The sequence below is a fragment of the Tachyglossus aculeatus genome, chromosome Y2, assembly GCF_015852505.1.
Source record: "Tachyglossus aculeatus isolate mTacAcu1 chromosome Y2, mTacAcu1.pri, whole genome shotgun sequence".
In the NCBI taxonomy this organism is placed as follows: domain Eukaryota; kingdom Metazoa; phylum Chordata; class Mammalia; order Monotremata; family Tachyglossidae; genus Tachyglossus; species Tachyglossus aculeatus.
Genome location: NC_052094.1, coordinates 5,052,489 through 5,124,577, shown reverse-complemented (window position 1 = coordinate 5,124,577; position 72,089 = coordinate 5,052,489).

Sequence of the window (72,089 nt, the reverse complement as noted above, 5' to 3'; positions counted from 1 at the left end):
TTTAGACTGTGAGCCCACTGTTGGGTAGGGACTGTCTCTATATGTTGCCAACTTGTACTTCCCAAGCACTTAGTACAGTGCTGTGCACACAGTAAGCACTCAATAAATATGATTGAATGAATGAATGAATTTATTACAATAATACAGTCCTCCCACTCTGCAAAATCAAACATATTTGAGCACTTACCATGTGTAAAACACTGTACTAAGTGCTTAGGAAAGTACAATATAACAGTATAACAGATATCCCCTACTCACAACAAGCTTACAGTCCAGAGGGGGAGACAGACATTAATATAAATAAATCATGGATATGTACATAAGTGCTGTGGGGCTGGGAGGGAGGAGGAACGAAAAGAACAATCAAGGTGACACAGAAGGAAATGGAAGGAAAGGAAAAGAGGGATTAGTCAGGGAAGGCCAATTCGGAGAGATGTGCCTTCATTAAGGCTTTGAAGGTGGGGAGAGGAATTGTCTGTCAGATATGATTCCATTGATTGAGTCCACAAATACTAAAATTATGCTAGCATTTCTTTCCCAATATTTCCCTTAGCTGCTTTTTGCATACAGATGACATCCATCTGGGTTTAAACCCACATTTCATGATCAAATCTACATCCTTCCCCTGCTCTCTCTCCCTCCCTTCAGGCTTGTGTCTCCTTCTGCCTTCAAGACATCTCCATTTGGATGTCTGCCCGCCATCTGAAACTCAGTATGTCCAAGACTGAACTCCTTATCTTCCCTCCCAAACCCTACCCTCTCCCTGACTTTCCCATCGCTATTGACAGCACTACTATCCTTCCCGTCTCACAAGCCTTGGTAGCATCTTGGTAGCATCCTCGACTCCTCAAAAATCTCCAGTGGCTACCAATCAATCAGCGCGTCAGGCAGAAACTCCTCACCCTGGGCTTCAAGGCTCTCCATCACCTCGCCCCCTCCTACCTCACCTCCCTTCTCTCCTTCTACAGCCCAGCCCGCACCCTCCACTCCTCCGCCGCTGATCTCCTCACCGTACCGCGTTCTCGCCTGTCCCGCCATAGACCCCCGGCCCACGTCATCCCCTGGGCCTGGAATGCCCTCCCTCTGCCCATCCGCCAAGCTAGCTCTCTTCCTCCCTTCAAGGCCCTGCTGAGAGCTCACCTCCTCCAAGAGGCCTTCTCAGACTGAGCCCCTTCCTTCTTCTCCCCCTCGTCCCCCTCTCCATCCCCCCATCTTACCTCCTTCCCTTCCGCACAGCACCTGTATATATGTATATATGTTTGTACATATTTATTACTCTATTTATTTATTTATTTATTTTACTTGTGCATATCTATCCTATTTATTTTATTTTGTTAGTATGTTTGGTTTTGTTCTCTGTCTCCCCCTTTTAGACTATGAGCCCACTGTTGGGTAGGGACTGTCTCTATATGTTGCCAATTCGTACTTCCCAAGCACTTAGTACAGTGCTCTGCACATAGTAAGCGCTCAATAAATACGATTGATTGATTGATTGATTGACTCCGTTCTCTCGTTCACCCCTCACATCCAATCCATCACCAAAACCTGCCAGTCTCAGCTCCGCAACACTGCCAAGATCTGCACTTTCCCCTCCATCCAAACTGCTACCCTGCTGGTTCAATCTCTCATCCTATCCCAACTGGATTACTGCATCAGCCTCCTCTCTGATCTCCTGTCCTCCTGTCTCTCCCCACTTCAATCTATACTTCATGCTGCTTTCTGAGAAGCAGCGTGGCTCAGTGGAAAGAGCCCGGGCTTTGGAGTCAGAGGTCAGGGGTTTGAACCCCGGCTCTGCCACATGTCTGCTGTGTGACCTTGGGCAAGTCACTTAACTTCTCTGAGCCCCAGTTACCTCATCTGTAAAATGGGAATTGACTGTGAGCCCCACATGGGACAACCTGATCATCTTGTATCCCCCCCCAGCGCTTAGAACAGTGATTTGCACATAGTAAGCGCTTAACAAATGCCATTATTATTATTATTATTATTATTATTATTCCTGGATCATCTTTGTGCGGAAACGCTCTGGGCATGTTACTCCCTTCCTCCAAAATCTCCAGTGGCTACCAGTCAACCTGTGCATCAAGCAAAAACTCCTCATTCTCAGCGTCAAGGCTCTCCATCACCTCACCCCCTCGTACCTCACCTCCCTTCTTTCCTTCTGCAGCCCAGCCCGCACCCTCCGCTTCTCTGCCACTAACCTCCTTACTGCCTCATTCTTGCCTGTCCTGCTGTCGACCCCCAGCCCACGTCCTCCCCCGACCTGGAATGCCCTCTCTCTGCACATCCTCCAAACTAGCTCAGTTCCTCCCTTCAAAGCCCTACTGAGAGCTCACCTCCTCCAGGAGGCCTTCCCAGACGGAGCCCCCTCCTTGCTCTCCCCCTGGTCCCCATCCCCATCCCCCTGACCTTACCTCCTTCCCTTCCCCACAGCACCTGTATAGATGTTTGTACAGATTTATTACTCTATTTATTTTACTTGTACATATTTACTATTCTATTTATTTTATTTTGTTAATATGTTTTGTTTTGTTGTCTGTCTCCCCCTTCTAGACTGTGAGCCCACTATTGGGTAGGGACCATGTCTATATGTTGCCAACTTGTACTTCCCAAGCACTTAGTACAGTGCTCTGCACACAGTAAGTGCTCACTAAATATGATCGTATTTCAATCAATCAAGCTCAATATCTAACACCACCAAAGTTCAGGTCTGTCCTGTCATTTTCCCTTTGCTATTGCTGTTTCCTTTGCCTGGGTTGTCTTACTACTTAAAGTATGCCAGAACACACATCCTCCAGAAAACTTTCCCTGACTAATCACCACTATCCCAAGTCGCGTCCGCCCAAGTCATTCTTAGACCATACTTATCTACACTAGTTCCTAAGTGCTGTTGTCCAGCATTGATGCATATAGATCAATGTTAATATTGGTGGTATACATTCATATATGTGCCCTACTTTAGCCATCTATTTCTCAATCCCAGGGTTTTGCTGTTTCCACTTGTATCATTTTTTCTTCATTGTGCTTCACAAGTAACCACCTTGCAAGTAATTTGTGCCTGCTTGACTCCTCTAGCATGCAGTAAACTCCTTGAGAAAAGGGAACCTGTCTTTTGCTACTGTTGTACCATTCCACCTTGTCACTTTCCCACCCTGTTTAGCATTTGACAGTGCTATAAAGGTATCCCAATGTTGACAGAGTCTGGAGAACACAGTGTGGCCTAGTGGAAAGAGCTCGTGCCTGGGAGTTAGTTAGGGTGCCTGGGTTCTAATCCTGGGCAGGTCACTTAGCCTCTCTGCAACTCAATTCCCTCATCTGCAAAATGGGGATTCAATCATGTTCTCCCACCTACATAGATAGTGAGCCCCATATGGGATCTGATTATCTTGTATCTATCTCTGTGCTTAGTACAGTGCTAGATACAGAGTAAGCATTAAACAAATACCACAATTATTATTATCTGTTGATTTGTCAGAAAGTCCTTTACATGAATTAGGAGTTTCTAGTTAATATCTCTCATGCCAATTTTCCTGAACAGGTCTGACTCGGATGATTCATTAGTAGCCATGTGTAGAAAAAAGGGAATAGTAGCTAGAATAAGGGATAGCATAATATTGTTCAATTAACTTTGGTTAATCCAACTTACTTGAGTAATTGAATGATCAGAAAAGACTCTCATCTAGATTGGTGGGGTCACATTAAAAGATATTTTAGATGAGAAATTTGGTATTCAAATGGCTAAAATGGCTCAGAATTCTGCTGTATTGGTGTTGGATGACTTAATAGACAGAACGTGCTTTACACTTCGTGGCTGCCATTTGAATTTAACTGGCAGTCCTAAATGAAATGAGTTTAGAGGTCTGAACAGAGTACCTAGTGAACAATAATCCATGTTATCAAAACACCATATGCATATACAAAACTGTCGGCTTCTGCTCAAGAGACACTCGGGTCTGGGCAATTATGGAGGCAGAATTACTTCATACACCCCAGAGAGTGATTTTTCCAGGTGAAGATTGAGGTCATTCACAAGGCAACAGGGAAAAGCACACATTGTGCTAGCCTATTCTTGGCCTATGACAGCAGTTTCTAGATTACCACTGAAGGCTCGTTATTCAAGCTGGACAGACAGTATATAGTTCAAACATTTTAAGATTTACACTTTTTAATTGAACTAAAATTAATATAGTGTATGTTTTCAATACAGAACACTTATTAGGTGGGCCTGAAGTGGAAACCCTTTCAATTTAGAAAATGAAAAGCAATTAGGAAAATAATCTACTTTTACTTAAAATCCTTTGTGGGAAAAAGAGTAGAATATAGCTTCTTATCTTTGTTCTTCTTTGAGGGAGGAAGGGGATTGCCCCCAGCATAGCACATAAAATTCAATTATAGTAAAAAGCATAAAGTATTTTCTTCACTGTTAGTCATGAATTAAATTTATCAATTAAAGATATTGTTTCATTTTTCTGTAATTGAATTTGCCCTTGCAGATTGATAACCAGAACTCATAGGTAATATACGGTTGATTCAATATATTGTTATGAATATAAGAGAAGCAAGAGAAGCAGCGTAGCTTGAGAGTTGGAGGTCGTAAGTTCTAATTCCGGGTCCTTCAGCTATGTGACTTTGGGCAAGTCACTTAACTTCTCTGAGTCTCAGTTACCTCATCTGGAAAATGGGTATTAAGACTGTGAGCCCCAGGTGGGACAACCAGATTATCTTGTATCAACCCAGTGCTTAGAACAGCATATAGTAAGCGCTTAACAAATACCAAAATTATTATTATTATTATTATTATTATTATTATTATTATTCACTCCATAACCTAGTGCAGTTACCCCAAACCTTCTGGCCTTGGTTTGCTTTACCATTTGGACCATTCAAACTAATTCAAGGTTAGTACTTGAAGCAGTATCAGTCACACATTGGTTAATTTGACCCTGACACCAACCTTGTGTTGCAAAGTGTAACTGTGAAATTGATTTCCCCTGTTTTTCCTTTTGAAATAAAGGTGTTTCATGTTCTAAGATGCTCTGCCTTTCTGAAAATCTTCTAAGTTTCTTAATGGTTCTCATGGTGAAAATGATTTCAGTTTAGCTTAATGTTCTGCTCTTTAGCTTGGCTAACCAACTAGTGGTATAAAATATTTATTCCAGTTGGATGGTAAAGAGGAAGAAAGTATTTTCAAAGCCATTGTAAGGGTGTCCTTGGAGAGTGGACTCCCTGTTTTCCTGAGTACCTAATAACTGAGCTCACTCAGTGCCTTTTAAACATGAGCCCCTTCCTTCCTCTCCCCCTCGTCCCCCTCTCCATCCCCCCCATCTTACCTCCTTCCCTTCCCCACAGCACCTGTATATATGTATATATGTGTGTACATATTTATTACCCTATTTATTTATTTTACTTGTACATATCTATTCTATTTATTTTATTTTGTTAGTATGTTTGGGGTTTTTTTGTTTTTTTTGTGTGTGTGTGTTTTCTCTGTCTCCCACTTTTAGACTGTGAGCCCAATGTTGGGTAGGGACTGTCTCTATATGTTGCCAATTTGTACTTCCCAAGCGCTTAGTACAGTGCTCTGCACATAGTAAGCGCTCAATAAATATGATTGGTTGATTGATTGATTGATTGTTTTCTGATTTTCAATGAATCTCTGAAAGATTCTTTGGTACCTTCAGCTGCAGTTGTGGATAAAGTGCTCAGACTCTCACTCTTCAGGATCAGTCTATTTATATTTCTATTTTATGGTTGTGGTTCCTTCAGGAAATTGCAGAGCATGGATTCTCTAAAATATAGTATTATACTGAACAATGTTTTGATTGTGAAAAGAATAGACATTATAGAAAAATCATAGTGTACAGTTGGCCTTTAAAAATGATGACAATGGTCAGACTGCATCCATACATGTGAGCGTTTCCGATAGTGAATCTCTTTGACATATTCACATTTTGTCCATAAAAATGCAGTAGGGTACTTTTTCTGACCCTATACAATTCAGGTGAAAATTGCTCAGACACTGATGATAAAGAGGGGAAAGATTGTCCTTTCCCTAACAGAATATACTCTTGAATTGAATGAGAGAAGCAGTATGATCTAGTGTCGAACTTGGGTCTGGGAATCAGAGGAACCTGGGTTCTAATCCTGACTCTGCCACTTGTCTGCTGTGTGACCTTGGGCGAGTCACTTCACTGCTCAGAAACTGTTACTTTATCTGTATAATGGGGATTAATACTCTGAGCCATATGTGGGACAAAGACTGCTTGGATTTACCCCAGTGCTTAGTACAATACCTAGCAAGTAGTAAGTACTTAACATACCATACAAAATTGTTTTTGCAATAGTGGTTTGCAGTGAACCATTCATACGCTCATACCTGTTCCTCTGTGCCCAGTTCAGAGATTCAGAGACAGGTGGTAGGGAGGACAGGTGTAGCCTGAAGACATAGAACCAAATATCATTGAGAACACAGCAGCAGCCATCAAACAATGGTATTTATTGAGCACTTACTGTATGTAGAGCACTGTACTAAGAGCTTTGGAGTGTACAATATATCAGAGTGGGTAGACCTGTTCCCTACCCATGAGGAGCTTACAGTCTAAAAGAAACCACTGTGTCACTACTTTGACCACTGCTGTGTAGACACCACTATGGCCTCACCCATTTTGTGAAACATAATTAAGCAGGATGCTCAGAGTTGCTTATTTAGTGAAGGTGGGGTGTCTTTGCCACATTTTTGAAGTTCATGGGAAGAGTAAAAATCATTAAAGATAAACCACACAGTAGTACAACACAATTGCAGTACTTTTAATGGTACAAGTATAGTATCGAAGCACTACCTCGAATTCCTCAACACCAACTCTCTCCTCGACCCCCTCCAGTCTGGCTTCCATCCCCTACATTCCATGGAAACTGTCCTCTCAAAGGTCACCAATGACCTCCTGCTTACCAAATCCAACGGCTCATACTCTGTCCTCATCCTCCTCGACCTCTCAGCTGCCTTCAACACTGTGGACTACCCCCTTCACCTCAACACGCTATCCAACCTTGGCTTCACAGATTCTGTCCTCTCCTGGTTCTCCTCCTATCTCTCCGGTCGTTCATTCTCAGTCTCTTTTGCAGGCTCCTCCTCCACCTCCCATCCCCTTACTGTGGGGGTTCCCCAAGGTTCAGTTCTTGGTCCCCTTCTGTTCTTGATCTATACTCACTCCCTTGGTGACCTCATTCGCTTTCATGGCTTCAACTGTCATCTCTACACTGATGACAACCAGATCTACATCTCTGCCCCTGCTCTCTCCCCCTCCTCCAGGCTGGCATCTCCTCCTGCCTTCAGGACATCTCCATCTGGATGTCTGCCCGCCACCTAAAACTCAGCATGTCCAAGACTGAATTCCTTGTCTTCCCTCCCAAATCCCGCCCTCTCCCTGACTTTCCCATCACTGTTGACGGCACTACCATCCTTCCCATCTCACAAGCCCGCAACCTTGGTGTCATCCTCGACTCTGCTTTTTCATTCACCCCACACATCCAAGCCATCACCAAAACCTGCCGGTCTTAGCTCCGCAACATTGTCAAGATCCACCCTTTCCTCTCCATCCAAACCCTGCTTATTCAAGCTCTCATCCTATCCCGTGTGGACTACTGCATCAGCCTCCTCTCTGCTCTCCCATCCTCGTGTCTCTCCTGACTTGAATCCATACTTCACGCTGCTGCCCGGATTGTCTTTGTCCAGAAACGCTCTGGGCATGATACTCCCCTCCTCAAAAATCTCCAGTGGCTACCAATCAATCTGTGCATCAGGCAGAAACTCCTCACCCTTGGCATCAAGGCTCTCCATCACCTTGCTGCCTCCTACCTCACCTCCCTTCTCTCCTTCTACAGCCCAGCCTGTACCCTCTGCTCCTCTGCTGCTAATCTCCTCACCGTGCCTCGTTCTCGCGTGTTCCGCCAGCCCACGTCATCCCCTGGCCTGGTATGCCCTCCCTCCCCACATCCTCCAAGCTAGCTCTCTTCCTCCCTTCAAGGCCCTACTGAGAGCTCACCTCCTCCAGACTGAGACCCCTCCTTCCTCTCCCCCTCGTCCCCCTCTCCATCCCCACCGTCTTACCTCCTTCCCTTCCCCACAGCACCAATATATATGTATATATGTTTGTACATATTTATTACTCTATTTATTTATTTATTTTACTTGTACATATCTATTCTATTTATTTTATTTTGTTAATATGTTTGGTTTTGTCCTCTGTCTCCCCCTTATAGACTGTGAGCTCACTGTTGGGTAGGGACTGTCTCTATATGTTGCCAACTTGTACTTCCCAAGCACTTAGTACAGTGCTCTGCACACAGTAAGCACTCAGTAATTGATTGATCTGAATAAGATTTCCAGTTAGAGAATTTTTTTCTCCAAAATCACCATCAGACAAGCTTACTATAAGATGATCAATCAGTCATAATTATTGAGTGCTTACAGTGTCCAGAGCACTGTACTAAGCACTTGGAAGAGTAATATATAACAATATAACAAACAAATTATGATGACATGATTTATTACGCATCTACTTACATCCTCAGAAGTGGTGTTTATTGAGCAACAACTGTGTGCAGAGCACTGTACTAGATGCTTGGGCTAGTACTATACCAACAGAGTTGGTAGACAGATTCCCTGACCACAAGGAGCTTATAATCTGCCAAGTATTGTACTTAAGAGCTGGAGTAGAGAAGTGGTGTGGTCTAGTGGATAGAACGTGGTATTGGGAGTCAGAAGGACTTATGTTCCAATCCCAGCTCTGCCACTTGTCTGCTCTGTGATGTTATGATAGACTGGTTTTTCCAATTTCCAAGTCATTTCACTTCTCTTTGCTTCAGTTACATCACCTGTAAAATGGGGAATAAGACTATGAGCCCCATATGGGACATGGACTGTGTCCAACCTGATTAGTTTGTATCTACCCCAGCACGTAGTACAGTGCCTGGCAAGTGGTAAGGGCCTAACAAATACTATTAAAAAAATAATCAAATCAGTCACAGGCCCTGTCCCACAGGAGGCTCCCAGTGTAAAGGTATATTATACTTTTGTAGTTAAGATCCATGAGAGTCACTTCGAAGACAGACAACACTGGCGGTGATCTATTTGAGCACCTTCTGTTTGTAGAGTATTATACTAGGTGCTTGGGAAACCTGCAAAAGAAATCATAAAAGGAACTACTGCCCTTGAGGAATTTAAAATCCAGTGGACGATTCAAGAAACAAATACCGAATAGACAAGAATTAAATTAAGCAATAAAATGCAAATGAATTCACAAGTAAATAAGGAACTACATGTAAGTAGATAAATATATGTGTTGAAATGAATAATGGTGTGGCAGGACTAGAAGGATAGAAGATTAATTAGGGGATTGTTTTTGGAGACCTGGAAGACAGCATTGTACTTAATGGGTAGAAAGGATTTCTGGTTTTTCCAGTTCCCATCCCTGCTCCTCTTCCCATTTGCTGCCCTGTGGGGTGTCCAGTAGCCCCCAGATTCAGGCAGGCTAGTGATAGGATGAGGGGCAGCAGAATAGAGTTTGCAGGACACTCGGGCAGACTGCTAGACTAAATGGGAGGCCTCTACAAAAATGCAGTTTCATTGAAAAAAAAATATGCCTTGCCTGCTCCAACACTGTCTAGTACTTTGGAATCTTGTTGAGCTGAATTGGGGCAAAATGTATCAAGATCATATACTTATTTTAGCTGGGTCACAGATGGGGTATCTTTAAACCTAAGAAATTTAGATCAACCTGATGTTGTGTATTTTTCTCATAGAAATGCCATTTTAACTTAAAAGTGGATATCTCCCCTCTAGACTGAAAACTCCTAGTGCACAGGGAACATGTCTACCAAATCTGTTATATTGTACTTTCCCAAGTACTTAGTACAATGCTCTGCACACAGTAAGTGCTTAGTAAATGTGATTGATTGTTTGTTACCTTTTATAAATCAGAAAATATGACACATTTTTTCCCCTTTCCTCCCATATGCTCTTCGCAGCCTTTATATTGGTTTCTTTATTAGGGGTTGAAAATGTCAATATAGGAGCGTTTTTTCACAATTTAAACAATATTTTACTTAAACACCGAGCTTTTGGTAATATGTTTTCTTTTGAAAAATAAGCAACAGTTGCCTCTTTAATGTCAGTTGACTGCCTTCGGCCCCCAACCACTGCAATTCTCTGTGTGCGCTGGCTAAAGTGAATCCAAGTAGATGCTAAAAAAGATCATTAAAGGCCCCAGAAGTCTCCCTCTGAAAGCCAAAGACTAATGATTCATTTTCCCCTAGAGTGTGGAAGGCAGATTTCTGCCTTAGAAGAAACAGAGAACTTCTTAAAACATATAAAATAGCATGGAAGCGATAATCATTAAAATTTCTTAAAGTCATCATTTTCTTGTGTTGCAACTCTCTGATTTATTTCCACATCACCTGATTGTTTGCCCTTGTTTTGACAGCATTATGTGTCAAAGAACATCTCTCCTTGCTTATCACTAACGGCATTCTGGCAGCCTTTACTGTGGAAGCTTAACTGCCATCTTTATTCCCTTCTGCCTTGACCCAGAAACTGACATTTACACCCTGCCCAGAAATGCTAGTTAGAAATTACGATTGATTTTTAGACTGGCAATACAGAGTTAATTTTATTTACAAGTCTCTTTCCTCTGGAACAATTACTGGTTGTAAAACCCATTACCTGGATGGTAGCAGTTACTTTTTTAAAATTTATCCCACCATATTTGTCAGAATTAAGTAAAAGATCAACAAAAATTGATACAGGTTTTCTTAGTTCTAAAATTACCTTAAATGTCATTGTTCATTTTTACACTAAATCTCTTTTTATCAATGAGTCCATGGTATTTATTTATCACTGTATGCAAAGGACTATATTACGCACTTTGAAGCAAAGGACTATATTAAGCATGTTGCAGCATACAGTACAACAGGATAGGTAGATATATTAACTTCAAAATGTCCAAGGCTAGGAAGGTGTTCCATTAATTTCTTGAGTTAATTCCCAATTCATTCAATCATTCAATCAGATTTACTGAGCACTCACTGTGTGCAGAGCACTGTACTAAGCACTTGGAAAGTACAATTCATTAACAAAGAGATACAATCCCTTCCCTCAATGGATGAATGAAAATCAGTGAAATATCTTGGTACTTTGAACTTCTTCCTTTGTTATGATGGAGAGTGAGGTATTTAGGGATGTCTTTACTAGTTTCTCTCCTCACCCCAAAGTATTTTGACAATATTTTGTGTAGTGCTTTCACTTTTATGGAATTAGGAGGACTTTGTCAGTGGTATTTGCATGCTTATTCTAGAAAGATCACTGTACTAAATGCTTCATCTCTGTTGGGATAACAGAATGTAAAATTTTCCAGTTACGTAGGGAATTCATTTTCACTGCTTGGCTCCACCAGATACTGGATATTGGAATAATCAGGAAGTAAATTCATATGAGCTCCTGGGCAGGGACTGTCTACCAACTCTGTCATACTGTACTCTCCCAAGCACTTGGTACAGTGCTGTGCATAAAGTAAGCACTCAAATACGATTGACTAATTGATTTTTAACCCTACTTGTTCAACTAGCAGATGAAAGGAGGCAGAGGAAAATGAACAATTTAGGGAATTGGGGAGAGAAGTCCAAAGCTCCTGAAGCTGAATCAGTAGTGCCAACTTGAATTGGTCTTTCACCCATCTACTAGTGTATCTTGTGGAAGTGTTTCATTTCACCCAATTCCATCTGCTGCTGCATTGTAAAAGAGCCCTCACTGAACCTCTCCGTCTTTAAAGCCCTCAATTTCTCAATTGAGGAAATTTCTCAATTTCCTCCTCCTAGAACAAAACCAAACATGTTAACAAAATAAAATAAATAGAATAGATATGTACAAGTAAAGTAAATAAATAAATAGAGTAATAAATATGTACAAACATATATACATATATACAGGTGATGTGGGGAAGGGAATGAGGTAAGATGGGGGAATGGAGAGGGGGTCAAGAGGGAAAGGAAGGAAGGGGCTCAGTCTGGGAAGGCCTCCTGGAGGAGGTGAGCTCTCAGTAGGGCCTTGAAGGGAGGAAGAGAGCTAGCTTGGCGGATGGGCAGAGGGAGGGCATTCCAGGCCCGGGGGATGACCTGGGCCGGGGGTCGACGGCGGGACAGGTGAGAACGAGGCACGGTGAGGAGATTAGCGGCAGAGGAGCGGAGGGTGTGGGGTGGGCTGTAGAAGGAGAGAAGGGAGGTGAGGTAGGAGGGGGCGAGATGATGGAGAGCCTTGAAGCCGAGAGTGAGGAGTTTCTACCTGATGCGCAGATTGATTGGTAGTCACTGGAGATTTTTGAGAAGGGGGGTAACATGCCCAGAGCATTTCTGGACAAAGACAATCCGGGCAGCAGCATGAAGTATGGATTGAAGTGGAGAGAGACACGAGGATGGGAGATCAGAGAGAAGGCTGATGCAGTAGTCCAGATGGGATAGGATGAGAGCTTGAACGAGCAGGGTAGCGGTATGGATGGAGAGGAAAGAGCAGATCTTGGCAATGTTGTGGAGCTGAGACCGGCAGGTTTTGGTGACGGCTTGGAAGTGAGGGGTGAATGAGAGAGCGGAGTCGAGGATGACACCAAGGTTGCGGGCTTGTGAGACGGGAAGGATGGTAGTGCTGTCAACAGAGATGAGAAAGTCAGGGAGAGGGCGGGGTTTGATAGGGAAGACAAGGAGTTCAGTCTTGGACATGTTTAGTTTTAGGTGGCGGGCAGACATCCAGATGGAGATGTCCTGAAGGCAGGAGGAGATGCAAGCCTGGAGGGAGGGGGAGAGAGCAGGGGCAGAGATGTAGATCTGGGTGTCATCAGCGTAGAGATGATAGTTGAAGCCATGGGAGCAAATGAGGTCACCAAGGGAGTGCGTGTAGATGGAGAACAGAAGGGGACCAAGCACTGAACCTTGGGGAACCCCCACAGTAGGGGATGGGAGGGGGAGGAGGAGCCTGCAAAAGAGACTGAGAATGAACAACCAGGGCGATAAGAGGAGAACCAGGAGAGGACGGAGTCTGTGAAGCCAAGGTCAGATAGCGTGTTGAGGAGAAGGAGGTGGTCCACAGTGCCGAAGGCAGCTGAGAGGTCGAGGAGGATTAGGATGGAGTATGAGCCATTGGATTTGGCAAGGAGGAGGTCATTGGTGACCTTTGAGAGGGCAGTTTCTGTGGAATGTAGGGGACGGAAGCCAGACTGGAGGGGGTCAATCAATCAATCAATCAATCGTATTTATTGAGCGCTTACTATGTGCAGAGTACTGTACTAAGCGCTTGGGAAGCACAAATTGGCAACATATAGAGACAGTCCCTACCCAACAGTGGGCTCACAGTCTAAAAGGGGGAGACAGAGAACAAAACCAAACGTACTAACAAAATAAAATAAATAGAATAGATATGTACAAGCAAAATAAATAAATAAATAAATAGAGTAATAAATATGTACAAACATATATACATATATACAGGTGCTGTGGGGAAGGGAAGGAGGTAAGAAGGGGGGATGGAGAGGGGGATGAGGGGGAGAGGAAGGAAGGGGCTCAGTATGGGAAGGCCTCTTGGAGGAGGTGAGCTCTCAGCAGGGCCTTGAAGGGAGGAAGAGAGCTAGCTTGGCGGATGGGCAGAGGGAGGGCATTCCAGGCCCGGGGGATGACGTGGGCCAGGGGTCTATGGCGGGACAGGTGAGAACGAGGTACAGTGAGGAGATTAGCGGCGGAGGAGCGGAGGGTGCGGGCTGGGCTGTAGAAGGAGAGAAGGGAGGTGAGGTAGGAGGGGGCGAGGTGATGGAGAGCCTTGAAGCCCAGGGTGAGGAGTTTCTGCCCGATGCGCAGATTGATTGGTAGCCACTGGAGATTTTTGAGGAGGGGAGTAATATGCCCAGAGCGTTTCTGGACAAAGATAATCCAGGCAGCAGCATGAAGTATGGATTGAAGTGGAGAGAGACACGAGGATGGGAGATCAGAGAGAAGGCTGATGCAGTAGTCCAGACGGGATAGGATGAGGGCTTGAATGAGCAGGGTAGCGGTTGGGATGGAGAGGAAAGGGCGGATCTTGGCAATGTTGTGGAGTTGAGACTGGCAGGTTTTGGTGACGGCTTGGATGTGAGGGGTGAATGAGAGAGCGGAGTCGAGGATGACACCAAGGTTGCGGGCTTGTGAGACGGGAAGGATGGTAGTGCCGTCAACAGAGATGGGGAAGTCAGGGAGGGGGCGAGATTTGGCAGGGAAGACAAGGAGTTCAGTCTTCGACATGTTGAGCTTTAGGTGGCGGGCAGACATCCAGATGGAGATGTCCTGAAGACAGGAGGAGATGCGAGCCTGGAGAGAGGGGGAGAGAGCAGGGGCAGAGATTTGGATCTGGGTGTCATCAGCGTAGAGATGATAGTTGAAGCCGTGGGAGCGAATGAGGTCACCAAGGGAGTGCGTGTAGATTGAGAACAGAAGGGGACCAAGCACTGAACCTTGGGGAACCCCCACAGTAAGAGGATGGGAGGGGGAGGAGGAGCCTGCAAAAGAGACTGAGAAAGAATGACCAGAGAGATAAGAGGAGAACCAGGAGAGGATGGAGTCTGTGAAGCCAATGTCAGATAGCGTGTTGAGGAGAAGGGGGTGGTCTACAGTGTCAAAGGCAGCTGAGAGGTTGAGGAGGACTAGGACAGAGTATGAGCCGTTGGATTTGGCAAGCAGGAGGTCATTGGTGACCTTTGAGAGGGGAGTTTCCGTGGAATGAAGGGGACGGAAGCCAGACTGGAGGGGGTCGAGGAGAGAATTGTTGTTGAGGAATTCTAGGCAGCACGTGTACACAACTCGTTCAAGGACTTTGGAAAGGAATGGTAGGAGGGATATGGGACGATAACTAGAAGGTGAGGTGGGGTCAAGAGAGGGTTTTTTTAGGATGGGAGAGACATGGGCATGTTTGAAGGCAGAGGGGAAGGAACCAGTGGAGAGTGAGCAGTTGAAGATGGAAGTTAAGGAGGGGAGAAGGGGTAGAGCGAGAGATATTATGAGATGAGAGGGAATGGGGTCAGAAGGACAGGTGGCCGGAGTAGCACTTGAGAGGAGGGAAGAGAGCTCCTCTGAGGATACTGCTGGGAAGGATGGGAGAGTAGTAGAGAGTGTTGAGAGCCGGGGGGTTGGAGAAAGGGGGAAGTGACTTTGGGGAGGTCGGACCTGTTGGATTTAATTTTGTTAATGAAGTAGGAGGCCAGATCGTTGGGGGTGAGGGAAGGAGGAGGGGGAGGAACCGGGGGTCTGAGAAGGGAGTTGAATGTACGGAAGAGCTGGCGGGGGTGGTGGGCATGGGTGTCAATGAGGGAGGAGAAATAGTTTTGTCTGGCAGTAGAGAGGGCTGAGTTAAGGCAGGAAAGGATAAACTTGAAGTGAACGAGGTTGGCATGATGTTTAGACTTTCGCCAGCAGCGTATTTTTTGCCATCACAAAGTAATTGTCATCTGCTCTCTGTGATATCATCATCTGCTTATTTTATTATTGCCATAGCCTGTTAATTGTTAACTACCCTCTGTGATGTCATCACCCACTTATATCACTGCTACTGCGTTATTGCTGCTTCATTTCAGTTGTTAACTTCCCTCTATGCTGTCATTTTCCTTGCTGACCTCACCATGAACTATTAATTCCCCTGCTCCCAACTGCCATTCCCATTGCTCACCTTCCCCTTCCCCTCAGCCACCCAGCTCTTTCCTTCCCTTCCCCTCGCCCGCCCCTCACCCCCTACCCAGGATCCCTCTGTACCAGTGCCAACCCTCAACCTTAAACCCCTCCCTCCCAGCCCCCTCCCTCCCCTCCTTCCTCCCCCCACCCCTACCACTGCATTATCTCCACCCTCACCAATTCTGAAATTCCTCTCCCTGATCATAACCTCACCTTCCTCCTCACTCACACTCATCTCCCTGTAAATCTATATCACTACCTCACAGAGACTTCCACTCTCTCGACCCCATCCATCTTTCTGAGCATCTCAAACCCTACCTTGCCTCCCTTTCCTCTGTACCCAATCATGATGATCAGATTACTGCCCTCAACTCTACCCTCTCTACACAGCTCGACTCACTCACTCCACTTTCCCTTCACTGCTCTCGTACCACTAACCCATTGCCCTGGATCACTGCCACTGTCCACCTCCTTCGCTCTTATGCTCAAGCTGCTGAACGCTTCTGGCGAAAACCTAAACACCAAGCCAACCTCGTTCACTTCAAGTTTATCCTGTCCTGCCTTAACTCTGCCATCTCCTCTGCCAGACAAAACTATCTCTCCTCCCTTATTAACACCCATGCCCATCATTCCTGTTAGCTCTTCCATACATTTAACTCCCTTCTCAGGCCCCCTGTTCCTCCCCATCCTCCTTCCCTCACCCGCAATGATGTGGCCTCCTACTTCATTAGTAAAATTAACTCCGTCAGGTCTGACCTCCCCAAAGTCACTCCTCCCCCTTCTCCAACCCCCCGCTCTCAACCCTCTCCATTACTCTCCCATCCTACCCAGCAGTATCTTCAGATGAGATCTCCTCCCTCCTTTCAAGTGCTACTCCGGCCACCTGTGCTTCTGACCCTATTCCCTCTCACCTTATGAAATCTCTCGCCCCTTCCCTCCTCCCCTCCTTAACTCCCATCCTCAACCACTCACTCTCCACTGGTTCCTTCCCCTCTGCCTTCAAACATGCCCACGTCTCACCCCCATCCTAAAAAAAACCCTCTCTTGACCCCACCTCCCCCAGGAGGAGGACGTGGCCAGTCTCAGCTCCGCAACACTGCCAAGATCCGCCATTTCCCTTCCATCCAAACCGCTACCTTGCTGGTTCAATCTCTCATTCTATCCCAACTGGATTACTGCATCAGCCTCCTCTCTGATCTCCCATCCTCCTGTCTCTCCCCACTTCAGCCTATACTTCATGCTGCTGCCAAGATCATCTTTGTGCAGAAACGCTCTGGGCATGTTACTCCCCTCCTCAAAAATCTCCAGTGGCTACCAGTCAACCTACATATCAGGCAGAAACTCCTCACTCTCAGCTTCAAGGTTCTCCATCACCTCACCCCCTCCTACCTCACCTCCCTTCTTTCCTTCTACAGCCCAGCCAGCACCCGCCCTCCACTCTTCTGCTGCTAACCTCCTCACTGTGCCTTCTTCCCGCCTGTACCACCGTCGACCCCTAGCCCACGTCCTCCCCCTGGCCTGGAATGCCCTCCCTCCGCACAACCAACAAGCTAGCTCTCTTCCTCCCTTCAAAGCCCTATTGAGAGCTCACCTCCTACAGGAGGCCTTCCCAAACTGAGTCCCCTCTTTCCTCTCCTCCTCCCCTTCTCCCGGCCCTATTTTCTTCCCCTCCCCACAGCACCTGTATATATGTTTGTACAGATTTATTACTCCATTTATTTTACTTGTGCATATTTACTATTCTAGTTATTTTGTTAATGATGTGCATCTAGCTGTATTTCTATTTGTTCTGATGACTTGACACCTGTCCACGTGTTTTGTTTTGTTGTCTGTCTCCCCTCTCTAGGCAGTGAGCCTGTTGTTGGGTAGAGACCATCTCTATATGTTGCCAACGTGTACTTCCCAAGCGCTTAGTACAGTGCTCTGCACACAGTAAGCATTCAAGAAATACAATTGAATGAATGAATGAATTTATGTGTGGTCCCCAAAAGCACGTTTTCCGGCTTTTACCCCATAATTGAAGTCCATATATACACACCCTAGTGTAGGAGACATTGCCAGAAGGTGAGCATTTAGTTAGTAAAAAAGAAAATAAAACTGGGTACAGGAAGGACACCGCAAGCATTGTGAGTTCTTTCACACCTCCCTGTCCTTTCAAAAGGAGACCATTTACCACTGCAAGGAAACGTCCTGCCCTGGGAAGCTTCAGCTCCTGTTGGCAACAATAAAACAGTAATCTTGAGTGGAAAAGGGCAGCTGTCCCACCCCTCCTCCTGATCCCACCAGGAAATCACTAGCCGGGATCATTGAGGAATAGGGCAAAAACGTGACAAATGGGAAACAGTACCAGCCAAGGGATGAACTTCAGGTAGAAGAGAAGGAAGGAAACTGGAACTTGATGTTATTTCTAGGGCTTTTTAAAATTGTAGATCTCTTAAACTAAGGAGTATATTATAGTGAGTATTCTGTAGCTGTAGATCTACTAATAAAATATATTTAAAACCATAAATAGTATATGGAAATGTTACCTTAAATTAGCAGATTTGTACCCAGTAAGCACTCAATTAATACCATTGATTGATTTGTTTTCCTAGAAGGTTGTCTATTGTTGATAAATAGAATTTCAGGTGACTTACCATTCGACATCTTTCTGAAGACTTGCATAAATGTAATTTTAACAGTTGGTTTTTATGTATTAACTGTACTTGTCTTTCCTCTTCAAGTATCTTCACAGAGACTGAGAGTTTCAAGTAGCTAGACAGAGTGACTATCAATAGTCAGTTAACCAAGTGAAGGTATTTGAGTGCAGAGCACTGTGCTAAGCATTAAAGTTAATTTATGGTATGTGTAAGTGCATACTAAGTGCTGAGTTAAACTGTACAAGGCTCATGGCCTTAATCCCTATTTTACAGGTGAGGGAATTGGGGCACAGAGAAATGAAGTAACTTGCCCTGCATCACACAGCAAACAAGCTGCAAGCAAATATTAGAACCCAGGTCCTCCGACTCCCAGACCCATGATCTTTCCATTAAGCCGTGCTGCTTCTCAATAATTACTGATGTGTTTCTCATTAGTAACTCCACCCACATTTTGAGGTATTTGGTATTTGGTAATTATGATGTATATAACCTTTGGGGAAAAATTAAAGATTGAAAACAGTTATTGAAGTACAGTGCTACTAGATGAAATTTGTTAAATATTCAGAACCCTTTTCTTGCCACGTGGTTCTTTCGTTTCCTGGTACTATTTGAAACACACCACCTGTGTTTCTGGAACCAAAATGATTGGTACTTACGTAAATTGTGTGCTATGAAAAAGCGGAGTTTTAAATTATCCAAATGGCAACTAAATATTCTGTAGATTTAAGAATTCCTTACTGGATATCGTGCACGCGCGCGCGCGTGCGCGTGTGTGTGTGTGTGTGTGTGCGTGTGTACACAAGTAAATGATGGAATTAAAAAATCACTTCCTTTGTTTAGAAAGGTTAGAATGTATATTAATGCTGTTTCAGAAGAAATTAGTGAATTTATTACAAATAAAACTGAAGTCCTGAAATGCATATGAAGGAAGGCTAAGCCTATCATTCAGGAAGTATCTTAGAATCTATAACTCTTAAACAAGAATATTCCAACAAAACTGCACATTTGGAATAGCTTAACAATTTCTTCTTAGCTCTCATTAGTTGCAGTAAACATGGCACCTAGCTGTGCTTTTCACTTGAGTGGTTTCAATAGAATCATGTTGATACAGTACCTTTATCTTCTTAGAGAAGCAAAATCATTTTGGTTCTGTCATAGTGCCAGCTCCATTATCTTTATAGTTGTCCAGCTGTGAGTGGGAAGCCCTGGTTTCCATCTCACAGCCTTTTGTGATGGACTCCTCATTGCTCATTGCTTGTCTCTAACAAGACATAATATAAGTGTCCATTGGGTCGTTAAGAGTGAGGGCTTCTGGGTCGAACTAAGGGGCTACCTTTGCTTTGTTTGGACCATTAACTCTATGAAATCTGCCAGCCTCTACCAAACCTCATTCGACTTGCTCGCTATCATAAGATTCTCCACCTAATTTTCCCTAGCACTCAATGGAAAGATGTCTCAATATTTCCCTTAGAACTATCTAAAATAAATTTTTTTATTTCAATTTTTCCTTTTGTTTCTGCATCTTGCCCTGTTGCAAATAACTAAAGAAGCCACCTCACAAGAATACGTTGCTAAAATGCTAAAACTGGCTCTACCAGTGGAAAGAGGAGAGGCTTTGGAGTCAGAAGTCATGGGTTCAAATTCTGTATCAAATTCTGGCTCTGCCACTTGTCAGCTGTGTGACTTTAGGCAAGTCACTTAACTTCTCTGGGCCTCATTTACCTCATCTGTAAAGTGGGGATTAAGAGTATGAGCCTCCTGTGGGACAATCTGATAATTGTGTAACCTCCCCAGTGCTTAGAACAATGCTTTGCACATAATAAGTCCTTAATAAATGCAATTATTATTATTATTATTATTATTCCTTAGCACTGGGACCAAAGAGAGAGTGTTTTTCGAAACCAAACTTTATATTGGTTTAGTATTGTAACGTGGAGAAAATCAATTTATATTTTGTCTTCCATAATTGAAAAGCTATATTGGCCTGTATTTACCCCAGCGCTTAGAACAGTACCTGACATATCCCTGTAATTCCTGTTTCATATGCCTTTCTTTTCAATGACAGAAAAATATACCATTCCATAATCACAAAAAATGTGAGTTTCATGTTGGGACAGGCAATAGCAGAGTCACTTTCATTTTCTAATCTTTCAGTCTCCTATTTGTAAAATTCCAAGGATTTCCCCAAGAGTTGTGAATAAAGGACAAGTGCATAACTGGAAATTAATTGAAGAAGTCTTACTGGTCCAACCAGAATTCCCACTGGAAAGATTTTCAGCCTTTCAAGTAACCACTTTCCCATGAACTGAGTGGCTTAAATACTTCTACCCAGCACAAACAGAATGCATCACAAGTTTACTATTTTTCACCAACTTGTTTCTTTGCAAATGTTTAATTTGTCCCCCATTAAAGCAGCAACATTTCTTGACTAATGGGATTAAAATATTTAAACCCAGAAATAAAATTTAGGGATGTGTTTTTGAAGCACAGTGTTTGATACGGTTATTTTGGAATAATGTCTGCATACCAGCTGAATTTAATTAGCAAGTTTATTTCCAGAGGTGCTCCTTGAAGACTGAAGATTAACCACAAAAAATCTTTTTTACTTTATTTTTTTTCATAAAAGTTGGGCAAAAAAAATATACCCATGTGATGTTGTCTTGTGATAGAGCCAGACAAGCATATTTCAGAGGAGCCTTTTTTAACGTTGCACTGCTGGTAACAGTTGAGAGTGAGGAAAACATTGTTTCTGAAATGCTTATACTGGCGGAGTTTCCTTACAGAATTTTGTGTCTTTATTTTCCAGAGGCACACGATATTGCTTTGGTATACCAAAGAATTGGGCCTTGGCAAATAGAAAGATGAATATACACTTAGCAAGGAGGAGGTCGTGACTGAAGCAAGTGGGAAGCAAAGAAACATTTTAAGCCCTCGACTAAAGAGACTTTCCTAAACAAGCTATGCATTCATTCCTGAGTCTCCATCCTGGCCCTTTTGCTTGTTTTCACCAGGATTACTTGCTTATCAAAGCACTTTATCAGTGGGGAAGGGATGTGGATTAACCACTTCACTCAGTTTTAACTTCCCAGCTAGCAGTCTGTCAGCAAACACCTGTTTTTCAATACGTTCACTACAAACTGCTGAGCAAATCCTGAGGTCTCCACCAAAACAGCTTTGTTTTAGGAAGGTTGTTCGAGCTTGGAGTTTTTTTAACCTTCAGTGGAAAAAAAAAGCTAATCAGAGCTTGAAGCTTTTATTTATAAGGGGTCTTTACCCCAGATAAGCCTTTTTCTTTTGTTTTTGAGGTTCAAGTTTTAATTTAAAGGTCTGGCTTTCAAGGGCAGATATTCTATAATCCTTCTGTGGCCATGAATGACAGAAAGTTAATCATTTTAAGCACTGGTCTATTGTTCATATTCAGCAGCTTCTCATATGGCTGCCTTATTGCATACTGCTTCCTAGTGTCTAGAAAACATTCTTCATTTTCATTCATTTCTCTTGGGATCTTTGCAAGGTTTACAAAAATTTGAATGGGAAACGGTAAATTTGGGGGAGAGGGGAAATTTTTCATTGAAATGCTGGGATTATTTTGGGGTTGTAAATAGGGTATGTATGGTGTAGACAAAAATAGTAGTTCTGGGCTCAGGGTATTAGTAGTAATGGTATTTATTAAATGCGTGGTGTGTGCAGAACACTGTAGTACATGCTGGTACACAATGCAAGTGGGAATTAGATCTGGACCCTGTCCCTGGAGGGGCTTAAGATCTCTGAAGAAGAACAAGAGAAAGATAAAAGGAGGTCACACCCAGGACTGCTTTGGGGAGAGATGGTGCCAAGACTCTCCTTTCAGACCTTGAACCTCACTCCTGGTCAGAGTGGGACCCAAGCTGCTCCCCCTTCCTCTCCGTTGTCTAAAATATTTAGTCGACTAAAATAGATGAACCCTAAACACCTGAGGTTCCAGAAGATTTTCCTTAACTGATCAGTATGTAATTGGCATGAAAATAGAAATAAGAAATACTTTCTGTTGTACCAGGGAATCATCAGTAAAGATTGGTTTAAACCCCCAAACAAGGGTCTGTATTTATGAAATGACTGATTCTGCTAGATCAGAGAGGCAGCGTGGCCTAGTGGCCAGAGTTTGAGCTTGGGAGTCAGAGGATGTGTGTGCTAAACCGGCTCTGCTGCTTTTTTGCTGTGTGACCTTTGTCTTAACTTCTCTGTGCTTGTTACCTCATCTGTGAAATGGGGGTTAAGATTGTGAGCCCCATGTGGGGCAGGGACTGTGTCCAACCTGATTACCTTGTACCTACTACTTCAGTGCTTGGCATATAGTTAGAACTTAATAAATACTATTATTCACAACTAATAATAAATTAACAAACAAGAAATAATTTAAAAAATAGCTTCACAGATCCCTGATCTGCCACTTGTTGGCTGTGTAACCTTGGACAAATCACTTAACTTTTCTGTGCCTCAGTTGCCTCATCTGTGAAATGAAGATTAAAACTGTGAGCCCATGCATTGGACTGCTTCCAACCTGAATGATTTGTATCTACCCCAATGTTTAGTACAGTGCCTGGCAAATATAATCAACTTATCAAATACCATAAAAAAAATAAATCAGTTGTATTAAGTGCTTACTTCATCATCAGTGGTATTTATTGAGTACTTATTATCTACACTGTAAATACAATACAAGTAGATAGACATGTTCCCTTCCCACAATGAGCTACAGCCTACTGTCTAGAAGGGGAGACACATTAAATTATGGATATGTACATAAGGGCTATGGGGCTGAGGGTGGGGTGAATAAAGTGTACAAATCCAAGGTCAAGAAGGGAGAGGGAGCTGGGAAATGAAGGTTTGGTCAAGCCTTCAAAAATTTCTATAACTGAAACTTTTGTTAAGAAATGTGCTACTTCTTCTGGACAGTATAAGGGGGGAGAGAGAGAGAGAGAGACAGAGAGAGACAGAGAGAGACAGAGAGAGAGAGAGAGAGAGAGAGAGAGAGAGAGAGAGAGAGAGAGAGAGAGAGAGAAAGCATGGCTCAGTGGAAGGAGCATGGGTTTTGGAGTCAGAGGTCATGGATTCAAATCCCGGATCTGCCACTTGTCAGCTCTGTGACTTTGGGCAAGTCATTTAACTTCCCAGTTCCTCAGTTCCTTCATCTGTAAAATGAGGGTTAAGACTGTGAGCCCCACGTGGGACAACCTGATTACCTTGTAACCTCCCCAGCGCTTAGAACAGTGCTTTGCATATAGTAAGTGCTTAATAAATGCCATCATTATTAATATTATTATATATTAGTGGTGGCATAAGTTAAACGCATACTGTGTACCAAGCACTGTTCTAAGCACTGGGGTAGATACAAGGTAATCAGGTTGTCTCACGTGGGGCTCACAAGTTTCATCCCCATTTTACAGATGAGGGAACTGAGGCAGAGAGAAGTTAAATGATATGCCTTGAGTCATCCAGCTGACAAGTGACAGAGGCGGAATTGGAGCCCATGGCCTCTGACTCCAAAGCTTGTTCGCTTTCCACAAGCCACGTTACTTCTCCAATGTGTGTGTGTGTTTATATATATCTATAGATATGTAATAATAATAATGGTGCTAGTTAAGAGCTTATTATGTGCCAGACAGTGTTCTAAGCACACTGGTGTCTTGTCTTATGCTGTCAAGTTGTCTCTGGTCCATACCTGTGGAGAATGCTCTACAAATAGATTTACATTGTATCCACTCACTTCTCTTCCAGAAAGCCCCATTCTCCATCTACAATCTATTTGGTCATATATCCATAGAGTTTTCTCAGTAAAAATATGGAAGTGGTTACCATTGCCCTCTGCCATGCAGTAAACTTGAGTCTCTGCCCTTGACTCTCTCCCATGCTGCTGCTGCCCAGCGCAGATGTTTTTTTTTGATACAAGTTAATCAGGTTGGACACAGTCCCTGTCCCATATGGGGCTCACAGTTTTTTACATGTATTTTAGTTAGAAAGCGATATCAATATTAAGGAACATTTTTCTGACACTGTGAACCTGTCCAGAAACAGGGTAAGAAAAAATGAATTATCCACCTATGCGCATGTGTGTTAGGCAGAGCACTGGACATGATGAGTACTACATGCAAGTTTTTGTAATGCAAGCATATGCAAAAATATAGTCCCTGCAGTCTGAGAGAACTAGAATTAGATTGTTCAAGGAAGTCTTGAAGCTCTTAAATGCAGTGGCAGTTCATCTAGCACCTACAGCAGTCCTTATTAAAATCCACTACCAATCTAGTTGGTGTAATTATTCTCATTGATGGCATGAAATGTGCAATGTCCTTCTTGATCCTAGTATATCTTGATCCTAGGAACCATCACAAACATAATTAGGCACTGTATACAATGAATGTAGTCATCAGTATTTACTAGTCTCTGCTATGAAAACATAGTTCAGCTCAAGGAAATTAGTGAGTGGATACAATGTAAAATCTATTTGTAGAGCATTCTCCACAGGTACTGGACAAGAAAGCTTTATCTCACAGAGCTACCAGACCCCACTGTGCTTTTTGTAGACTTTGCTTATCATTAATAGAAAGCAGTATGTGTTCATCCTGCAAAATCATTTCCTTATTTAAAGTGATCATCTTTCCTTTACTGAGTAATGCTTCCTCTTTTATTACAAGAATTGATGACTCAGCCTTTGTAAAGTCTTAAAGGCACATCCCTTCCAAATGACCTTTTGTCCTGTGCTACTAAGATGCATTGTTTAGTCGACTGAGCTAAAGGTACGGGTACAAGGGGATGTCCTAGGAATTTTTTGTTATTGTTAATTAAATTCAGAACCATATCACTTTCTATTTAAACCTTAAATGAAAGTTTGGTAAAATTGACATAGATTTTCGGCTAAAGTAGAGAAATGAAATAAAATGATATAATGCAGCGTGGCTCAGTGGAAAGAGGACGGGCTTTGGAGTCAGAGGTCATGGGTTCAAATCCCATCTCCGGCAATTGTCAGCTGTGTGACTGTGGGCAAGTCACTTAACTTCTCTTTGCCTCAGTTACCTCATCTATAAAGTGGGGATTAAGACTGTGAGCCCCCCGAGGGACAACCTTATCACCTTGTAACCTCCCCAGCACTTAGAACAGTAAGCTTTGCACATAGTAAGCGCTTAATAAATGCCATCATATTATTATTATTAATGCATTTTAACTCAACCTACCTTCACAAACTCAGGAAAACTTAAAAAGATGAATTCAAATTTGTCTCTTCCTTTACTAAAATATTGCTTGTTCCTTTCATCCTCTTAGAAAGTTTCATACTCATGTCTAACTAAATAATCTGCACCACATTTCTGTCTAAGCTGAAATGAATTTGTACATTGCCATTTGCAGATTAATGTATGAGGCAACTGAAAAGACTGTAATCTAAATAATGTGAGAAATTATTATTTAGCCATTCATGCTTCATTCAGTTGCCTAATCCAAAGTAGTGATAGACTGGTTTGCGTGTGTGTGTGTGTGCGTGTGCGCGTGCATTTGTGTGCGTGTGTGCATACATTTGTGCATGTGTGTGTGCGTGCATGTGTAGAAGTTAATATTTTCCCTCAAATTCCCAAGTTGAGGGGACTAGACCTATCCAAACTAGGATGGAGATACAAGTTATCTGGAAATCCATTTTTAGTAAAAGAAAAAAAAAAGATCCTGAATATCATCATTTCTGCATTGTTTTGGGGATATTTTTAGGAAATCCATAGTAATTTATGGAAGGAACAAGCTGCCAGGACTATCCAAGTTCACTAGTTATTTAGCCAGTCTGCTGATATTGGCTTCTATCCGTATTAACCATTTCTGGAAAAGCACAAGAAAGTTAATCAATTAAAAACTCACTACTCAAGTGAACCATTCACACTTATGTTGGGTATGCAACAATTCTTCTTGCAATCATTGTTTGCAAGAGTAAAGAACGTATTTTGTAAGTATAGAAAAGCAAATGTGGAACAGTTAAAATTGACCTCAGTTTTCCACCTGCTATAAACTCCGTAGATTCCAGCTGTGGCTTTTCAGCCAGGGATTTTTAAGACCACTTTTCCTCTCTGCCAACAAAAAAAAACTGCAGTGGAGTAAGTTATAAACTGTCATCCATTTTAATGTTCAGTGTGACTTTCATTTCGTTAAACCCAAGATGGATACTGCACATACTTGGTTAGGACTGGGGAAGTAACGCTGAATGGCTTCCGAAAGAGCAAAATGCAGCCCAATAAATGGAGACGGTTGGGGTTTGACACCCTTGAATATGTAGTGTCAGAATGAGTAACTGAGACTTGGCAAACCTAATAAAATAAAAGAATACTTAACTTTTCTATACCTCAGTCTCAACTGCAGAATGGGGATTCAATACTTGTTCTCCCACGTACTTAGACTGTGAACACTTAGTGGGTCAAGGACTGATCCAGCCAGATAAATTTGCATCAACCCTAGTGCCTAGAACACTGCTCGTTACATAGTAGGTGCTTAACAAATACCATAAAAAAAAAGAAATGGGAAATCGTATGACCAAGCACATCAGTAGAATCTTAAAGCAAGCCAGAAGGTATACCTTTGACTTACCTTTAGCTTCTGAATGTTCCATTTGTATGGGTAGCAGAAATTTGCTGTGAACTGTTGAGAATGATCCCACATGACAAGTTCTAAGGAGTTTTAAAATAAATTTAATATGCATTGAGCAAGTGAGCTATAGCAAGGACCCAATCTTCAGGAAATTCAATGGATTATGGTGATTAAGCACAGCAAGAAAATGTTGATTACCCGAATGAGGAAAAAAAAACTACGAAGAATTAGTGATTTTCCACTATGAGATCTGTGGGATCTGCTGAGCATCCCATTCATGTAAATTAATGATAATTATGGTATTGGCTAAGCACTTACTTTGTGTCAAGCAGTGTGTTAAGAACTGGGACAAATGCAAATTAATCAGGTTGAATGCAGCCCCAAAACCAGAGAGGTTGAACAGTCTAAGTAGGAGGGAGAACAGGTATTGAACCCCCATTTTACAGTTGAGGAATTGAGACAAAAAGAAGTGAAGTGATTTGGCCAAATTCACACAGCAGACAAGTGGTGGAATTGGGATTAGAACCCATGTCCTCTAATTTCCAGGCTTGTGCTTTTTCCACTAGGCCATGCTGCTTCTCCTGTTAACATTCAGCCCAGTGAGTTCATCTCCCATACTTGGATCTCTTAGGTCTCAATATGAACTCCATCTTCTGGGTTGCCATTTCCAAACTGCTGACACCACCTTGAAAGATGTATTAAAATTTGCCAGTTAGCATCTTGTTCTGGCCAACTTTACAGCTTTGCATACTCAAGCGAAAGTGGTCTTTGCAAGGCCAAATGACTCGATTTAGATTAGCATATTTTGGACACATAATCAGGAGGACTATTATGGAGAGGACACTAATACTAGGAAAAGGCAAGGGAACACTAATACCAGGAAAAGTCAAGGGAAAACAAGGAGAGTCAGTTCAGCAGCTAGATGGATAATGAGCGGAACAACAATAACAGAAGAACCATTAGGTTACGGATCATGGCAGAAGACAGGACGTTCTGGAGAAAATATATCCATAGAGTTGCTATTAATCAGAAGTGACTCATTGGCACTTAATAATAATAATACTGGCCATCAGTTGTAGGCATTGCCTCTTGATCACTGCTAACAGTGTTTTTCCTGGAGAGAAGGTTGAGACAAGTGAAGGATAGGTCCAAGACAGTTACTATTCAAAGAAAAGTGTTGTGTTATCTTCCCTGATGTAAATAAATTCATGTGTTATATAGGGTCAATGGGAAAACTCCAAATGAGCTTGGTAAAAGTCTCAGTTTCTTAGTTCATTGTGCAGTATTCTAACAACTTTGATTGTTTTTGAGGAAGTTTTTTTGGATTGTTATGAAAATTGCAAATGATATTGCACAAAACAGATCAGGAAAATTCAATTGTGAACTGTGTATGTATGGGCTTACAAATATATATTTTTACCCTAACTTCAGTGTAGTCATTTACCTATCATTTACCATTTACCAGATCTTTGCAAGTTTTAGAAAGCCCTTTCAATTTACCAAATCATCCTTGTTTAGATACTATTTCTATCTCTCTGACATTGAGATATATTTGAAAAGGCAAGCTATTGTATGTGCCATCCTGGCTCTGTTGAATTAGAAGTGTTTCAGTATCATTATGCAATATCTAATTTTCAATCTTTACTGGCTTTAATGTTGATCAAATCTTTGCCATTTGGATTCCAATAGTTGTGATTATGTTAGTCCTATAATTCAGACTTAGTCTTTTTTAAGAGATTAATTAAAGGAAACACAGGGGCATATGTCCTTTTATTTGTATAATTAGAGCTAGCATTCTAAGTCAAGTTTTGTATTGCCTTTTGGTCTTTAGAACAACGCAGCAGCAGCAGCAGCAGCAGCAGCAGCAGCAGCAGCAGGAGCAGCAGCAGGAGCAGCAGCAGCAGCAGCAGGAGCAGCAGCAGCAGCAGCAGGAGCAGCAGCAGCAGCAGCTATTTAGTTCCCTCTAGGTACAGTGACTGTATGATGCACTTAGGGTGTACAAAACAAAGAATCATATATTCCCTGCCAACAGGGACCGTATATTTTGAAGTAGATGGAAAATAAATTGTCAAAAAAAGGGTTGCAGACTAGTTCAGAAGAAATGGAGAAAATACAGAGGAAAGGCAGGAAAGCAGAAGAGATAAAGATAATCAACATCACACCTTTTGCCACCTTTATTTTGAACACAATACCATTGTTGTTGAATATAAACTCCATTCATTGCCACTGTTGACTCAGTATTGTGGGGTTGAGAGCATTGAAAACTATACTGTATGTCTCCAAACTTTAGGGACCGTAAACCTTGTGATCATACAGAAATATATATTTACTATTGAAAATAAACTCTTCAGTCCAGGAAGAATCTATGTAGGATAATATCCTATTATGAAATATAGGCAATATGTAACGTTTATTAAAAAACAAAATATGAATGTTCAAATGTTAGGTCCTTGTGAAAATACTTTAGGCTTTGGTGGGTGGGGGAAGGGGTGCAAGGGAGCTGTTTAAGGAAAAAAATTTCCAGGGTTCTTTGAAAGAAAAATAATAATTTTGACACTGGAAAATTTGAAGTTAGATAAAACCTGTCATGTTTGCAAAACCTGCACTTTTTTTCCTTTTGGTTTGATTTAGAATTGCTTTGGGATATGGGACACTTTTATGTGTCCCCTTGTTTTCACCTAATTTGGATTTGGTTTATTTTTTATTAAAGATAATAGGGAATAAGAGGATAATAGGAAAAAAGAAGATTTCCCTTTGATGGAATGTGCTTGAAACACAATTTCGATAAACAGAACATAACCCAAATGTAAATTTCCCTAGTGTAAAGAATTCCTCTTGTCCTGTCACCCATGTAGAACTGTGGCTATATTGCACAACTGTTCTATTTCATAATGTCAGATGTGCTTTTAGGCTTTCTCTGTTCTTTTCCAATCTGCATTGGTATTTCACTTAAAAGTACATTTGACTAGTAATCAGTCCAACTTAGGTTTGTCATCTTTTCACAAGGATGTAGCCATTATGCTAGGATAACATAGTCTTTTCCATGAAGAAGCATTCTAAGCATTTAAACAGGTTTCAGAATGTCCCCAAATTATCTGTTGTAAGCAATGCCTGCAGGATAGTCCCTGTAAAATGAACTGCATCAGCCTACTCTCCTTGTGTGTTGTGCTTCTTTGCTTTGTGGGAAGCACTCTGCCTGTTTTCAGGCCAGCACTTTGAGGCCTGCTATTTTCTAGCTTTGAGGTGCCATGTCCACAAATATCTTTCTGCACACATTTTGTAATATTTTGGCTTCCTGCCAACTTTACTGGGGAGCACTTTGCTAAATTTTGCTAGTGTTTTAACCTTAAAAGTGGTTCATAGTGAAAATCCCCATCCAAATACTGTTCTCAGCTTTGGGAACCTCTCAAGGCACAGAATAAACCTTAAATTGCCTCCCTGACAGGTTTACATCTGCCCTTCATTTCTCTCCATAGCTATTTTCTAATCATCGTCTCAAAATTTTTCTTCGAGGACAGTGTTGGCCCTGTTCAGTATCTTACATTGGTGAATCGACACAGCACAATGGCAGTAGGTAAAGTGGGCTAATTAATTCAGAGCTCTAAGTCAAGGTTTTTCACCTTTTTTTTGAAGCAGGCCCCCTGTTAACACAAGGTTTCACCTGGAATGTCTTTTATGATACATGAAATACCTTTTATTCCTTTTCATATCCAGCAGACAGTTATTCTCCCCATCTGCAAAGCCGTATTGAAGGCACTTCTCTTCCAAGAGTAGTTCCCTTACTAAGCGCTCTTTTCCTTTTCTTCCACTTCCTTCTGCGTCACCCCAACCTCCCAGCCCCACAGCACTTATGTACATATCTGTAATTTATTTAGTTACATTAATGTCTGTTTCCCTCTCTAAACTGTGAGCTCATTGTGGGCAGGGAATGTGTCTGCCAACCCTGTTGTGTGGTACTCTCCCAAATGCCTAGTATAGTGCTCTGCACACAGTAAGTGCTCAATAAATATGATTGATTGATTACAAAAAAAGTAGAAAAATTAATGTAATCCAGATCCAACAACAAACTGCTCACGCAACCAAAAAAAAATCCACACACATACTAATATCAGTGGTGAGGATAATGATGAGCTTTGAAACACAGTATCTCATTAAAGAAGTATTTTTGAACAACAAGTAATATTGGGCAGAGCAATTATTTAGTATCATTACTTTTATATTTTCATTTTAACTACATGTAACTCCAGGAACTCAACACCTTTTACTTTGTAAAATAAAAATATTAGAAGTCAAATCCCATGAATACCCCTAAAGAAAGAGTAATTTAATTCCTAACCTGCACAAATCAAAATAAAATGAAGGTGTATTTAGGAATAGAGGGATTTTCTGTCACTCCCCCAACCAGTATCCAAGGAGCATTTTCAGGGAAAATGTTAAACACATAACTTAGCCTAACTCTACATATCAAGCAAATGGTAATTGCTTAATAAGGTAATCATTTACTTACATGATTAGTAAATAAAGATTTGTTGCTATTAATACCTCAGACACAAAGTGGTGAGATTGATTCATTTATTTCAAATAATCATCAAGTAGATGATGTAGTCTACAAATTAGATTATCGTAATATAGCACAGGTTCTTAAAGCACAGAGTTATTTCTGTGTTCATAGAGCAATAATGCAAGTCTTATTGGAGTCGATTTAAGTGAAAACGTACAGCTAACTAAACTTCTATTCTTCCCTTAATGTTTGTTTCCTGTTTCACACTGTCAGTTAAGGTGTTTGAAAATATCAGAAGTTACTCTAATGTTCTCTGAATTAATGGAACTCAACTCTTGCTATTTTATTTACATAGTTATATACTCGGAGAAATAGCTATATTTAAAAGATAAAGCAGATGTTATTCATTGAGGTCACTCGTACAAATTTCATATCGCAGACTGAGCCCCCTCCTTCCCAGACTAAGCCCTGGCCTTCCCAGACTGAGCCCCCTGCTTTCTCACCCCCTCCTTCCCCTCACCATCCCCGCCCCCCCGGCCTTACCTCCTTCCCCTCCCCACAGCACCTGTATATATGTTTGTACATATTTTTTACTCTATTTATTTTACTTGTACATATTTACTATTCTATTTACTTAATTTTGTTAATATGTTTTGTTTTGTTGTCTGTCTTCCCCTTCTAGACTGTGAGCCCGCTGTAGGGACCGTCTCTTTATGTTGCCAACTTGTACTTTCCAAGCACTTAGTACAGTGCTTTGCAGACAGTAAGCGCTCAATAAATATGATTGAATGAATGAATGAATATCAAGAATAGCTTTGTTCAGTCATATGTACTTTATTGATGTAAAACAAGAAAACAATTTAGATATTATAAAGTTCACTGACCTTTTCATCCAGGATATGAAAAAATAGAAACTGTTAGTAAACATGCTATCTGTTTAGCTTGTAGTCTTTTATAATACATGCAGTTACTAATGAAAATAGTGGATCACATATCTGGAAATTTCACTGAAGCCAGTGTGAACTGATTACACATCAATTAGATGTGAAGAACCAACCTTCTGTTATGTTCCATAAATAAGATTTTAAGAAGTATACAGTAAAACATATTTTTGGCCATAAGATCTTTGTTACATTATGTCTATTTCCAAACACTGGTGAATTAATTACAACTATTAATTCATTCATTATAATGACCTTCCAAGGTACAGAATAATCCCTGTTCATAAATCAACCCAAGCAGTGTCAGTGGTATTTATTGAGTGCTTACTGTGTACAGAAATGTCACTAAGCAGTTGGAAGAGTACAATACAACAGAGTTGGTATACACAATCATTGCCCTTAAGGATCTTACGGTCTTACAGAAAAATCGAGTATTCAAAAAATCACGTGGTATTTTAGCAGGAAACACTCATATCTCCCAGTGGGCTTTTAACTTGAGGTTTCTGAGTTCTTAGGCAGGGACAAGAGCAGTTGGGCAAGTCCCCAGCATATGCCTGGGAATCAAAAGGACTTGTGTTGTGTTGTAATAACAAGTCCTCTGCCACCTGCCTGCTGAGTGACCCTGGGCAAATCACTTACCTTCTCTGAGCCTCAGTTACCTCATCTGTAAAAGGAGCATTAAGACTTTGAGCCCCATGTGGAGCAAGGATTGTGTCCAACCTGATTAACTTGTTTAAAACAGCATTTAGTACAGTGCCTGGAACATAGTAAGCACTTACAAATACCATAAATAGCTGGGTAAATCCAGCTATTTTAGGGCTTGGTTGTAGAATGTTGGCTAATGGTGAGCCGGAAATAAGTCTGCTAACCCTGTTGTACTATACTCTTCCAAGAACTTAATACAGTGTTCTGCACTCAATAAATACCACTGATTGATTGTTTGAACTGCTGGTTGTATAAAGTGTAACTGTCTTTGTCCAGATAGAATATTGAAGAAGATTGTAGATTGAAAAGCAACAGAGTAGAAGAAACTCAAAGGGAAATGTACTCATTACTAATTCTCAATGCAGCTGTCCAAAAAGTAGCTCCTGGACACCTGCTGAGTGGCTGAGTGTTTGGCTGGCTGTGAAAGTGAGCGGGAGGGGAGAAGACAGAGGTTTGATGATGAATAATTCTTACCCTTTGCTCAAGGCCTTTCTCTTTGTCCCTGAGGGCTCACATGGCTTCATTTACTACCTCTATGAAGTTGGTTCCTCAACCCCCCTACTTCTCCCCTTTAATCAATCAATTAATGGTATTTATTGAGCCTTACTATGTGCAGAGCACTTGGGAGCTTATAGCCATCAATCAATCAATGGCATTTATTGAGCACTTACTATGTGCTAAGCACTTGGGACTGTGCAGTCATCTCACGGTGTCTCCTGCCTTTTGAAGACATCCTGCTGACACCTAAAACTCAATGTGGCTAAGATTGAACTGTTTCCATTAGCTATTTCTCTAATTCTGAAGTACTTGGATCTGTACTCCTTAGACACTTGAATACTCCAGCACATAAGTATGGCACATAAGTACAATCCTTATACTCTGCTACTTCCCCCATTTGTAACTTATTTTCATATCTGCCCCTCTAGACTCTTAGCTCCTTGTAGGCAGGGCCTATGCCTACCACTCTATTGCATTGTACCCTACCATACATTCATTGCACAGTAAGTGGTCAATAAATACCACTGATTGAATAAAATTTCCCACTGTGGGCCAGCTTCTGAGAGTTCTTGCCTTCTATGACTACAGAACTGCTTCTTGCTGTGCTCCTGCAGAGGTGAACTTTGATGACCTGCCAGCAGGAATAGCATTGGCTTTCCTTCTTCTCTGGTCTGGTTGCTTTCTTTACTGGGCAATTCCAAATTCTTGCCTGGTTAGGGAGCCCAACAAGAAACAACTCAGCAGATGTAAGAGTTGTGCAGTATTATCTTAATGATCATTTGAAGCCCCTCAATCCTTGATCGAAAAGTCTGGCCTTTAGAAAATGTTTTCATCTTCTTTGGAATAGTTCATTTTTCTAAGAACAAAACAAATCAAGATTTCTACAGTGAAGCTTTCTGACCCAGACCGTCAATTTTACTATATTTCAGGCGTTTCCTCTTAAACAAATGTAAAGATGAATTTATCTGATTAGTAAAACCAAGTAGCCCAAGACAGTGATCAGATAAATTACTCCCTTCAGGGAAAGAATGAATTTCTTTGTTAACTTATTTCCCGGTGGGTGAAAAAGTGATGTTCTAAACTCTAAGACTGAATGGAGTTATTTGACAGAGTCCAGAAATGTGTATTTCATTAAGTGAAGTATTCTCAACACAAATTTGACCTTTAATAACCAACTATGCCAACCTTATATACATAGAAGTGGATGTACTCATAATTGGAAACGATACATCTTTCGTTTGGCTTTCACAAACGTAGACTCATTTGTGTATACATGCATAGATATATCAATCAATCTTCTTTATTGAGCATGCAGTGTGTGCAGGGAACTGTACTAAGTGCTCAACAATACAATAATATAACAGGCATGTTCCCTGTCTACAACAAGCCACTTGCCTGTGGTGCAAACTTGGGCGAGTTATAAACTTTTCTGTGCCCCAATTTCCTCATCTGGAGTGTTTGGAGGAATGGGGTGACACGTCCTGAACATTTTTATAGAAAAATAATCCGGACAGCTGAGTGAAGTGTGGACTGGAATGGGAAGAGACCGAAGGCTGGGAGGCCTTCCCAGACTGAGATCCTCCTTTCTCTCCCCCTCCTCCCCCTCCCCATCCCCTGCACCTTACCTCCTTCCCCTCCCCACAACACCTGTATATATGTATATATGTATGTACATATTTATGACTCTATTTATTTGTTTATTTTATTTGTACATATTTATTCTATTTATTTTATTTTGTTAATATGTTTTGTTTTGTTCTTTGTCTCCCCCTTCTAGACAGTGAGCCCACTATTGGGTAGGGACCGTCTCTATATGTTGCCAACCTGTACTTCCCAAGCACTTAGTACAGTGCTCTGCACACAGTAAGCACTCAATAAATACGATTGAATGAATGAATGTACCTCAATCTTGTCTAATCTCACCACTGACCCCTAGCTCACATCCTCTGTCTGTCCTGGAACTCCCTCCCCCTTCATGTCTAACAATCTATCACTCTCTACACCTTCAAAACCCATATAAAAGCACATTTCCAAGAAGTCTTCTCAGATTAAACCCTTTATATTCCTATCTGCCTTCCCCTCTGCTTCACCTATTCATTTGGCTCTGTACCCCTTAAACATTTTGATACCCACCCTAGTCCCAAAATGCTAATGTAAATATTCTTATACTCAGCTATGTCCCCTACCCCTAATTTATTTGAATATCTAACTCCTCTTGTAGACTGTAAACCCCACATGGGCAGAGATCACACCTACCAACTCTGTGGCATTGTTCTTTCCCAGTCATTTAGTACAATGCTGTGCACGCAATAAACTCTCATTAAATACCATGAATTGAATTATTTATTGAGCGCTTACTGTATGCAAAGTACTAAAGTGCAAGGACAATCTTGCTTAAATTGATCTGTGCAAACAATAACGTGGAAGCTGATGTTAGAAAATGATTTCAGTTCTTTAAAAAACCCTTCCAATTCAGTAGCTTAGAGGGGCATTGAATTGTTCTTGAATGATTCATTCATTCGGTCATTTATTAAGCACTTACTGTGTGCAGAGCACTGTACTAAGTGCTTACCTAGTACATTCATGCAGGAATTACCATATATAAAGACTTTGCTGTAGGTGCACACGGACCACTTTAAATTCAAAACATTATGATTCACCATTCAAAGTCTCATAATGAACTAAGTTTGGGCAAGGTAACCAGATTTTAGGAACAAATTTTCTAGTTCTCAGAACACTCCTAAAATCACATCTTTTCCAGCAGGACCTTCCTCTCTTAATTCCCAACACCTTGAGTTGTATCAATCCGACAACCACCTCTTGTACTTAAGTATTTATTCATCACCATCCTCAGCACATGTGTAGAGTTGTATGATCAATTATACCCTCAATTATTGCTTCTGATGACTATATTTGTAAATACTTTTATACGTCTCCCCTATCAGAGTGTAAATTTATTGTGAGTAGAGAATGTGCTTCTTGCTTTTGTTGTACTTTCCGTAACACTCAGTAGAGTTACTGCACCCACAGTGCACTCCCCTTTCCATTCAGTTTATCCTTGCGTTCCTGAAGAAAATTGCTCAGATGTCCCCAGGGAGGACATCCTATTCAGTAATCAAGCACAGACAGAAGTGTTATCTACCTAATTATGTAGGACTTTTGTTTGGATTTTCCCACCATCAGCCAGAAGTGTGCCTGAGATATTCCAGCAATGATGGATTGCACCAAGTCATCCTCACTCTCTTGCCCATTCCCCCTGTAACCAACAGCTTGTGTTGTAAAACAGCTGGCTGGAGTGGGATCTGAGGCCCTCAATTAAGCTCCTTTATTTGTCCACCCTCAATAACAGACCAGTGTTGTGGGCAGGGAATGTCTCAGTTTATTGGTATATTGTACTTTTCCAAGCTCCTAATACAGTGTTAAACATAAAATAAGCGCTCAATAAATACGATTCAATGAATGAATGAATTTAATCTTCATTCATTCTGCTCCAAAAAATATCTGCTTCATGAATTATTTAGTATTACTTATATAATCCAGGGAGCCATGCAACAGACTTTGGCATTTTTGAGCTAAGGAGCGTCAAGAAATATTTTTCTATGATTTTCCTGTCAACAAAGCTCTTACACCATCCTTTTCCCAAGGCCAAGGCGAAGACTATTTTATCCCATCCTGCTTCTTAGTGCTGAAAGACTAGTTTTCAAGGACAGTTTGACTAATACACCATCATTATCATCATCAATTGACAGTGATTGAGTGACTCCATGAAGCATGCTCCTAAACATACACAAACAAAGTAGTGTTGGAAAGGAGGCAGTGTGTTACTGGAAAATACAGCACTTGCTGAATCTATTTGTTAACTATAAACACAGAATCCTCTCAATTTTATGGCTCAACCTCTGCTCAGGTGAACCAGGAAGCTAAAACTGCAGATAATTGAAAAATGGCTATTAGGGAAAGTTGGCAGTTCTTTTGTTTGGACATCCCCACCGAGTGTTGGGCTGTGCTGGTGACCTGTCTGATCAGTGGGTAGGGTGACATTCATTCATTTATTCATTCATATTTATTAAGTGCTTACTGTGTCAAAGCACTGTAACAGGTGATCAGCAAAAAGTATGAAGCACAACCACTTAGATAACACAAACACTTAGACCTCTATACTGGACTGTAAGCTTGTGGTAGGCAGGGAATATGTCTGTTTGTCATTCATTGTACTCGCCCAAGTGCTTAGCACAGTGTTCTTCGCACAGTAAGTGCTCACTAAATACGATTGAATGAATGAATGAATGAACAGGAGTGTAACGTGCAGAATGATATGCACCATATACATTATGGCATAAAGTGAATGAATCCAGAAATTTCCAAAATGATATTTCAGTAACACTTTTTTGTCATTTTCAGTTTTAGCATTGTCTTAGAAACACTTTGACCATAAGGGATTTGACAAAACATTAAGTGAATGCATTAGAACTATTCATTAGCATATCCTTAACACTCAGGTTATATCACCCTTAATACCAATGTATAGTTTGCTTTGCTTATTCCATTCCAAGCTGAGAAGCAGCATGACCCAATAGAAAGAGCACAGGCCTGGGAGTCAGGGGACCTGAGTTCTAATCCTGACTCTGCCACATGCCTACTGTGTGACCTTGGGCAAATCACTTAACTTTTCTATGCCTTAGTTTCCTCATCTACAAAATGGGGATTCAGTATCTGTTCTCCTTCCTGCTTAGACTGTGAGCCACATGTGGAATCTGATCATCTTCTATCTATCCCATCCTTGCTGGTTACAGGATCTGGAGTTAATAGTACTCATGTGAGGAGCCCTGTCTCCTGATTCTCCTCTCCCCAAGGAGTTTGAACCAATTTCTCTCTGAGACTGACATGTTTTGGAATTGTTAGTGTGAAACCATTGCCAGGTATGTCTTTCCGGCTCTCTGAACAAAGACCTGTCTGCTTTATCCACTCCCTCCCAATCCCTTTATAACCCATTTACACTTTTATTTCTAGTCCTGAATTCTTACAGTCACTCTTGCTTTCTGGCCCTTACTAGTGCTCTGCATAGACACCACCCCCAGGGGACAAAAGGAGCTGATTTTGGAGCAAGGCAGATGGGGTGGTCTTAGAAACCCAGATCTACATCTCTGCCCCTGCTCTCTCCCCCTCCCTCCGGGCTCGCATCTCCTCCTGCCTTCAGGACATCTCCATCTGGATGTCCGCCCGCCACCTAAAGCTCAACATGTCGAAGACTGAGCTCCTTGTCTTCCCTCCCAAACCTTGTCCTCTCCCTGACTTTCCCATCTCTGTTGACGGCACTACCATCCTTCCCGTCTCGCAAGCCCGCAAACTTGGTGTCATCCTCGACTCCGCTCTCTCATTCACCCCTCACATCCAAGCCGTCACCAAAACCTGCCGGTCTCAGCTCCGCAACATTGCCAAGATCCGCCCTTTCCTCTCCATCCATACCGCTACCCTGCTCGTTCAAGCTCTCATCCTATCCCGTCTGGACTACTGCATCAGCCTTCTCTCTGATCTCCCATCCTCGTGTCTCTCTCCACTTCAGTCCATACTTCATGCTGCTGCCCGGATTATCTTTGTCCAGAAACTCTCTGGGCATATTACTCCCCTCCTCAAAAATCTCCAGTGGCTACCAATCAATCTGCGCATCGGGCAGAAACTCCTCACCCTGGGCTTCAAGGCTCTCCATCACCTCGCCCCCTCCTACCTCACCTCCCTTCTCTCCTTCTACTGCCCAGCCCGCAACCTCCGCTCCTCCACCGCTAATCTCCTCACTGTATCTCGTTCTCGCCTGTCCCGCCGTCGACCCCCGGCCCACATCATCCCCCGGGCCTGGAATGCCCTCCCTCTGCCCCTCCGCCAAGCTAGCTCTCTTCCTCCCTTCAAGGCCCTGCTGAGAGCTCACCTCCTCCAGGAGGCCTTCCCAGACTGAGCCCCTTCCTTCCTCTCCCCCTTGTCCCCTTCTGCATCCCCCCATCTTACCTCCTTCCCTTCCCCACAGCACCTGTATATATGTATATATGGTTGTACATATTTATTACTCTATTTATTTATTTATTTATTTATTTATTTTACTTGTACATTTCCATCCTATTTATTTTATTTTGTTGGTATGTTTGGTTCTATTCTCTGTCTCCCCCTTTTAGACTATGAGCCCACTGTTGGGTAGGGACTGTCTCTATGTGTTGCCAATTTGTACTTCCCAAGCGCTTAGTACAGTGCTCTGCACATAGTAAGCGCTCAATAAATACAATTGATTGATTGATTGATTGATTGGTCCTCCCAGACATCTGGGAGATACTTGAGGGATGATGTCAGGACCAAACCTTCGTAACCATGGCACCAATTTAAAGCCTGCAACTCTGGTCTGCCCCACAGCTCATGCCTGCTGCTGTCTCCATGCAAGCACTGGTGGCACCTTCTTCTTTCTTGCTAAAAATAAACTATCTTTTGAATACACAGGCACACTGCTAAAGCCAAACTAGGGTGAACCTATGGAAAATTCATCTAAGTAAAGCCTTAAGAAAGGAGAATATACGTGTTAGGGAGATTGGACAGCAGCTGGATTAGCAGCTGGTTTGCCTCAAAATCTTAATGTTATGTAATCAGCATATTTTTGAATGTAACACTCAATAACATTATCCACTTAACTCACAGGAGCAAAAATTTTGAAATGAGTACAGATGGCCTAAAGTCTCCAATGCCAAGAAATGACAAAATCAGACTCTCCCCCATCCCCCGCCGGGAATGCTACGTAAATCTGGGAATGGGATGAGGAGATGAGTTTTTAAAATTCCATTAATACCTCAAAGTGATCCAAGGAGGGTGGCTTTTATCAAGGGCAAATTTCTCACTTTGTTATAGCATTTCATTCCGTTTCAAAAGTTTCTTGTCTACTAAGTTTAATAGTTTTATAGAAAAAAAAATAGACTGGATTGGGGAGGAAGGCAGTCATGGTTAATCAGAAAAAAATAATCTCCCAGTGAACAAGATGTATTTAGGAACTAGAATAACTCAGTCATATGTGTTCTTTCATTCTGATTTTCATTTTATTTTCCCCATGTCATAGCCGGAAAAGTCAAATCTTGAGGGTGTGGTTATTATGAGATAATTTATCCCTGGGGCATTTTGAGACACTTGAGTGCATTTAACTCCTTGTAGCCAATCCCAAAATGAGATTTTAACACAATTCCTCCACCTCCTTCTGTCTTTTTGCTTGAATCATTCAGTAGTCCATTTTTTAAAAAAAGAAATTTACAAGCGTACAAACAGTCCTTTATCATTCAAACTTTTTGTTCTCTCCTCCCACTTTCTTACTTCACCCTAAGAAGAAATATAATTTCTGGCCAGATTATATGATTCATTCATTCATTCATTCATTCAATTGTATTTACTGAGCGCTTACTCTGTGCAAAGCACTGAACTAAGTGCTTGGGAGAGTATAATATAACAACAAAACAGATATATTCCCTTCTCACAATGAACTCGCAGTGTAGATGGGAAGTCAGGAATTAATATACATAAATAAATACATTACAGATATATGAAGATACATGCATAAGTGCTGTGGGGATGGGAGGGAGGATGAATGAAAGAAGCAAGTCTGAGCAACACAGGAGCAAGTGGGAGAAGAGAGGAGGATTTAGGGAAAGCTTCTTGGAAATTTGCCTTCAAAAAGGCTTTGAATTTTTCTCAGTCTATTGAAGAAGTCAGATGTGCTGTTTGTGGTTGGACAGTGTTCCACAACCACATAAATATTGAGCAGCCCTGTTGACCATCAGCATGCTACATTGTAATTGTTGACCACCACTACACTCTAATGATCTCCTAAAGGATTATACTATTCTTTGTAATTAGATTTTCTAGTCCTTGTCTAGCATTGCAGTGTTAGACAAAAATGCTGCCTAAGGATTCTGTGACAGCAGTTTTCTGTTGTCAGTGAAAATCACTGGCTTATTAGTAATGTACTAATTCACAGCTTCCGCTTTCTTCAGACTTTGTCAGGCCACGGTGCTGGGCTGCATCTTCAGAACAGTTCACAATCACTTATTTGTGTTTTTTCTTGCACAGGTGATTCTAGGAAGCAAACATTTGCATGTAGCAACTGCTTCTAGGACTTGGGGAGATGTTTGTAGCCTGTAAGAAGAGTTTCCCAAATAATTCAAAGAGTATTCTATTGCACTCTTTGAAATGGCTGCATAAAATTAATTGAATAAAACAATTCTTTTAGATACTTATATCTACAGATTTATGTACATTATGCACCTGCCTTTGTGTGCCATAAAGATAGCTATGTAGGGTATCTTATAAGTACATCTACATTATATAATCTGTTTCTTCATCTGTTAGAAAGAGTAAACTTTTTCTATTGCCTTCAGTTTTTGCATAGCCATACATCATTCTTCTGTGTTAATAAATGTGCTTTATCAGCTGGACAAGGGATTTTCAATTAAAAAAATGACACCCAAAAAATGCAATATATGTTAAATTGCACAAGCTTCCTAAACAACTCTTTCAGTATGAGTGACCAGGCAACCCAATTTGCTCATATTCACCCCAGTGTTTAGCCCAGTGCCTGGCATATAATAAGCGTTTAACAAGTACAACAGTTATTATTATATCAATGAACTGAGGAAAGGGGGTCAAGAAACAGCCCTGAGATTCCAGTTCCATTTTTTAGACAGTTTTATTTGCTAAATTTCACAGTTTACAGGAACATGCTATTGCTAATCTAATTTGAGATTGCAGTGAATTGTTTTTCATTTAACAAGAATCTTATGCCACAAAATGCATGCACTGCATTTGTATAGTATTATGTAAAACACATTGACTCTGTCTGAAGATAAACATTATAGAAAAATCGAAAGAAAGTTTCTGCTGAGCATAGGTGAGATTGTTCTTTGTAAGAGTAGGAGCTGAAAGAGTGTGGGGCTTGTAGGGGAGGAGCAAATTGGGGTTGGAAGTTTAGACTTCTTGGGGGATTTTAGGCTTTATCATAATCCTAAAATTAGTAACCACTTAGTAATTAATCAATGATGTTTATTGAGTGCTTACTATGTGCAGAGCACTGAGTCAAGTGCTTAAGACTGAGGCTCCAGCCCAAAATTATTTGGTCATAAAAACCTGGAGTAGAAAGACTGTGGCCTAGAGGAAAGAGCACAAGCCTAAGAATCAGAGGACCCGTGGCTCTAATCCCAGCTCTGCCATATGTCTGCTTTGTGACCTTGAAAAAGTCACCTAACTTCTCTGTGCCTCAGTTGCGTAATTTGTAAAATGAGAATTAAGACTGAGAGCTCCATGTAGGACATGGACTGTGACCAACCTCATTACCTTATATCTACCCCAGCTCTTAGTAGAGTGCCTGGCACGTAGTACATGCTTAATAAATACTTAAAAAACCACTGGAAAAAATCAGCTTCTCTCTCCTCACAGACAATAATTGTTGTACTTGTTAAGCACTTGTTAAGCAGATAGTTGGCACCTATGCTAGTGGGATTTTGAAATAACATCAGAAATATTGCCCCAGGTGACTGGATCAAAGTAAGAGTAGATGTGCAAGTGACAGTGGCATACCACTACTGTATTTTGCTTCTTAGATCTGACTGAGATGCATTGTTTTTATGTCAGTTATCCCCTGCTAAAGCCTTATGCTTTTCCCTCAAATATACTACAGAAAAAAGGATGACTGTCAACAATATGTGTTGATGTCTATTGATGGTTAGCATTGTCTTCAAGCGCTTGTGAGGAGAAAGCAGAGAGTCTTGTGGTTAGGAAAAATGCAGTGAGTGAAAAGCACAGGGTGATTGTCAGTGATATCACAGTTCTTGTTAGTGGAGGTGACAGTTGACATATCACTTGGCATCTTCAAGGATATGGATTCTCAATTGGAATTTAAAATTTGAATGCAAAGAATCAGTCAGTCCGTGGTATTTATGGAGTGCAATGCCGTGTGTCGAGTACTGCAGTAAGTGCTTGGAAGAGTTCAGTATCTTGGGCATTCTTTTGAAATGAGAGGAAGCTGTTACTTACTGGAATGTAGAATGGGGCTAAAAAGAGGATAGAAACCAGAATCTTAGTTCCCTATGCAGTAATAACACTTGAGCTCACTCCCACGTTCTCCTACCTCATAAATGTCAACCTAAAATCCAGTTTTTAAGATGAATACCTTACTGTTATTTTTGTCTTGGACAGAGTGCAGAATCTGGAAAGCTTATATTACTGGCAAAACAAACTACTGTGTTCAGGATTTGGGGGAGACAAATTTGGTGTAAGGCTGAGTCACAAAAAAGTCATGGGTTTGGGTTTACCATTCATTACCACCTTCTTCCTGCCCGCAGAGCTACTTAAGGCACCCTAGATCTTCAAGTCATTTGATCTCTTATTACCTTGGTTCTGTTATTATTATGGTAGTTGTTATTATGGTACTTGTTAAGCACTTGCTATATGCCAAGCTCTGGGTAGTACAAGCTAATCAGATTGGATGCATTCTCTGTCCCACACAGGGTTCACAGTGTAAGAGGGAGTAGGATTGAATCCCCATTTTACAGATGAGGTAACTGAAGCATGGAGAATGTTAGTGATTTGTCTTTGGTTAAACAGCAGACACTTGACAAAGTTACGTACTAAGCACTGGGATAGATGTGAGATAATCAGGATTTGGGACCTTAGAGCCCAGGCTTGGGAGTCAGAGGTCATGGGTTCTAATCCTGGCTCTGCCACTTGTCATCTATGTGACTTTGGGAAGTCACTTCATTTCTCCATGCCTCAGTTACCTCATCTGTAAAATGAGGATTAAGACTGTGAGTTCCACATGGGACAACCTGATCACCTTGTATCCCCACCACTGCTTAGAACAATGTTTGGCACATACTAAGCACTTAACAAGTACCAACATTAATTAACTAATTAATACTGGGTTTTTTGGGTTTTTAAATGATACTTGTTAGGCACTTACATGTGCCAAGCACTGTACTAAGATCTGGGGCAGGTACAAAATAATCAGGTTGGGTACAGCCCCCACCACTGGGCTCTCAATCTAAAGTAGGAGGGAGAACAAGGATTGACTCCCCGTTTTCAGTTGAGGGAACTGTGGCACAGAGAAATTAAGTGACAAACGCAATGTCACATGGCCAACAGGGATTAGAACCAGGTCCTTTGATTCCCAGTCAATCAATCTATCAATGGTATTTATGGAGCGCTTACTACTCACTCATTCAATCATTTATATTGAGTGCTTATTGTGTGCAGAGCACTGTACTAAGCGCTTGGGAAGCAGCGTGGCTCAGTGGGAAGAGCCCGGGCTTTGGAGTCAGAGGTCGTGGGTTCGAATCCCGGCTCCGCCACAAGTCTGCTGTGTGACCTTGGGCAAGTCACTTCCCTTCTCTGAGCCTCAGTTACCTCATCTGTAAAAATGGGGATTAAGAGTGTGAGCCCTACGTGGGACAACTTGATCACATTGTATCACCCCAGCGCTTAGAACAGTGCTTTGCACATAGTAAGCGCTTAACAAATGCCATTATTATTATTATTATTATTATTGGGAGAGTACAATACAGCAATAAACAGTCACATTCCTTGCCCTCAACAAGCTTAGAAGAGGGGGAGTAGACTCCTGATAATTACACAGCATGCCAAGAGGACCTGAGATTTGAGATGTGATGGAAGTGGCTACTGGACCTTTGGAATCCTGGTGCAGGTACTGGGAGGTACAGAGATCAGGGTTGGAGAGAGAGCAGTGGGGAAGTAGGTCACCTGATCAAATCAGCCTAGCTCATCACCACTTGCACATGAGTGGTCTACTGTATGTATCAGTGGTCTGAAAAAAAATTCAGTGGAGCATGAGAGGGATTGAGTGATGTGAAGAATGGGGCAAATTTGGAGTTCACAGGGATAGGCTAGCCTCTAGAAATTATAGAGGGGAAGGGATGAGGAGACAGGGATGGGGATAGGGATTCAGACTGTAATTTTTATATACATGTAGGGTTCGGTCATCATGCCAGGATTTTTCCTGGAATGGAACCCAAGTTCATCTAAGTCTACGGAAAAACATATCTCATGATATAACTGCATTGTTAAATGGTATTTTTTAAGCACTTACTATATGCCGGGTACTATAGTAAATGCTGGGGTAGATAGAAGCAAATCGGGTTGGACGCAGTCCATGTTCCATATGGAGCTCCTGGTCTTAATCTTCATTTTATAGATGAGATAACTAAGATACAGAGAAGTTAAGTGACATGCCCAAAGTCACAGAGCAAACAAGTAGTGGAGTTGAGATTAGGTCCTTATAACTCCCAGGCCAGTGCTCTATCCATGCTACTACACTATATATTCATCAAATATATAGTGGGGTATATTTGTATTCCATTTACCCCAGAAAAAATGACAGGGAGGAACTTGTTACCTGGGATTCTAGAATGCTATGTTCCAATTTTGGCTGGGATGTTAGCACTTGAAAGTAGAGGCATTGGCAGTTATTGAGGGCGAGGAGGTTATAGAGCTGCACTGTTTTGTGTTCATTGTCTAATCATTCTCTGTAAAAGCATTTAGAGAATAGAATGCCACTGTGTACACTTTAGACTGCCTCCCTCTCTTTTCTCCTCCCCCCTCCTCCTCCATAATGCATTCCCCGCTGAAATGGAGATAGAGGCAGGGATAGTAGTTGAGGCACATGCTCTCTTCCTCCCTTCAAAGCCCTACAGAGAGCTCACCTCCTCCAAGAGGCCTTCCCAGACTGAGCCCCCTTTTTCCTCTCCTCCTCTCCATCCTCCCCACCCTACCTCCTTCCCCTCCCCACAGCACCTGTATATATGTTTGTACAGATTTATTACTCTATTTATTTTACATGTACATATTTACTATTCTATTTATTTTGTTAATGATGTGCTTCTAGCTATAATTTCTATTTGTTCTGACGACTTGACACCTGTCTCCATGTTTTGTTTTGTTGTCTGTCTCCCCCTTCTAGACTGTGAGCCCGCTGTGGGGTAGGGACCGTCTTCTATATGTTGCCAGCTTGTACTTCCCAAGCGCTTAGTACAGTGCTCTGCACACAGTAAGCACTCAATAAATACGATTGAATGAATGAATGAATGAATGAATGAATTGAGTGAGGGCAATATCGTGTATTACAGATTTCGGGAGTAAAAAACAAGCAAGTGTTACATTGTCTGACTAAGTTCAAGACCTCAATCACTTTGCAGGAGATCCAGGACTGCCTTAAATAAGTCTTGCTGACTTTTCTGGCCCTTGCAGAATTCATGTTCACTGTTTATTTCATTCTTTTTGGGGTTTTCTCAGTGGTTCTTAAACACTGTTGTGAAGAAGAGAAGCAGCGTGGCTCAGTGGAAAAGAGCACAGGCTTTGGAGTCAGAGGTCATGGGTTCAAATCCCGGCTCTGCCAACTGTCAGCTGTGTGACTCTGGGCAAGTCACTTAACTTCTCTGGGCCTCAGTTCCCTCATCTGCAAAATGGGGATTAAGACTGTGAGCCCCCCGAGGGGCAACCTGATCACCTTGTAACCTCCTCTGCGCTTAGAACAGTGCTCTGCACATAGTAAGCGCTTAATAAATGCCATTAAAAAAAAAAGTGCATTATACAGCACTGCATTAAGCACTTGGAAGAGTACAATACAACAGAATTAGCAATCACATTCTCTCACCATAATGATCTTACAGTCTAAAGGGAGAGAAATAAAAGCACTTTGCAAGTGATTTCTAATGGTTATTTTCTATCACAGGTTGATAATTCAAGTGATTATAGAGAGAGTCTTGTAGAGGGCTGAATTTAAACTCACAGAGGTGCTCATTTTCACATAGAAAGTACTAGTAATGTCCTGTCAGAGAAGCACAGCTGGAAGTAATTTAATGTCATGCTCTAAGGTATTTAAGAAATTGGCTGGACTCAAGACAGAGCCACTGAGCTACTTATCTTTGCAAATTCATGGAGGGAGATGGCAAATTTTAAAGTCCTTTGAAAATCATTAGTCAGCCAGACAAAGCTTCCTCCCTACAGTTCCTGTAGCACTCCTAACTCATTGCCTGCTGGGAGCAGCAGGCAGTGTTGCCAACTCTGTAGGGCTTAGCACAGTTCACAGAATGTTTAGGAAAGTGCCAGATAATAAAAATGATGGCATTTGTTAAGCACTTTTTATGTGCGAAGCACTGTTTTAAGCACTAGGGTGGGGGTGGGAGTACAAGGTGATTAGGTTGTTCCACGTAGGGCTCACAGTCTTAATCCCCATTTTACAGATGAGGTAAATGAGGTACAGAGAAGTGACTTGCCCAAAATCACACAGCAGACAAGTGGCAAAATCAGGATTAGAACCCATGATCTCTGACTCCCAAGCCCATGCTGTTTTCACTGAACCACGCTGCCAGATCAAAACACAATGTACAAGTTGGCCACCATCAGTACAGTGGCACTAACCTGGGTTGAAATACTTGGGAAGTAGTGTGGTTTAGTTGGAAGAACACATGCCTTAGAGTCGGAGGGCCTGGGTTCTAATCCCAGCTTCTCTACTTGTCTGCTATGTGACCTTGGGCACTTCTCTGTGCCTCAGTTTCCTCATCTACAGAATGGAGATTTAATTCCTTATCTTCCTCCTAATTTAGTCTGTGAGCCCTATGTTCACAGGGGGTTTAGTACAGTACTTGACACATAATAAGTGCTTAACAAGTACAGTTATTATCCGATCCTCAGCAAAATTTAATTTGTAAATTTTGTTTAGTTCCTTACTACAGTGTATGACAGCCTTAATTCAAGGTGCTCCTAAGCAGCAAATGAAAGATTCTGCAGGAAATCTCTTGGTTAGAATACTGTCAAAAATGGATTTGAGCTTCAGCGAAAAGCAGCATAGCCTAGTGGAAAGGTCACAGATCTGGGAGTCAGGGGACCTGGGTTTCAATTCTGGCCCTGCCATTTGCCTGCTGAATGGCTTTGGGCAAGTCGCTTAAATTCTATGAGCCTTGGTTTCCTCAGCTGTAAAATAGGCGTTCAGTAGCTGTTCTCCCTCCCCTTTAGTCTGCAAATCTAATGTGGGATAGGAACTATGTCTAGCCTGATTAATACAGTACTTATTACAATGATTGGCACATAGTAAGCGTTTAACAAATATGCAGTGTGGCTTAGAGCATAGAGCACAAACCTGGGAGTCAGAAGAACCTGGGTTCTAATTCTGACTCTACTACTTGTCTCCTTGGTAACATTGAGCAAGTCATTTAGCTTCTGTGGGCCTCAGTAACCTCATCTGTGAAATGGGGATTAAGACTGTGAGTCTTATGTGGGAAAGGGACTACGTCCAACCCAATTTGCTTGTATCCACCCCAGCCCTTAGCACCATGCCTGGCGCATAGTAAGCATTTAACAAAATGCCAAAGTTGTTATTATTATTATTATTACTATTATTATAATGATTGTTATTATTCAGTGGAGTCCAGGATCTTGTGATTAAGACAAATTCTTTCTCCTTCCCCTTTCCAACATGAGACTACATTTTGATGTAGTATGTATATTTTTTAAAGGAAAAGAAAAACAGCATGGGCTAACAAAGCAGAGGCATGAGAGTCAAAAGGACCTGGGTTCTAATCCGAGCTTCACCATTTGTCTACTGTGTGACCTTGGGCAATTCACTTAACTTGTCTGTGCCTCAGAGAAGTAGTGTGGCTCAGTGGAAAGAGCACGGGCTTTGGAGTCAGAGGTCATGGGTTCAAATCCTGGCTCCACCAATTGTCAGCTGTGTGACTTTGGGCAAGCCACTTCACTTCTCTGTGCCTCAGGTACCTCATCTGTAAAATGGGGATTAAGATTGCGAGCCCCACGTGGAACAACCTGATCACCTTGTATCCCCCCCAGCGCTTAGAATAGTGCTTTGCACATAGTAAGTGCTTAACAAATACCATTATTATTATTATTATGTGTAAAATGGGGATTAAGACTATAAACCCCAAGCGGGACATGAATTGTGTCCAACCTGATTATCTTATATCTACCCCCAGCTCTTAGTATGATGTCTGCCACTTAGTAAGTACTTAACAAACACCTTAAAAGAAAAAGTAAAGTATCGCTGACCCAGTGGAAAGGATGCATGGATTCAGTAGAAGCAATTCATTCAATCGTATTTATTAGTTACATGGGTAAAATTAGGAGCATATTTAAATCAAGAATAATATGCCCAAGAATAATATTATGACTAATAACAGGAGATGTTTTCCTCAAAGAGCCCTGAGATCCCTTGCAAGAGCCCTAATGATTTGAAATACTACTTTCCAGTTTCAATCTAAAAGTCCTATTGATTTATTAATTATTAAAAGTTCTATTAATTCCTTTTGATTTAAAAAAAAACACCAGGCTGAGTGTTTAGCACAAGAAACATATAAAAGAAAAATGAGAAAATCGTGTCATATTTATGAGGAAATTAAAGAAGCAAAAGACAAATTCACCCAACAGTAAACATTAAATCATAAACCAAGTGATGGGGAAAATGGAATAAGGGCATGGACTAAAAGTTGGAATTTTAAATTCCTCTTTTGCAAACTTCCTGTGACATCATGACAACAAAGCAGTTGCTATAGTAGGAGATGTCAAAGGTTACCATCTTAGCTTCCTTAAAGCACTTAAGTTTTTTTTAGAAGCTAATAATTAATAGTTACCATGACAAATATAGGAATACATGGTGTGTGGTACAACATGGGTCATCGGAGGTATGTATTATTTCATAGAGCAGTAATTCTTCTGGTCACAATTTTGCTGTTGCTGTGGGAATTCAGGAAAATGGTAGTTAGAGAGAGCTTGATTTTTGGAAAGGAAATCTGTTCAAATTCCAGACATGACTACATAGTCAGTCTTCTTCTGGATTGAAAAAATAATAACTTGCTCTCACACACTCTCTTTGGTTTTTTTTTTTGGCTGTTATAGATATCTGGAGACTTAATTGAAATAAATACTCTAAGTTTAACTTCAGCTAAAAATGGCTCTAACATTTTAAAAATATACTTCACTAACAGTGTACAAAAAAAGAAAAAAAAATACAGTCTGATGTAAAGACAGAAGGAGTGCCCAAAAATCTTCATCTCTAACTTCACCAGAATGTTAGTAGATTTTTAAAGTGGAATCTTATCAACTCCAGAGCTGAGATTTTATTTTATTTGCTTTGATCTAGCACTTGTATGTAATTGTTCAGTGTACCATATACATAAAAAAAATCAGCCTCAGGTCAACCTCTAGGAATTTTGACCAGAACCAATTATGTAAGAGAAGATACTTTGTTCTATTTTTGAAGCGGTACTTTGTAAAAAAACATTTTTTGAGTTAATGGATAATGTTGATGTTTATTATTTACTTTTTCAGTTAAACCTGAAAATATCATTTTCATAATAATAATAATGAAACTGTGATATTAAGATGAGAAGCAGTGTGGCTTAATGGAAAGAGTACGGGTTCTTTCATTCATTCATTCATTCAATTGTATTTATTGAGTGCCTACTATGTGCAGAGCACTGTACTAAGCGCTTGGGAAGTACAAGTCAGCAACATATTTGGGAGTCAGAGGTTGTGGGTTCTAATACCGGCTTCGTCACTTGTTAGATGTGTGACTTTGGGCAAGTCACTTAATGTCTCTGTGCCTGAGTTACCTCATCTGTAAAATGGGGATTATGACTGTGAGCCCCACATGGGACAACCTGATTACCTTGTATCTTCCCCAGTGCTTAGAACAGTGCTTTGCACATAGTAAGTGCTTAACAAGTACCAAGTTACTTTGTACCAGGCACTGGGATGGATTCAAGCAAATCGATCTGGACACAGTACCTGTCCCACATGGGGCTCACAGTCTTAATCCCCATTTTACAGATGAGGTAACTAAGGCACAGAGAAGTGAAGTGACTTTTCCAAGGTCACACAGCAAGCAAGTGGCAGAGCTGGATTTAGAAGCTATCTACCAGGCCCATGCTCTATTGGATTTGGCAATATAGAGGTCATCATGATCCTGGAAATAGAAGTTTTAGTGGAAGGGGAGGGATGGAAGTCAGACTACAGTGGATTGTGGAGAGATTTGGAGAAGAAGAAGAGGAGGCAGCAGGTGTAAACAGTTCATCCAAGGAATTTGGAAAGGTATGGTAAGAGGAAGATGGGATCATAACTGAAGGGTGCAATGAGGTTGAAGGAGTTTTGGGGTTTTTTAGGTTAGGAGATATGAAGTCATGTTTCAAAGCAGATTGGAAGAAGCCATTGGAAAGTGAGCAGTTAAAGATTGCAGTCTGGGAAGTAAAAAGGGTGATAGCAAGTCTTTTAAGGTGCAAAAGAATGTGGTCAGATTCCTTTATGTAAACTTTCTGAATCAATGAATCAATCAATTGTATTTATTGAGAGTTTCCTATACATAGAGCTCTGTAATAAGTGCTTAAGTACAATAGACTGTAAGCTCACTGAAGGCAGGGAATATGTCTGTCATATTGTTATATTATTATACTGTACTCTCCCAAAGGTTTAGTCAAGTGCTCTGCACATAGTAAGTGCACAATACATACGATTGACTGACTGATAACATAGCAGAATTGGTAGACCCACCCATACCCTGCCCATAAGGAGTTTATAATCTAGAAGGGGAGAGAAACATTAATATGAATAAATGAATTACAGAAAAGTACGTGACTGCTGTGGGGCTGAGGGTAGTGTGAGTAAAGAGTGAAAGTCCAAGTGCAAGGGTGATGCAAAAGTGAGTGGGAGAAGAGAAACTGAGGGCTTAGAGAAGACCTCTTGGAAGAGATGTGCTTTTAATAGGACAGAATGGATTGAGGCTTTTTTGTCATTTACAGTGGGTGATTGCCTCATCATTTTAGGTTTGTTTTAGAAGTCCTCCACTAATGAGGAGTTTTTTTTTATTTGCGAATGGATTGCAAATCTCTTTTTGAAGTCATGGGAACATTTTATGAATCCGTTTTAAAGAGGAGACTCTTCATTATATGAGAAGCAGTGAGGACTAGTAGAAAGAGCCTGGGCCTGGAAGTCAGAGGACCTAGACTGTAATCCTTGCTCTGCCTTTTGTCTGCTATGTGACCTTGGGCAAATCGCTTAACTCGGCTGTGCCTCAGTTACCTCATCTGTAAAATGGGGATTAGAACTGTGAGTCCACATGGGACATGGACTGTGTATAACCTGACTATCTTGTATGTTCCCCATAGTCAGTACTTTGCAAATTCCATTTTTGAAAAAATGAGTGGAAAATAGATATATTAACAACAATAATACTGATGGCATTTATTAAGTGCTTACTCTGTGCAAAGCACTGTTTTAAGTGCTGGGGAGTTTACAAGGTGATCAGGTTTTCCCTTGGGGGTCTCACAGTCTTCATCCCCATTTTACAGATGAGGGAACTGAGGCCCAAAGAAGTGAAGTGACTTGCCCAAAGGCACACAGCTGACAAGTGGCAGATCTGGTATTCGAACCCATGACCTCTGACTCCAAAGCCTGTGCTCTTTCCCCTGAGCCACGCTGCTTCTCTAAAATAGCATAAATAGTAAAATAGCAAAACACTGACTGAATCCAGTCTTGGAAGTTAAGATGAGTTGAGCCCAGTACCTACTTAAATTGAAGACTGAAGATATTTTTAGTGCCCTGAGTACTGTCACCCACTCTACGGATTGGGTGTTGGAGTAGGTGACTCATTAACCCTTCCACTTCTGTCAATTATCAATGATTATTGAGAACTTAATATGTGCAGAGTAGTATCTAGGTGCTTGGGTGGGTACAGTATAACAGTGCTAGACATGTGGACACTGTGAATTGGCCGAAGCAATGCAGCAAATAAGACGTAGAGTGAAGACGATGATGTGGCTTCACATTTCCATTCCCCAGCTAATAGGCTAGACTCCAATTTAAGGTTCGTAAATTTATTCATTTTAATGTCTTGTACCATTAACTTATATTTTGGGTTTTTAATGGTATTCGTAATGTACTTACCATGTGCCAGTCACTGTGCTAAGCTCTGTGATAGATACAGGATTGGCAGGTTGAACATAGTCTCTGTCCCAAATAGTGCTCACAGTCTTATTCCCCATTGTACAGGTGAGGTAACTGAGGCACAGAGAAGGTAAATGACTTGTCCAAGGTCATACAGCAGACAAGTAGCAGAGCTGGGACTAGAACTCAAGTCCTTATGACTCCCAGACCTGTGCTCTTTCCACTAAGCCATGATGCTTCTCTAGCTTCATTGCTACATCCGATAAACTGCAGGCTTTGTAATAAGATAAGTGCTCAATAAATATGATTGAATGAATTGAATGACTGAAGATGAAAATTTGTGGCGGAATATGCTTCTCAGAGAAAAAGAGAACAGGGAGCACTACTCTCAATCACTAACACCGTCAGCTTTCTTTGCTCTCTGAGAAGATCTCTATGCCTAAAATGCTGCCAGGTCCTAATAATCACCTTTTCTCCATGGACAGAGAAATATATATTTAGAAACTCTGAGCATTGAGCTTCAATATATGCTTCTTTTTCACGAAACACTCAACTTTTTCTGACTCTCTTGCTTCAAAAATGCAGTTTCAAGGAATGATTCCTTATTTGCATTAATGATAGCATTTATTAAGCACATGCTATGTGCAAAGCATTGTTCTTAGCACTGGGGAGGTTACAAGATGATCAGGTTGTCCCACTGGGGGCTCAAAGTCTTAATCCCTATTTTACAGATGAGAGAATTGAGGCACAGAGAAATTAAGTGACTTGCCAAAAGTCACACAGCTGACAACTGGCGGAGCTGGGATTTGAACCCTTGACCTCTGACTCCAAAGCCCATGCTCTTTCCACTGAGCCATGCTGTAGTCCAACTTAGACGCTTAGAGACAAAGCTTTTTTAGTGTAATTTAAAAATAGATTGCCAGATTCTGAATTGTTTATATTCTCAAAGAAAATTGGAGATAAGAAAGACTAAAAATAATGCATTTTGTATTGAAGAGAAGCTAGACAGAACCCATTTCAGTGTTGCTCCCTACCTCGAGTATTGGAATAATGTTATAAATAAATGAAATGATATGTGGAGAGCACAAATAGTTGTCACCTTTGAGCACTTATTAAATTTGGATCATCTTTGCCTTCCTGCTTTTTCTTTTTTCTTTTCAGCTCTTTCATTCTCTCATTTCTATTTCTTTTGTGGCATTATTCCTGCCTGGGACATTCCAATCTCTGGATTATCCCTCCTGCTGCTCACCTTTTGGCCATTGGACTGCTCGTTATCACTTCCAGCAGACGGTAGTCCCAGAACCATCAAGTGACAAACTCAATTCCTTCCCTTGCATAACTTGTTGGCAGCGACAGTTAAAAATTTAGTGGGGGCGAAGATTGAAACCATTAGCTTAAACAAGCCTTTGGATTGTCTGTGGATTTCAAATGTTGCAATGAAAATTAAGACTTGACCTTGAGTTAGCAGGCCTTCAGTTGATCTCAGACCCATGTTCTCATACTAAGGACACCCTTTATCATCTGACTAAAATTTTAGTGGGAGCAAAGATTGAAACTGTTAGCTTAACCAACCTTTTGGATTGTCTGTGGATTTCAAATGTTGCAATCAAAATTAAGGTTTGACCTTGAGTCAGCAGGCCTTCAGTTGATCTCAGACCCATGTTCCCATACTAAGTATACCCTGTATCATCTGGCTAAATTTTGGATGCCTGGTGTGTTAGCTGATTGATTCTAACCTGTTTCCCTTCCTTCTGTGCTCCTCTGCAGATTTCAACGTGTTTTGAGAAAAGTACTTTGGAAGGGTGCTCAGATGGGGAGCCAAGCCAGGGATCAAAGAGCTGGCTGAAATTGTTGGCAGTCAGTTTTTTTTTATCTCTTTTGCCACCTTCGTGGTACTTAATTAATACATTCATTCATTCAATCGTATTTATTGAGCAGTTACTGTGTTCAGAGTACTGTACTAAGCGCTTGGGAAATACAAGTTGGCAACATACAGAGACAGTCCCTAGCCAACAACGGGCTCACAGTCCAGAATGGGGAGACAGACAACAAAACAAAACATTAACAAAATAAAATAAATAGAAGAGTAAATATGTAAATAGAGTAATAAATCTTTACAAACATATATAGAGGTGCTCTGGGGAGGGGAAGGAGATAGGGCCAGGGTATGGGGAGGGGGAGAGGAAGGAGGGGGCTCAGTCTGGGAAGGCCTCCTGGAGGAGGTGAGCTCTCACTGAAGGAAGAGAGCTAGCTTGGCGGATGTGCAGAGGGAGGGCATTCCAGGCCGGGGAGAACGTGGGCCGGGGGTTGATGGCGAGAACGAGCTGGGCTGTAGAAGGAAAGAAGGGAGGCGAGGTAGGAGAGGGCAAGGTGATGGAGAGCCTTGAAGCCGAGAGTAAGGAGTTTTTGCCTGATGCGTAGGTTCACTGGTAGCCATTGGGGATTTTTGAGGAGGGGAGTAACATGCCCAGGCCATTTCTGCACAAAGCTGATCCGGGCAGCAGCATGAAGTATAGATTGAAGTGGGGAAGACAGGATCATGGGAGATCAGAGAGGAGGCTGATGCAGTAATCCAGTCGGGACAAGATGAGAAATTGAACCATCGGGGTAGTGGTTTGGATGGAGAGGAAAGGGCAGATCTTGGCAATGTTGCGGATGTGAGAACAGCAGTTTTTGGTGATGGATTGGATGTGAGGGGTGAACGAGAGAGCAGGGCAAGCCTTTATTCCCATTACCCCAGTGTACTTAAACTCACCCCACTCACCATCTTCCTGTTCCCAGGTGGATTGATCTGGAAAAGTGGAGAAGTACTGTTTGGTCCCTTTCAGTTTTTATTTTCATGTTTAATTTCTCACTCCCCTTTCCCTCTTTTTTTTTTTTTGCCTTGTTCCAGAGCTGGTTAACTTCATAATATTTCAGATTCCTACTCTTTTTCTTCTTCCCTTGCCAAGAGCAATTCGTTGCTCATGAACTTTCTTCTCAAATGATCTCTGAAAATTTTCATTCTGTCCACCATTGCAGCAACATATTCCGGCCTTAAGAATCCTGTCAAGCAGAACTTAAACCTTTTGGGGTGTGATTAAATCTCCTATTTACCTCCCTTTTATGATGAGAATGGAAGAGTAGTTTAACTTCAGGCTGTGCTTCAAGGAAAATCAAGGGTCCCAATACAACTTTTTAAACCATCAAATTCTGCAACAATTCAGGAACAGCATAAACATCCTAAGTTGCATTGAATTGTTTTAAATTCATTGTTCACCTGCTGTTTTCTATAGAATTATACAGGAGAGTCTTGTAACTCTCACCATAAAACCCTGAAACCCCACCCTTTTCACCTTGTTTTTCAATAAGCTTGTAAGCCCCTTGAGGATCATATCTACCAACTCTATTATATTGTACTCTTCCAAGCACTGTATACAGTGATAAATACTATAAATTGATTAATTGACAGGCTCTAGCATTATATTTCCACCTATGAACTCGTTTATTCTTGTTATAAGTATCATGGAGGTATATTATTAGTTAGATCTAATTATAATTTAATTATTAGTTAGCTAGATCCTACTTAGATTTAGAGACCCATCTGGGAAATGGGCTGTGTCCACCTGGTTATCTTGTAAATGCCGCAGTGGTTAGTTCATTGCCTGGCACATAGTAGGAGCAGCATGACAAAGTGGATAAAGCTTGGGCCTGGGAGTCAGATGGTCATGGGCTCCACCACTTGTCTTCTGTGTGACCTTGGGCAAATCACTTCACTTCTCTGTGCCTTGGTTACCTCTTCTGTAAAATGGGGATTTAAAATGAACCCCACATGGGAAATGGACTGTGTCCAACCTGATTTGCTGTATGCTCCCCAGTGCCTAGTGCAGTGCCCGGCACATAGTAAGTGCTTAACAAATACCAGTATTATTATTATTATTATTACATACTAAGCAATTACCAAATACCATTTAAAAACTCCCCCAAAAACCTGAAATCTAAATCTAGCTTGTTGTTTTCTCCTCTGAATTGAAAAGCTCATTTGGTCTATCATGACAGTATCACAGAATTGGTACAGTTCAATGACCTGGATGTTTAAACAGACCACTTTTAAGGTTGCATTATACTAAATGGTCTATCATACTTAATGTGAACTCAAAATGCCTCTGAGAGGTACAACCCTCCCAAACTAATGTGCACACCCATAGTTCAATGTGACATATCTCCTCAGAGGTCTCAATTTGACAAGTCTGTCTGTGAGGTCCCCATATCTGGCATGAATTCATCTGTAAAAATAAATTTGGACATGAATCATGATGGTAAACTAAAATAAATGTGTTGGTATAGCTTGGATTTTTAAAAAACCTATGGATTCTTTTCTCAATGTCCTGCTAAAATTTTGTTCTGAGTGGCAAGAGAGAAGCTTCAAAAGCAATACCACATACATCAGAATTAAAGAAGGGAATTGTGGATGAAAGGTAAGTTTAAAAAGTAAGGTTGTTTTATGTTTCGATGGGCTTAAAATGAGTACCTTTTAAATCTTCGGAAATAAGCAGAAATGAAATATAATGTTAAAGAAAATTTCCAAAGACTTCTTCCCTCCCACACTTTTATTCTTAGCCCTTTATTCCCTCGATACGTATAAAGCAGAATGAATTGGCCATCATTTTACATCCCCTTTAGTAATATTCTCCAGTGACTTTGCAAACCCCTTTTCACTCCCCCTTTATTTCTGAATTGCATTTAAAGCTCTGGCCCAGCTGGAGTTCACTATGTAAGCAAACATTCAGAGTATTACAATGTCACTAATCATTAGTGAAGTTCAATGATTAGTGAAGTTACAACATTTCAAACCTTTCCTGGTTTTGCTGATGAGTTGATTGAGCTTTTATAGTGTGAAACTCAGAGGTGCACTCAGAGTATCTCCAAAAAATGATCACTTTGCTTTTTTAAAACTTTTTTCTAAGATTTCCCTTCCATCTCTTCTTCATTCCATTGCTTTCTAAAAAATGTTCTGTGGTTTGAAACCACAGGGCCTTTGACTAGGGGCTTGAGAATTATTCTCCCAAGATAAATTCGTTGTTCCAAATAGCCCCGACAGCTCACTAGTTCCATCAATGGATAACAAATGGAGGGAAAGATAAGCCAAGGTAATGGAGAGGTTACATTTTTCTGACAGGTTTATGGTGAACAAGCATCTCTTGTCCTTGTGAGATCTCACTCCTCTCCTTTTTTTCCAGATGTTGGCATTCCTCTAAATAAAACTCTGATTATAATAGAAGAATGGTGATAATAAGATATGAATAATACCTTGTATTTATACAACACTTTGTTTCTAAGAGCCTAAAGCACTTTATAGACTTTACTTCATACCTAATTCATCCTTACAGCATATCCTTGAGATAGCAAGGAAGCAAGAATTAAAAGGGGAACCATAACATAGAGCAGTTAGAAGAGTTCCTCTATTAGGGAAGCCAAGGACACAGTTCTAGATTCTTTTCTCTTCATTTAATCCTAGAGTCACAGAGACCCTGCTGCCTTTCCTTGGCATGGATGACAGATGAAGTGTCATCTCGCAGTATGTCGACGGGGCTGAATCCTTTGCAGATAATGTCTTTCTGACCTATACTTGTACTTTGTGGCTTAGTTAATCATTTACTAAAATGGAATCAGATGGAACCAGTAACATCTCATTCTGTTTTAAATGATTTCTAGGGCAAGCTGTATCTCAAATTCAGCACGTGAAATCAAAGAGCAGCAATTATAGTTTACGTTTGTTCCAACATCGTGTCTTGTTGTAATAAATCTTTAAAGAAGGTGAGGTACTGATGTATGAGTGAAATATCCGATCTTGCAAGTAACTACGGATCCATAATTCTCTAGGTAGCCTGGTTTTCAGTGTCAGAAGTGTCCCAGTAGAGTGTAAGCAGGATTGAGTTTTGGTTTTGATTGTACGACAAATTGAATTTCTGGAGTTCTTCCTTAGAAACTTCACGTATCATCTCATGGATCATCTCGTGAGCATAACAACATTTAGTGAAAAGTTAACCTTCCAATGATAAATAGTTTAATGGCCAAATTTTAATCTCCTAAAATTAATTTTAATCAATTTTCATTGATAAAAAATGCTGTGGGCAAGGTTTCTTACCTTTACCGTGGCTTTATCACCCCACTTCAGTATCCCTTGTTTTCACTCCAGATTCCAGATAACAAAAAAGAAAAAAAAAAGACATACTCCCCGTATTCCAGGATCATCACCACACTTATCTATTCCCACTATGTTTTGGAGCTGGGGTTAAGACGACAAAATATGTCTGCCTCTCATTTCCCAGAAGGTAGGCTCTACAAATGGCAGCAAAGCAGTTAGGAAGTTTTCTTCCTCACAACGTAAAATGAATTATCAGTTACAGTTATGCAGTCAACCACATCCACAAACTTGTTTGAATATAATATCAGCAGGGTCAATTTTTAAATGAAGTGTTGTTCCCCCTGAATCCCTCAGAGTAATCTCAATCGTGTGCTCATACAGACTATACACATTGCTACAGGAAATAATTATGGCAAATTCAAAATTAAAAAAATAAATATGGACTATCACGGTGGACATCCTATGAGGAGGATAAAAGATTGAAGCTGTCTCTGATGATTCTTAACCATCAGCAAGAATATTGTATAAAGATGACTGTTCTCCCAGCACTTGGAAACTTTATGCCTGGTAGCAAGTCAGTTTGGTAGTAAATATTATGAAAATTGAATTTGTGGTGTGGTCTATTTAGAAATCATTCCCTCGTATTAAGTTTCACCCTGAAAACATAGATTTGCTTTTACAAGTGCCTGTCTGGGCAAACCATGAAGGTATCAGCTGAGAGCCATTGTTTGTGAACTTACTCTTTTTGCTCAGTGTACAAAATGGGAGGGGAAAGGAGCCAGGGGGTTGATTGACCCCCTGGATTTGGAGATGTGGGAGTGAAATCATTCATTTTTCCAGTCCAAAAGAACAGTGTTTGGCACATAATACCATAATTATTCTTATTGTTATTATTTTTATCTCTCTCTCTCTCTGTGTCTCCATCTCATCCTCCACCATGCAGAAAGTGAAAAGGTGGCAGCTATAAGAGGGGTAGCAACCTAGAGATGCACGCAGTCAATTAGTTAATCAGCCTTAATTGATGAATGCTTACTGTGTACAAAGCACTGTGCATATCACTTTGGAGAGAACAATATAACAGCATTGGCAGACATGTTCCAGGCCCAGAACAAACTTACAGTCTACAGAATGAGCTCACTCCAAGGAGGTACTTTGCTAAACTACAGAGTCTTGATTTTCCCCCAACCGGCACTTTGCTTAACTATTTCCTCAAGAAGGCGTATAAAATTAAATTTGGACATTGTTTCTTCTACAAATGATGGTTGAAGTATGATCTTTATATCTTTCCCAAATTTAGTACAGTTCTTACTAAGTACTGCACTGCCCACAGTAACAGCTTAACAAATGTGATAAATGATAAAGAATATCATTACCATTATTATTGATGGTTTTAGCATGCAGATTAAAGAGTCTATGAACCAGAGAAAAATTTTTTATGTTGTCTTCCCATGTGTAGTTTGTATATACATAAAGTCCTTAGAAGCCATGGAAACAGCATCGGCTTGGAAGTCAGAGGACCTGGGTTCTAATCTTGGCTCCATCACTTGCCTGCTCTGTGATATTGGGTAAGTCACTTAATCTCTGCATGCCTCAGTTTCCTCACTTGTGGAATGATATTTTGATCCTACTCCTGTATATATGTTTTACATATTTTTTACGTATTTAATACTCTATTTATTTATTTATTTATTTTACTTTTACATATTCTATTTATTTTATTTTGTTAATACGTTTTGTTTTGTTCTCTGTCTCCCCCTTCTAGACTGTGAGCCCACTGTTGGGTAGGGACTGTCTCTATATGTTGCCAACTTATACTTCCCAAGAGCTTAGTACAGTGCTCTGCACACAGTAAATGCTCAATAAATACGATTGATTGATTGATTGATACTTCCTTCTTCTTAGACTGTGAGCCACATGTGAGACACGGACATTGTCCAACAAAATTAATGTTGTATCTACTCTGGTGCTTAGAATCGTGCATGGTAGGTAATAACTGCTTAACAAGTATCATAATTATATGGTGTTTCCTCATTTTATTCTGTAAGAAAACATCTTTTGAGTTAGAATCAAATGGCTTAACTTATTTAGAAGAGGAATCATTTTCATTCATTCCGTTGTATTTACTGATCACTTACTATGTGCAGAGTACTGTACTAAGTGCTTGGGAGAGCACAATATAACAATAAACAGTCACATTCATTTAAGAGGTCTCCTTTCTATGTAATCCATTCATCAATCAATGGTATTTATGGGTACTTAGTGCATACCCATTTTAGATTATTTTTGCCACAGCAGTCTTCCCTATTTCTTGTGCTCGTGGTGGTGTCAGAGAAAGTTCTGTTAGCATTTATAACTTAGTTAGTGTTTCCTTTTTGGAAACAATATTTCTTTCTCTACTTAATTATGTGATGAATCATCAAGTAATTGACTTCCTAAAGGTTTTGATTTTGGGTGGTTTCAGACCATTTTAAGTGTCAAGGAAATAGTAATGTATGATTGGAATGTATAAAAAGGAGATGATAGCAAGTAGGGACTGTGAATCAATTCTAACAATATACTGATCAAGTCTGATGCTTCCAAGAGTTGTCTACCCAATTCTGAACTCAATAGCTTCCAAAGGGCATGAAATCAATGTCTTCATCAGTTGCATTTGTTAAGCTCCAGCTGTGTGCACAGGAGAGTGCTTGTCACATTGGACAGGGTTCTGAGGTGAGCAAGGAAAATGGAAATAATGTTATGGTATTTATGGAAATGAGCTTATCATGCAACATGAGAGATTTGGGTTAGGCATAATGAAGAATTTCCAGGTTGTGGAGGTTGTGGAATCACTTCCCCTGGAGATGTTCATGCAGTGTGGTTTCTTGAAGGCAGGGGGATAGACATATGACATTTGAACATCCCTTCCAGTCCCAGGATTCTAGGCTAACAGTTGGAATGTAGTTATGCATTTTTCTTTCTAATGACAAATGTGAGCTCAAACGTAATCTCATTTTGCATTGGCTTGCATGGATGACATAGTAAACATTCAAATGAAGCATTTAGTTTAAAAAAGATAAGGAGAATAGTCTCAAAATGGAAACAAAATGAAAATATGATTCTTTGTGCTCTATGAATTATCTAGTTTTCTAGCAGATCAGTGGAAATCTATTGTAATTAAGACTTCTCTTTTTCTTAATAAATGCCTATCTAGGATGATAGAAATTTCTAGGTTGTATCTACCTCAGATAATACTATTGGAATACATGAAAGTGAGAATATAGCAAGTAGAAACTGTGAATCCATCCTAACAATATACTGAGCTATAGTTGGATTCTTATTCATTCATTCATTCAAACATTTATTGAGTGCTTACTGTGTGCAGCCCACTGTACTAAACATTTGAGAGAGTACAGTACAACAATAAACAGTCACATTCCCTGCCCACAATCAGCATACAGTCTACAGACTGGGGGCAGACAGATATCAATACAAATAAATAAAATTACAGATATGTACTTAAGTGCTGTGGGGATGGGAGCGGGGGAGAGCAAAGGGAGTGTTCTATCCAATTTTGAACTCCATAGCTTCAGAATACACGAAATAGTTTGCTAAACACCGACTGAATTCTCAGCAGTATACTTGTCACGTTGGAAAGGGTTCTGAGTTTTTTTAAAGCAACTTCTATCTTTTGGATGATAGAAACTTCTGTGTTGCATTTGTCTATCTAGATAGTACAATTAGATTGCATTTTTTCCCACCAGTCAGGGCAAACTCAAAGAAATTCAACATAATGTATCTCTGCAGCAAAAATAGTTACATGGCATTAGATTCTGGCCCTACTGAAATATGTGTAGGTAGACTTTGTCATTTTTCAAAATCCCTGTTTTTCAAGTACCGGTAATGTGAGTAGATCTTGATATTAAAAGTTTCTGTAAAGATGCATGTCCTGTTTAGTTTCTTCACCTTAGATGAGCTCATATATGAAAGTTACTTGCCTGTTTCCTGGAAAATGTAATCCTGGTGTGCTACAATACCTGACATGGCTTATATATGAATGACAATCCCTTAGCAATTTTGTGCCCATCAGTCAATCAGTAGTTTTTACTGAGTGCTTACCTCATGAGCACTATACTAAACACTTGGGAGTGTACAGTATAACAGAGTTGGTAGGCACATTCCGTGTCCACAACAAGCTTGCTGTCTAATGATACTTCCTTGCATTACACATAGTTCCTTACATTGTATAAGGATTGTTCCTTCCTTAATATATTTACTCCATTCATGTCTGCCTTTGTTCTCAGTTATGCTTCCTGGGATTTTAATCGTTGAAAAATCTTTATCCCATATGCCAACCAAGGAAGGATTTTTGCATATCTAATGTTTTCCTGTACTTTTTCTGAATACAGGACAAGTCTGCATACACAAAATACAGAATACAAACACTTTTTGTAATTGTTGAGATTATGGATGATTCATTAGTAGCCATGTGTAGAAAAAGGGAATAGTAGCTAGAATAAGAGCATAATATTTTTCAATTAACTTTGGTTAATCCAACTTACTTGACTAATTGAATTATCAGAAAAGACTCTCATCTAGATTGATGGGGTCACATTAAAAGATACTTTAGATGAGAAATTTGACGTGATGACATGCACGACCTAGAATAAAGTATTCAAATAGCTAAAATGGCTCAGAATTCTGCTGTATTGGTGTTGGATGACTTAATGGACAGAACATGTGCTTTACACTTCGTGGCTGCCATCTGAGTTTAACCAGCAGTCCTAAATGAAATGAGTTTAGAGGTCTGAACAGAGTACCTAGTGAACAATAGTCCATGTTATCAAACACCATATGCAAATACAAAACTGTCAGCTTCTGCTCAAGAGACACTCGGGTCTGGGCAAACATGGAGGCAGAATTACTTCACATCCCCCAGAGTGTGATTTTTCCAGGTGAAGATTGAGGTCATTCACAAGGCAAGAGGGAAAAGCACACATTGTGCTTGCCTGTACTTGGCCTATGACAGCAGTTTCTAGATTGCCACTGAAGGCTCATTATTCAAGCTGGACAGACAGTAAATAGGTCAAATAATTTAAGATTTATACTTTTTAATTGAACTAAAATTAATATAGTGTATGTTTTTAATACAGATCTCTAATTAGGTGGGCCTGAAGTGGAAACCCTTTCAATTTAGAAAATGAAAAGCAATTAGGAAAATAATCTACTTTTACTTAAAATCCTTTGTGGGAAAAATAATAGAATATAGCTTCTTATCTTTGTTCTACTTTGAGGGAGGGAGAGAATTGCCCCCAGCATAGCACATAAAATTCAATTATAGTAAAAAGCATAAAGCATATTCTTCACTGTTAGTCATGAATTAAATTTATCAATTAAAGATATTGTTTCATTTTTCTGTAATTGAATTTGCCCTTGCAGATTGATAACCAGAACTCATAGGTAATATACGGTTGATTCAATATATTGTTATGAATATAAGAGAAGCAAGAGAAGCAGCGTAGCTTGGGAGTTGGAGGTCGTGAGTTCTAATTCTGGCTCTGCCACTTGTCAGTTGTGTGACTTTGGGCAAGTCACTTAACTTTTCTGAATCTCAGTTACCTCGTCTGGAAATGGGTATTAAGACTGTGAGCCCCAGGTGAGACAACCTGATTACCTTGTATCTACCCAGTGCTTAGAACAGTACTTGGCACATAGTAAGTGCTTAACAGATACCAAAATTATTATTATTATGAATGAGCATGGGTCTACGGCTCAGGACTCTTGTCACTTAGCTGCCATGGGACCTTGAACAAGTTGCCCAACTTTCCTGAGCCTCAGTTTCCTCATCCATAGAATGGAAATAAAACAACTGTTCCTCCTCCCTCTTAGACTGTAAGTTCCTGTGGGACAGGGACTGTGTTTGATATGATTGTCTAGTATCTACCCCAGCATTTATCAAAGTGATTGATACAAGGTAATAATTACTGAATATATGCCATTATTAAGGTATATAAGGTAAGGTAATTATAAAGATAATTTGGAAAGTAGAATTACACAAGTACTGGAATCTTCTTATGTTATTTCCAAACCCCTGATTTTTTTCTTATGGTACTTGTTAACCATTTAGGTACTGTACTCAACTGTGTGGTAGAAATAAATAGTTATACTGGACACAGTTCATGTCCCACATGGGGCTCATAGTCTTAATCCCCATTTTACAGATGAGGTAACCAAGACACAGAGAATTTAAGTGACTTGCCCAAGGTCACACAGCAGGCAAATGGTAGAGCCAATATTAAGAGATCTAGATTCTGATTCACTATCCTATTTTCATTTCACTAGGCCGTGCTCCTTCTCAAGTAGTTCTTCCTTTCAAATTTAGAAGATGAAAATTCAGTTGATAAACATCCTTATCTTTATTTTTGAAAATTATTATGCTCATTTTTGTAAAATTAAAACTTGGAATCTGTGTGTAATCTATATAAAGCACAAAATGTATTATGAGTGTAAAATATTAGGCATATTCAGCCAGCCACAGTGTTGAGGGGTTGCTTTTGGCCAAAATAGGTGATCTGCCAAATCACTTGTAACATATCAATGGGCAAAGTGAAGAGAGTCTAGTTTATGTTGTTTGGGGGAAAAAATCAATGTTATATGTAGAAAAGTATGTTCAGCATAACAAAATATTCCAGGCCATCAAAGTAGACTGCAAACTGCTTGGGCAGGGAATGTGTCTACCTACTCCATTGTATTTTACTCTCCCAAGCACTTAATGCAGTGCTTTGTACACACTACACACTAAGTTCTCAAATACCATTGATTGATTGACGTAAGTAGACTGAGAAACAAGTGTGGTGATAGATTGAAGCCATTCAAAGGTGGCTGCATTAATTAGCCAATCAGTAGTATTTATTGAATTCTTACTGTGTGCAGAGCACTATAGTATGTGCTTGGGAGAGTGTAATAGAATTGGTGCAACAGAATATTCCTTCCTCACAACGATCTCACAGTCTAGAGGGGGAGACAGACATGTATGTAAATAAATTAATAATGTATGAGAAAACTACTGAAAAACTAAAGTTTGTGCAGTGAAGATTTCTGAAAATCACATCTTGGCTTAAGATAAGTAGGGTTGGTTTTATTTTATTCATTTATTCATTCATTCAGTTGTATTTATTGAGCACTTACTGTGTGCAGAGCACTGTACTAAACACTTGGGAAGTACAAGTTGGCAACATACAGAGACCATCCGTACCCAACAACGGGCTCACAGTCCAGAACGGGGAGACAGACAACAAAACTAAACATGTGGACAGGTGTCAAGTCATCAGAATAAATAGAAGTAAAGCTAGATGCACATCATTAACAAAATAAATAGAATAGTAAATATATACAAGTAGGATAAATAGAGTAATAAATCTGTACAAGCATATATACAGGTGCTGTGGGGAGGGGAAGGAGGTAGGGCAGGTGGGATGGGGTGGGGGAGAGGAAATAGAGGGCTCAGTCTGGAAAGGCCTCCTGGAGGAGGTGAGCTCTCAGTAGGCTTTGAAGGGAAGAAGAGAGCTAGCTAGGCAGATGTGCAGAGGGAGGGCATTCCAGGCCAGGGGTAGGACGTGGGCCAGAAGTTGATGGCAGGACAGGTGAGAACGGGGCACAGTGAGGAGGTTAGCGGCAGAGAAGTGGACGGTGCCGTCTAAGGTGTAGAAGGAAAGGAAGGAGGTGAGGTAGGAGGGGGTGAGGTGATGGAGAGCCTTGAAGCCAAGAGTTAGGAGTTTTTGCCTGATGGGTAGGCTGACTGGTAACTGGGGATTTTTGAGGAAGGGAGTAATATGCCCAGGGCGTTTCAGCACAAAGATGATCCGGGCCGCAGTATGAAGTATAGAGTGAAGTGGGGAGAGACAGGAGGATGGGAGATCAGAGGCTGATGCAGTAATCCAGTAGGGATAGGATGAGAAATTGAACCAGCAGGGTAGCGGTTTGGATGGAGAGGAAAGGGCGGATCTTGGTGATGTTGCGGAGGTGAGACCGGCAGGTTTTGGTGACGGATTGGATGTGAGGGGTGAATGAGAGAGCGGAGTCGAGGATGACACCAAGGTTGCAGGCTTGTGAGAGACGGGAAGGATGGTAGTGCCATCAACAGTGATGGGAAAGTCTGGGAGTGGGTAGGGTTTGGGAGGGAAGAAAAGGAGTTCTGTCTTGGACATAATGAGTTTTAGATGACAGGCAGACATCCAGATAGAGATGTCCTGAAGACAGTTGGAAACACGAGCCCTAGATTTTATGTAAAGTGGGGTTGATCATTTACAGCATTTTCCATTAGACAAAATTGTTTCCATTTTTCTCCTTCCACTTTCATCTCAGATCTCCTTTGACCTAGCGGATTATAATGCTGATGTTGATGGAGTTGGCACTTTACGGCTTCTGGATGCAGTTAAACCTGTGGCCTTATCAACTCTGTGAAGTCTACCAAGCATCAACAATTGAACTTTATGGGAAAGTGCAAGAAATACCACGAAGGGAGACGACCCCTTTTTATCCTCCATCACCATATGGTGAGAATACTCAGTGTGTGCATGTGTGTGTCCGTGTTTGAAAAATGTTTCTGGTCTCATTCTGTTCATGTCTTGGGGCTTAAAGTCATCTGGATGTGATATTAAAATAGAGATAGAATAAAAGTGACTAGACTTGTTGAGAAAGACGAGCCTTTACAAATTACTAAATAAAAGTATTTGCTGCTATTGCCTCAGGGTGGGAAATCACATCCTAACTACCTAACCTTTTAGTTCATTCAGGTCTTCTGTAAACAATGTTTTGAAAAGGAAGACAAGACCCATAGTGATTCTTTTTATTGAAGTGTTGTAAGATAGTGTTAAAGTGGTATGGTTTCATGTTTTTTGCTGCCTAGATGAAAGTCTCCCAAGAGCTTACTTTTCCCTTGTTCCAATATTAAATCTGAACATTTATTAAAGCAATGTGCAAGGAAGACTTCAGTGATAGTTTCAAATTAGTTGGAATTCCTAGACCTCACATTTTCACTTTTATTCCCCCAAAGTCATTTTTTTTATTATGTCCCCCCAAAGTCATTTTTTTTATTAGGAAAGGTCAACACGGTGACATTTTTCACACCCTCTGGCTGTGTTAATAATAATGCAAAAGAAGGAATTCTTTGCACCAGAGTGCTTGAGAAAACAAGAAAGCGATGTCTTGATGTTTCCTGGTGGCATGATTACCAGAGAGGTTTAATTTTGTATTTTTCCCTCACTCTGTTGCAGTTTCTTTCTTCCATGATGCATTACCAATCACGTTGCTGCTCAGTGAAAGTACATTTTGATAACTGGGTTTTCAAAATGGGTTAATGCAAAGTTTTTATTAATATCATTATTATTATTATTTTTAAGCTCTCCAACAGGGGCAGCCAAGCTGTATGCCTACTGGATTGTCGTGAATTTCCGGGAAGCCTACAATCTCTTTGCTGTGAATGCCATTCTCTTCAATCATGAGAGCCCTAGAAGAGGTAAGAACATTCTGGGAGCAAGGAAAAACTATTAAACACTAAAGCATATCCTTGGAAATGTCTAAATCAAATAAATGAAAAAAAGTATACACCTAGGCTTCCCTAAGTTAATTCCAAATTTTGTAGTCTATATTTCACCTGATTACCTAAAAATAAATAACACATTAGTTGCAAAATGTTTTCTTGCATCTCAGTTAACAAGCTTGCCTCAAATGATTTCACGGGACCCAGTTGAGAGTTCTGTGGAATCCCAAGTGATCATGGCCAAAACAGATTTTAAAATGTCCAAAACTGGGATTTAATCATTAACACAAATTAGAAAGAATGGTGATGGAAAATACTTAATGCCACTGAGGTTCACAGCTGTAAAGTAAAACTTGATCTGACCAAGTGTTTCACCATGATTTCTGATTCTGGAGGTTTTGTGTAGGAGAGTAGCTTGAAGAGTGGCATCCATACTCCAGATATAGTTTAAAGAGAGAGAAATATTTTACCTCAAAATTTTTAAGTTGTGGTCTCAACCAAGAACTGATCTCCAGACACCTAGCCAAGCAGAACAGGAAGTTCCAACTGCCTAACATTCTTTCAACTCTCTTCTCAGGAGAATTTGGCCCCCACTTCAGGAAGCCTTTTCCACTATTGTCATTTGAGGGCAGTCTCTTCCAGAATGTCCCAGTAGCCTCTGAGAAATGTAGGCAAAACCAGCCTCTGAGTACTTTGTGATTTGTAGTCAAACAAATCCTTCTTTGCAGTTCTCTTGTCAGCCCTTTCAAGTAATTTTAAATTACACCATTTTATCTGGGGCCTCACTGACAAACATCACAGCACTCCTGTAGGACTGTTTTAGGATCTGTTGTTAATGTTTATTACTGTGGAGCTGGACGAATTTTCCAAAGGAAGCATATTCTAACATCTGGGTTTTTGTGCTATTTGTTAAGTACTTAATATTTTCCTGACATTGTATTAAGCGCCAGGATTGATACAAGTTAATCAGGTTGGATACAGACCATGTACCACATGGGGCTCACAGTTTTAATCCCCATTTTACAGATGAGTTAAATGAGGCACAAAGAAGTTAAGTGACTTGCCCAAAGTCACTCAAAAAAGAAGTAACAGAGCAGGTATTAGAACCCAGGTCCTTCTGACTCCCAGGCCCATGCTTTATCCAGTAGGCCATACTGCTTCCCTAACTCAATGTGGGCAGGGAACATGTCTGCCAACTTTGTTGTATCAAACTCTCCCAAACTTTTAGTACAGTGCTTTGCACGTAGTAAGTACTGAATACCATTCATTCATTGATTGACTTACAAAGTGCACAAACATTGTAACTTGAATTTTTAATTTCTTTATATTTTTACATCAGTGAAAATGTGCCATAGATTTTAGTTTAAAAGGATGGCTTGCAGTGCCTGGGCTTTAAGATAGAGTCACTTGGGCATTGCCTCAATGACTGCATTTTTCCAAATTCAGGAGAGTGGGGCAGCTGGTAACTAAATTTCATTTTTCATTCAATCGTATTTATTGAGCACTTACTGTGTGCAGAGCACTTGTGCCCAGCCCTTAGACTTGCCTATAAGTAACAACATTCAGAGCATCCCCAATCCCTGGAAACTCAGGTTCACCAAAAGCCCTTCCCAGAGACCCCACTCTAGACTGTATGTTCCTTATGGGTAGGGATCATGTCTGTTGGCTCTATTGCATAATACTCTTCCAAGCGCTTAGTGTAATGCTCTGCACACAGTAAGTGTTCAATAAATACCAGTGATTGATGGATTGATAATGGTTCACCATCCTGGTAATGTGCCTTACTTACTGGGCTGAGGGAGCCCAAACACAATTATAGAGCAATTCTGTAAGTAATTCCCTCACCATCGGTGTGCTTCACTAAAGTGTCAGTGTGTGACCATGAGAAGCAGCATGGTCTAGTGGAAAGAGTACGAGCCTGAGGTCAGAACAACCTGAGTTCTAATCCCAACTCTGCCACTTGTCTGCTGTGTGACCTTGAGGGAGTCACTCAACTTCTCTGTGCCTCAGTTACCTCATTTGTATAATGGGGATTAAAACTGGGAGCCTTAATGTAGGGCAGGGACTGTTTCCAATCTGATTATCTAATATCTGCCCCAGTGCTTAGTACAGTGCCTGGCATGTAATAATCTTTCAACAAATTCCATAAAAAAAATATAGTTGGAAGCTAGTATGGGCAATAGTAGTGCTAACAAACCCCAAACAAGGAGCAGCATTAGGTGCCATATGTGTTAGGCTGGACATGAAGTATAAAATCATGGACCGCTTTGCTGATTTCACAATGATCCCAGAGTGTTTCTCCAAGGGAGCTTCTGGATTGCCCCCAATTTTCTTCAGAATGGTTGCATTCACCTCTAGATCCATACAAACTCTAGTTCCATGTCAGAAGAGCTGTAGAAGGTGGTGGCTCAGCACTGAAAAGAAGAAAATAAACATAAAAGCAGGTAAGTAATTTCAGATGGGAAAGGTCAGACGAAAACTGGACAGATGCCCACCGTCTCTGCGGGTCCAATGAAGGGTGAAATTTCCAGTTGCGGTAGTAGCAGTCATGGTATTCATTGTGTGCCCCTTGGTTGCAGAGCACTGTACAGAGCCATAAAGGAGGTACATCAGAAGCAAGAAATAGTCCCTACCCTCAAGGAACTTACAATATAATTAGAGCTTCACACATACAAAAAATCTACCAATTGGATAATCAGATTAAGTAATCTACTGAACAGTGATGATATATATATATATATAAACAGGTCCTGAGGAAGGATATAAGTAAATGTTTTAAGTGCTAGAAATGGCTGGTGATATGGGGTATGGGAAGTTAATTAGAGAAGGCTTGTTCGAGGAGGTGGAATTTTCAGAGGGT